The sequence below is a fragment of the Salvia splendens genome, chromosome 4, assembly GCF_004379255.2.
Source record: "Salvia splendens isolate huo1 chromosome 4, SspV2, whole genome shotgun sequence".
NCBI lineage: Eukaryota > Viridiplantae > Streptophyta > Magnoliopsida > Lamiales > Lamiaceae > Salvia > Salvia splendens.
This window is the reverse complement of record NC_056035.1, coordinates 31038674-31110762: the sequence shown is the minus strand read 5'-3', so window position 1 is coordinate 31110762 and position 72089 is coordinate 31038674. Positions and strand designations below refer to the sequence as shown.

Genomic DNA, 72089 nt, shown 5'->3' with positions numbered 1-72089 from the left:
ATTCACCTGTAGTAAATTCATAATTTCCATGCCTGATCTAGATTCTTTCTTTTTCTCCATTACTACTTGATTGAGGCGCTCCTGCAAGAAATGATATGTTGATTACCTATATGGTTATCTTTATGTGATTTACGCCACCTTCAAACTACGTTTTTTGTAGTATTTCATTTAACAAATAATGAGACATACAAAAAAGTCGTACCTGCAACTTTACATACTCTTTTTCTTTCTTCTTCATCTCATGAATCTGTTGAGTTTTCACTTGCTGACATCAAGTACCAAGTTATAATTTGTAATATAGCAATGAGTGCATTAGTACAACAAGAAGAAGGTTAAATGCAAACCTGGTTACCCAAAACCATCTTCTGAAATTCATCTCGCTCCTGCTGTAACTTATCGATCTGGGTTTTGAAAGCTGCTGTAGCTTTCGCTTCCTATTGGTTGAATTAGTTACAGAACCAGAGAAAGATATCAATTAAAGACAACCCCCTTGATGTTTCAAAATGATTAAACTGGACGCACCGTTCTCGTCATACTAGCTATCTCTCTATCTTTCGTAGACAATTGGGATTCCAGCCTCTCCACTTTAGCTTCCAATCTTGAAATGTCTGATAACAGCCTGTCAAATAATAAAATGCAAGTGACTTTCTAAGCAAAATTGTGATCAAGTTGCCAATAACTGAATTCATTATGCTCTTAGGCAAAATAGTACTCCCTCTGTCCCAACTAAGTTGACTCACTTCTTTTTTGCACTCGTTTTGAAAAAATCGTAAATAATAGTTGAAGTAGATATATAATAATAAAGTAAAAGCAAGAATAATGTAATAAAACTCTTCTCTATATTATTGTCGCTTTTACTTTACTATATATCCACTTTAACTATTTATTACGATTTTTCCACCACGAGTGCAAAAAAGAAGTGACTCAACTTAGTTGGGACGGAGGGAGTAGTTAGTAGTCACCGTAAATGCACAAAATAATTTGAGGTATCGTTTGATGCTTCAGTTCTTATTCTTAAACCGTTCCTGTCCACATCTGTGACCGACTTAAAACCACCAAAGTACTAACACATTATCTGGCTGTCAGAACATTGAATTATTTTCCTAAACTACTATAGAAATTGAAAAAATATAAAACCTAGTAGATCCCTGCCTAAGTTCCTTGCCATCATTACAACTCCATAGATCAGAATGTTCCTTATCCACATGATTGGAAACAGAAACATGTGTGCTGAGTGCGGAAAAAGATCCAACAGGAGGACAACAGCCTTACTATACTCAACGTTCAAGAAATGAAAAACAAAAGTCTTTCCTCAATCTTCTACTTCAAATTTCTTTTTTCCTTTTTGGTTTGTTTGGACGAATTTACAAGCTAAACCTAATGACTGAACCAGCTCAAAATTCCGCAAAAGCAAATCATGCACTAACCCTTATCCACATAGTAACTAGTAAGTATATGCAACAATCTACACTAATACTTGGTAAGAAGAATACCGTTGCCTCTGCTCATTGGCAGACTCGCGAAACTCAACATCACGCTGTCTCTGCTGCAACAAAGCATGTATGCAATTGCAAGTTCTCGACACCGACACCTATTTCAAAAAAGTTCCATCCACATTAAACGCATAGCAAAACAAGTGTTATAACCCCCATTCCTACCTCCCCCTTATTTCTACAACAAGTACTAGAAATAAAAGCTCAGCAAAATCCTTAAAATCGCAATCAACAACTTACGGGGTCATTAGAAAAGAGATCGAGTGAAGCAGGGAAGCCAAAGGTGACTAAGGTGTTGTTCAAATACTTGGCACAGTGCTCCAAGTTGTTGAGATCCGCAAACGCGTACTCACTGACCAAACAATGATTCTAAATTAGCGAGTAAAAAATTGGGGAAAACCGCGAATTTCTCTTATATTTATTTTTGCACATTTCGTCACACTGTCCAACAAAACATAAAATGAAAAAAAAAATTACATTCTGTCGAGTTTTCAACTTACCTCATACTTAAAGTAGCTGGATTAGTCGATGATCTCTGCAGACACAAAACACAAAACACGGATTTAAATGTGTTAAAAGGAAAATGCAGTAGCTGACTTGGTTCCTCTACTATACATAAAGGGAGAGAGATGGAAAGATGGAGAATCTACTCTGAGATCGGGGCTCGTATCAGTCGGAGGCATTTTCAGAGTGAGAAGTGTAGATCTGGAAAAATGGTGGTGAAAATTTGAAATTGGAATTCAGGATAATGAAAAAGGGTTGAATCGATTGGTATATAGCGAGATAAATTGCCTTTTTTGGTGTGTTTTAAACTTTAAGGGCGTCTTCTCCTTATTTTATTGGTTATGCCCAGATTCCACTCCAAATCCCTTCATATCATAGTGTTTGCCTTCTATGTTTTAAAATCGAGATGGCCCGATAAAAAAGGACAGGCCCGCACTGTTCACGTGTTTTGGGCCAGATTTTAAATCTTCCACAAGAGATGAGATTTTTAATCTGCATCGAGCTGTGTACCCAGACTTGGAGGTTAAATCCCTAATGTGCCCTCGCTTTTGACATGTCCATTGGCGGAATACACTCCATCTTCTTCGACTAGGGGAGTGAAAAATTGGATTCAAAATCTCATTCAATTTGGGGAGCGGCTGGGTCGCGGAGAGGGGTTACCACATCCAAAAATTGCAGGGAAAGAGACCGCAATTCCCTTTTCAGCTTTTCCTTCTCCATGTAAGGCTCTTCGGTTTCGTGTGATTTAATTTGAAGTTTTTTGCTTATCCGAAATGAACATCTATCTATTCTTCGACGATCGAAGATAGCTTGGGGATTCTTCGACATCCGACAAACGGAGCATATAATATTGTGTGTAAACTTTGAATCTGTTGGGCGAATCAATATACGTGACCTAAAATTCAATTTTTTTTGGGTATGTCCACAGATCTGGAAGCGTAAAGCACAATACTGCGCGGTAGGTCAATTTCTCTTCTCGATTTGTCACTTCTGTAGTTGTTTCTATGTCAATTGAGCTCTAACTAAAGCTTTAACTACTACGTAAATGTCGAAGCATGTTGAGAACATTTCCATTGACAAGCTGTTTGTTTGAATGTCTGGCCACAGCTGTGCAGATCGGAAATTGTCGTCGACTTCACATCTGCAGGGTAAGTAAAGGTTGGAATCTTATTTTTCACTTATGTCGATTACGTCTTCTACAAATACGAAACTGTATTAACAAATGTGGCTTGTCTATGATTTTCCATCTATGTTGGCCCAGATGATGTCTGTTTAGGTGGTTTTGGACCCGCTTATGTCTTATCAATCTTGATTCATTTTGTATGTAATTCGTAGGTCGTGTCGGCTTGTGTTCACCTTTTTAACTGAATCTAAACTTCAGTGGGAAGCTCTTAACTGTATAAATTATGCAAATGTCGGTTTGTTGTTGTATAAATTATGCGAATTTCGTTGCAGCAAATTATCTTGTGTGAACTGACTTGATTGGAAGATGAGGCAACCAAATGTCAATTATGCTTGGCTATGTCAGATGGTTGAGGATATTCTGTACATATTTCGGAGGGGAGACATTTTTGCTTGTGCATAGGTATCTGAGGGCTCACACAGGCTGTTCGAGGCGTCGAATCCTCGAGACGGCTAAACGGTACAATGTGATTTGTAGGGTACCTAAACAACTGCATAGAATTGGCAGTCTACTTCATTTGAGTGATGCATACTGTGTTGCCAATATACGAATGGATCGTAACACATTCGCACGTCTATGTTATCTTCTCACTGAGCGTTGTGGGATGCATACTGGCAAGGTCGTTGGGGTGGAGGAACAAGTTGCCATCTTTCTTGGAGTTCTTGCGCACCACAAAAAGAATAGGGAAGTCGGGTTTGAGTTTTGGAGGTCGGGGGGCCACTGTTTCATACTATGTAAACAAGGTCTTAGGAGCTGTTTTGTCCTTGCATTCAATTTGGCTTTCAAAACCTACACCAGTCACTGACAATTGTGCTGAAAATTGCTGGAAATGGTTCAAGGTATCCTTTGTGTCCATGTTCCACATCATTTTCTGATATTCGATTATTTTACACAGATATCACATGCTTGTAGGGTTGTCTAGGTGCTTTGGATGGCACACATATACCCGTGTTAGTCAGTAGCTCAGACAAACCTCGGTACCGGTCTCGGAAGGGGCAAATAGCTACAAACACACTAGCTGCCTGTGACCGTAACATGCAATTTGTTTATGTCCTGCCAGGATAGGAGGGATCAGCTGGGGACTCTCGTGTGTTGAGGGATGCGCTGTCAAGGGAAAATGGACTCAAGGTCCCACAAGGTGGTTTAACAACCTGAGTGCTTATTAGGAATATAGTTAAATTGTTTTGAACATTATAATCTGAGTTGTTGGTGTTTTGAACATTTTTCAGGATACTATTATTTGTGCGATAACGGTTACGCCAACAGCAATGGGTTCCTAACGCCTTTTAGAGGTGTTTGGTACCATCTCAAGGAATGGGGTGCAGGTACCGAGGCCCCACAGAATGCAATTGAACTGTTTAATATGCGTTATACAAAGGCGCGTAATGTTATCGAGCGTGCTTTTGCCGTGCTAAAGATGCGTTGGGGGATCCTTCGTAGTACGTCGTTTTATCCAATAAAAACACAGATCCGTCTAATTATGGCTTGCTTCTTGTTGCATAACTTCATCCGCCGTGAGATGCCCGTGGATCCGATAGAAGCCGAATTAGATGGTGCCCAGTACAACCCAATACTTGAAGATGAGGGCATTGGTACACAGTTTGTTGAGTCCGTTGAGCCAACCACCGACTGGACCCAATTACGAGAGAACATTGCAACAGAAATGTGGATGAATAGATGATTTGGAATATGTTATTGTTTGACATGTGTGTTCTAACATTATCACTTCAACCTTTATCCATCTCTGTTATTGTTTGTATTTATGTGTTGTCTACTATACTTTGTGCACCTTTTTTACAGTGTATGTGTGGTGTATTATACATTTTTTTTGGATAATTACTTTATCAGATACCACCGACTATGGAAGCTTGGCCTGATTGCTCTTGTGGGAAGGGAAAAATAGAGTTGTGAATCGCAGGGAAGGCGGCTATGAATCCGGGCAGGTCCTACTGGAAGTGTCCATCTGGAAGAAAACATTCGGGATCATTCATGTGGTGCGATGAGAAAGCCAAGTATAGCGCAGCCCCTGAAGCCCCCGTTGAGGGCAACATTGTTCAGAAATTCAATGCAATTGGGCAGGCCGTAAAGGCAGATGTCCCACGTCCAGGTTGTGATGCGATAAACCCTTTTATTTGCACCATATGTGGGTTGCACAATGCCCACTCCTCCTTCACCTTGCATCTTGTGTTTGGATTCATGGCATTTGTGTTTGTTCTCCTGGGTATTTTGATTGGAAAGGTATTTTAATAAACGATTGTAATGGCCGTTTTTTTGTCTGCATAGTCTGGTAACTGATGTGAAGCTAAATCCTCTGCTTGTAATGGATTCTGATTTGTCGCTTTTGTCGCAGAAGGATTATTTAACTACTTGTAATGGAGACTTATTTTACTACCTACAATTTATAGTTGCTATGAATCTTAATTTGGGATATTGCAAATATGGTGCGTTGTATGCCGACGTCTCATTGCTTGGAGGCAGCTCAAATATTGGGGGGTGTATTTTTATGCTTATGATTTTTGTTTATTACACTACAAAAAGATTTTGTTTATCGTCACATTAAAATTTATTTATCTCACTATATTCATTGTCAGTGCCAGCCTAAAATCGGGTAAGGCTTACAAAATCGTCAGTTCGACTGACCCGACCGGGTGGAATTATTCAACATGAAATCCACCCGGTCGGGTGGAAGGCTCTGGACTGTCCATGAATAAATCTGGCGACCCGGCCGGGTGGTATTATTCAACATAAAATCCACCCGGTCGGGTAGCACTCCCGGCAGTAGCGCGTGGCTTTCGTAGATCGGTCATATCTCTTTCATCCGAACTCCGATTAGGGCGTGTGAGGTACCCACGCGAAGCTCTTTCAATGATGAAGACAATAGTAGTCTCAAAAGAGGATTTGGACCTCATATGGATAGGCAGATTAACGTTTGAAGCAGACCCCAGTCTTGTGTTGGCTCATTTTGTCCATTTTTTACCTATTTAAACTTCAAACACTAGATAAACTCATCAAAGCACCTTTATAGTGAAATATGGACATAAAATCTAAGCTAATGCAAAGAAAGCACACAAAAGCTCATGTTTAATGTCCAATAAAACAATTAAAATCTGAGTTTTTTAATATTTCAAGAGGCAGAGTCCAATAGGTTCAAGATAAACTCTAATTCAATGCAATATTCTATTCACATATAATATTTCAAGAGGCAGAGTCCAATAGGTTCAGATACATGCATTATTCTAATTAAATTTATTTTTGATTAGTGAATTCAAATTGAAAATTAATAAAATTCTTTTTTTTTTATAATTATCAAGGGTATCCACCGGTGGACCTAATGACTATTTTCCGCATTGATTTGTAAAAACCTCAATGGGTGAAAAATTAATAAAATTCTAATTTAGATGCAAAGCCACATTAGAACATAGGGTCAATTATGGTTCCAAGCTATATTTGAGCTGCCTCCAATAAATGAGACGTCGAACTACCACTTCTCAAATGAATTATGACAGCACATCATACATTTTCAGGAGTATCGGCATTAGAATTGACTGTTTAGGCAGCACCTCTTCATTAATGAAGAGGTGGTTGAGTCAGTGAGTATAAAATCATGAATATAAAGGAAGACTCTTGCAATTTAAGAGGCACCCTTAATCATTTCATTGTTAGGTATATGTTATTCATAAAATTTTATTAGCTATGAAATCCATTTATAAATTGAAAGACAAATACCTACAGACAATAAACCCTTCATAAAATTATCATTTCCAAAAAAATAGTTGTTCGGTTTTCACTATGAACATCCCTCGTCAAGCTCAGTTTTTGTACAAAGGTCTGTGGACTCCCGAAGGCGACGATGTGTTGGTAAACACACTGATACGCCTGAAGAATGAGACTATGTGGACTCTCGATGAGTTCCCTAGCTATTTCTTGCTTACTGCCATGAGAGAAATAGAAAGGAAGCTGGGTATGACTTACACTGAGTGGGACTTGAAAGCTCGCGTTAAGATCATGCTGTTGCGTTACCGGACTTTCAAGGAGGTCAACGCCCACCGTGGTACGCACTGGAACAGGCCGGAGAAGATCGTGACCGCTGATGATGATGTTTGGAAGGAGATCTTTGAGGTATGATCACCAATAATATTTTCCTTCTGTGTTTTTCACTCACATGGTTTATAGATATAACATACATGTAATACACGAATATTTTTTCAGAAAAACTCATATGCAAGAGCGTACTACTACGAGCATGAGCCAATATTCAATGAGCTTGCAATGCTTTTCGGCATGGACGACGTCAAATTGGAGCAGCAGTCTCCGACAGTGATCGTCATCTCGGACACCACCGTGGTCGAACCATATGGAGATGGGGATGAGGAAGTTAATTCACCCGCTATCTTCCCTACCTTTAAGGTCAAGCGCAAGCTCTTCGTCGACGAGGATGGTGCTTCTGACCGTGAATCGACCAACCAGCCACCCAATCCTCTCATCAATGCCGGAGCAGATGTAGTTGTTGTGAACCGCGTGGCTAAGAGCAACAAGTATCCCACAAACTCAGCACTAGTCCAAGCGGGTGGAACTCCTCAGCGTGCAAGTCCTATCACAAGCTCGTGTGCGTCGTCCTCTCCGGCTGCATGGTGGCGCCACCCTGAACTTTGATCATTCGACCTCGACGAGGAGGCACGTGCAAGTCCAACTACTACAAAATATTAACTTGTGTGCTAAAATTAGAGGCATTGCACTCCACCATCTTTTGTCTTGTTCCCAATTTGCCTCTCTGTTTATGCGTATGTAACATTTTGTGATCCTAAAAAAATCGTATGGTGTTTGAAGTTGCAACCGAACTAAGGAATGGAGTAGCTAAATATTATGGTGTGTACTAGTTGTAGGTCACCAAGTAGTTGGTTTTCATGTTGAAATAGAACCATGGAATGAAGTTTAACTATTGGGCTCAGTTTTTTATTGTGTCTATTTTATTCGCATATCACAAAGTAATGGGTACTGTATCGATTTCCAATTTTAAAGGATTTACAATAACATAAGATAGAACCACAAAAGTTTGAACATAATTAACCCCTTGCATAGGTTCATAAGCACCACTACAAAAAGAGTCCGACCCGGTTAGACGACTGGTCTTAATAGGTGCAACAAAGGGGCACATACAAAACACTCATCAAGTGAGAGTCTGAAATTACAAACTAAGTGCAAAGAGTCTTCTAGCCAATATATTATAACAGACCGAATAGTTGTCAAAAGAGTCAGGAGGAATCGACCACCAACATGCTAGCTGGTTGACCTCGAGATCTATTTCTGATTGAGAAACCTAAGCACGTAGCCTAGTTTGGACTCGGCAGGCATGCCCATGAAGATCTCAAGGCGTTGCATCTTCTCACACAGTATGTCGCAAAGATCATACCTCTGTGCCAGGGTCAAGCCCACAACACTTCCAAGTTTATCAAATACTTCCTGCCTCGCTTTTCCGATATCAAACTCATAGCCGATCCTAGTCGATATCATCTCTAGCCGGGTGTTAGTGTCAGCATGTAACTTACCAAGGAACTCCATTAGAGCTGAATCATCAGAATAGCTTATTTTGCGCTTCTTTCCAACTTTGTTGTTGGTACGCAGAGTGCTTCCACTTTGACCAGTGCTTTCCTCGTAGTTCTCAGGTGTCGGGGTTGGTCGTGGCTGAGTGTTGTCCTCCTGAGGTATATCTTCCATGTTCACATAGTAGTCATTTGAGTAGTTCACACTGTCAGCAACATTTTGCTACTGGAGTGATCGGGCAGCATCAACGATATCTTCAGCACTGGTCCCAATTGCACGGTCTTTCCCAAATATGAGCACCCACTGATCCCAATGAGTCCAGGCCTTATCGCGCATTGTTTTGGCATTGCTGTCAAGCTGAGATGCCACCCATAAAGCTCAGTTAACAAGAATGTTCAAGCACAATAGTAAACGAATATTAAGTTCATTCATCTCGGATTTACCTTGACGATTTGCTCCCACTGCTCGTCATCGCAATCAATCTTGAAGTCAGCAGTGAAGCCCACACCACTCCTCGATAGAATTTGAGAAAGACTCTTGTAAAACTTTTTCCATGCACCAATCTTTGAGTTAATGTGGGGGGTTGCCGTAATATCAGTATTGGGGAATGCCTCGCGCAGACGTTGCTCAATACGCCCCAGATAACCAGCTCGGAAACCATTGTCAGATTTCCACCTGTTAGCGACCAGCTCAATCAAAGAAGAAGCCAATATATCTTCTTCACGTGTTGTCCACATACGCCGACTGCGCTCCCCTTTTCGGTACTTCGTTCGCACAAATTGGGTACCCGCTTTGCACACAGAAAATGGGAACCGACGCAAGGCATAATGTTAACATCACGAAAATCGAAAAGGTGCTCTGAAAATTTTGGAGAAATTGATTTTCTAACTACTCACCTTGGCTGGTAAACCCACTGTTGGATCCACAACTGAAGCCCATTGACTGAGACATGATAACTACAACAATGAACCTAACAACATCATTCACAATTTTGTGCTATAAACGAACTCGTCCCTTTATCCATTACTCCATTAGTCAAACTGACAAAAGCAAAAATGCGCACATTTTTAATGGAAAAATACTTCAAAGTAATCTCAACAAACTAGGGCATAAACATCTCCGTCCAGTGATTACGCCTCTACACGTTTTGCGGCAAATATTTTTGCACAAACAAATTTGAAGAACAAGTTGCAGACCAATACAAACACCAAGCAGTAGAATAGGGCACGACTCACCTGGTGAATTTAGTTTCTTGAAGCCAAATCTCAACAATTGCACCCTCTTTTTTCACACGTACTTGAAAATCGCCCTTTTCTTTCCCCCGTATGCTTCCCGCTTTTGTTTCCCGCTTTGAGATGGTGATGGTGAATAAAAACTAGGGTTCCAATGCTGAGGACTTTTTCGACATTTGAGCAAAAAGAATTACATATTATTCTAATCATTGGTCACTATTGGATAAAGGAATGGGTCTGTGGGCCCATGCTGAATACACACCCAGATTTGATTTCTTGGGTTATCTCAACTAGAAAGGAGAACACGCCCTAAAGGGAAGTGCACATATATTATTTGGATAAAATTGGATTTAATATTCCCAATGAATTTTATATTAATACTCGAATTCAAATTTCCAGTGCATGGGTCCAACAATATGTCCCAAACTGAACATCACAAAGGGTATCGCATAGTATTATGGGCCTCATTGTTTACAGAACTTGGGCCTCGACTTTCCTAGCTGGGCTGGGCTGACTTCAACCTTTTTCCTATGGGATGAATAACAATAGCGATTAATTATAATAAAAATAAGTATGAATATTTGGATGTGGATAAGTTTTAATGCTTAATTGGTAAAGTAAGAGAGAGGTAAAGAAATCATAGTTGAAGTAGTGTTAGTAGAGAGTGAAGTTCACATTATTAATAGTGTAGTTGGATTTTTAAAATTAGAAAATTTAGACTTTTCAAAGATAGAGGGAGTAAAATATCAGAAGCAGTTCAGTTCAATTTCCCTAGTTCACGTTAAGGTGGTTCTCTGGATTTCCTGTCACCTTATGTTGTTCAATTTATGGCGAATTGGACCTTATCCAGAGTAAAGTGATACATTTCTTTGAGCATGTGAATTAAGAAATGGTGTTCTATGTTAATAAAAAGATAGCAATGAAAATAAGGAATAAGAGTAATGATTATTTTTGGCCAAATAAGAAAATGCATCATTTACCTTGGAACGTCTCAAAAAAAATAAATATGTATGGATCAATAATGTTTGAGTATTTAGCTTGTCATTAAAGAAAGAGTTAGAATGGCCTACTTTCAAAAGCAGAAGAAAAGAATTTATGGAGGGAGTGTATGATTGCAAGTGGTGAGAAATAGTACTATAGATTGTCGGGAATAGGAAGAGATAGAACATAAAGGAATAAGGACCCAGGTTGTGGGTGGATGCTGAATCACTCGATGAATGTTTGCTTGATTTTCACTTAAAAGTTTGAGCTACTTTTCATTGAAAGCATACAAAATTGTACAAATCCTTGTGTTCATTACATGGGAGGCCATAGTTTATGGAGTCTTGTCTTCTTCTTTTTTTCATACTAAGCTATTGGACCTACTCATCTTCCATGTCCATTTAATAATAGTGATATCTACCACACGCACCTTGTTTTTACATCGATATATGTAATGTGAAGGGAATAAGGTAAGTTGAAATGAGGCCAACATACAAAAATCGAAATGCCATTTTGTTTGTTGCAAGATTTTGGCATTTGCTTTGCTTTGTTGTTTCATATCTTATCAAAGAAATAATTATTTGCCCTATCGACACTCAAGAAAGACACACAACCACTATTCTTCTCGTTTCGTAAGTGTTGATCATATACACTTATACAGACGCATTAATTGGTATAAAATCGGCAAATACATACATAAGTGTGTTATGTTTCTCAAGTTTTTGCTCTTTTTTTTAAAAAATAATGTGCGTCATAAAATCATCGACAATGTGACACGAAAATCAACCCCGTGGATCTACACATTGTACACGAGTGTGTGATTTGATTACCAACCACACGATCCGTGCGATTGGTCTTAGCTTCAGAGATGATCGACTCCCGCACTATCTATGCAGTTAACGCACTGTCTGTGTTGCATGTTGCGAGTGGGACGTCAACTACCATGTGGATTGCAACGATGAACCAAAAGGAAAGATAACGACATATTGATTTGTAAATGAAACATATGATTTTCGGCACGAGATTTTATGAAGTGTTGTTTTGTGAATTAATGAAGAAAGAATAAAGTAAGAAAGATGAAAAAGTAGAGATAATGTTGTTTTCATTTTAGAAAATGTTTCATTTTTAATGGAATAACTTAAAACAGAAAATGTTTCATTTTTAATGGAACTGGAGGAGTATATATTTGAATAATAAAGATACAATGCTTTCTTTAAAATGGAGATAAGAATCAGTATCCCCATTCAGTAGATCTAGAATTATACAGACACACCCAACCTATATATATAGTGTGTGATAGTGTGTGTGTTTATTCCTCTTGGTCGAGCATGTTCCAACATTATCCTCAAATGTACCATGTATGAGGTAGCACTAACTAGTTTTTGCTTTCATTAAAATTTGCATTAAGCTTTTGGGATAGAACTAAGATTCCAAATTAAAGTACAACCTTAAAGGCGAATCATTCTTTAGTGCTCTCTCCACTACAATACTTAATTTCATCCTATGAGGATATTATTTTAGATCAAAGAAAATAGTGAAATCTCGGTTGTTTTAAGTATAATTAGTTAACCATTAAAAAATGTTATTGGACAATATATCTAGTAGAATATTGAAGAGGGAATTAATATGCAACAATGTACCCCATGGTAATCTGATTCTGATTCAAGAATTTATTCTCGATTATATACTCGCAGTTAAATTACAATACAATATCTAAAACATGTAATAGTATCACTCTTGTGCAATACGTCTCAACTGTTTTTAATTAGATAATGAATTGATGTAAATTATTTTTATAATGATAGTGCTCATAATTATTATGGTGATGGACGATATGGAAAGCTGCTAGGGAAAGTGAGAGCAGCCAAAACCATAATTGTTGTGGTAACCCACTTAATTATAATTTGTATGAGCAACTAAAGATAATCATAGTGGAGAACCCATCCAAATGGTGATTTAAGTAGGATTGCATGATTAATTATATACTATTACCCATCTGAAAAACCATTCACATATAATTGTATTTATTATTTTATTTGTTTTAACTTGACTTGTGGGAATAAACCGTCAATCTTATATTGGTTAAATTTTCTTTAGTCCAAGTTCACCTAACCGACTGACCCCACATTTAATTTGGTTTTCAAAGACTATTATTTAATTTCTATTTTTAGTGTCTATAATTATATTAAAAATACTGCGTCAGATTTCAGAACTTTTTTAGTACTTTCATTTCAATTAATATAACCTCATTATGGATAATTTGTAGAGAATGACGTATTTATGTTTTTCAATATGCACGTAGTGTGAAGCGCTCATAAGGGTTAAATCATATGGAGTAGTAATCAATGTGATTAAGGTTAATTTAATGGTCACGTCAACTTTAATTAAATCAATCCATTAAGTGGGATTCGGTTTTGGAATTATGTGTAAATTCTCCAAAGGTACTCTCTGTTTTTCTGTAATAATAAAATAGACCATTGTCAAATTAGGTGCTTACGACTAATTAATTAGTGTGGTTTTAATGTACTCATATAGTGGTGGGGTTCGTATGTTTAAACAATTTCACGATGTGGCAAAGCTGGCCGTATCGTTTGGGAAAGGAATCGTCCTTAGCGTGTACGTCGGAGCGATAGTGGTGGGCGCCACCGCACCACGGCGAGGATCGAAGATGCTCAAATAAAACGTACATATATTATCGTATGGTATTCAGTTCGTTGTATAAGATAATAATGAAATATAATATAGAATAAACTATTAATTAAAATTTATATAAAATTAAATTAATTATAAGAGCAAAGTAGCATAATTAATCATGAAATAGAATCTAATTTTGTCATTAAGAATGTACACACAGTTTTTAATATCATGACAATCCAATGTTTAATAGACATAAATTTTAATAATTCATTAAATACTCGCTTTATACTCTGCGTAAAACGTTGGATTTTAGATAGACACGTATCTGCATTTGTTACTAATAAAGTTCGTCCAACATTTTCTAATACTACTTTCTTTCCTTTCACTATATTTAAATTCTGCATAAATATTATTGTGCAAAAGCTCTGTCAGTAATCTAAACTATTTAAAAATATACTTTTGAATAAGAGCATCCACAACCGTGCTCTTGCCAGCGGTACGGTTGTGGGCCCGGGCGGTACTATTCATGCCTGCTCTCTGGCAAGAGCACAACACCCACAACTGTGCTCTTCCGCAAGGACGAGCACAATTAATTTAATATTCAATTAAACATAAACATTTCCATAATACTAAAATTCATTAAAAAAATATAAATAATATTACAAATGACAAATAAAATAAAAAACGACATAATTAAAATCCTAAAAATTAAAAATTACATAATTAAAATACTAAAAATTAAAAAAACCACTACTCGTTACCGAATTTCGCCCACATGTGTTTGATTAGGTCTTCTTTTAGCTGAATGTGGGTTCGGGTATCGCGCATTGTGTGCCTTGTCTCGATCCTCTGGCCAACCGTCGTATGCTCACCTCGGCGTGGGGGAGACCTCGCTGTTGAGCTTCCGGCTTCATCCTCGTCGTAGAAGCTAGCCGCCCTTGGCCCTTCGTCGGCTATAATCATGTTGTGTAAGATAATACACGTGAACATGATGTCGGCGATATTATTCAAGTACCAAAGCCGAGCCGGGGCCTTCACAATGGGAGATGAATTGATGTGATAAATGGATGATGAATGTGTGTATTTATAGATGATTTTGGGGGAAAAAATAAAAAAAAAAACTAAAAAAAATTCAGAAAAAACGGGAAAAAAACGGCCATATTTTTGGGATTTGGAAAAAAAAAATTAATCATTTTATATAATTTAAAAATGATTTTTAAAATAAAAAAAAATAATTCAAAGGCAACGGCTATGCCGTTGCCCAATCATAAGCCGCCACGTCGCCTGCTCGCTGGCACGGCGCTGCTCGATGCATCGAGCAGCACCGTGCCAGCGGCGGCGGTCCTCGTCCTCGCCGCTGGTACGGACGGCGGCCTTCACTCCCACCACCGTTGTGGATGCTCTAAAATTTGATAAACATAGACATTAGTACTATTTTATGCGTATATACTCATGCGTATAATTTGTACCAACCTTCACCAACTATGAAGCTTTTTATTCAGTCGTCTTCTCTTTTATACTATAGCTATTTACATCATGAAGTTTAGTTAACGTTTTGATCAATTTCGTAATTGTTGAAATTGCAAAATTAAATCACGAAAATTCAATTTTTCTAAATTGTCTCATTCATGCATTAAATGACATTTTGATGATATTCAAAACAACATGTTTCAAATTTCTGAGATAGTGAAACATACCAGAATTTGACTAAACTGTATAATTTAAATGACTATTAATTTTTATTGTTATGATAAAGTATTATATATGTAAAATTTATTGAGATTACTATATGTGCTTGAGGTTGTTGCAAGAAATTATGCACTACACTAGAACAGAAGCACAATATAAAAATGTATTCGACGAAATGAAGGGAGATCCTATGCAACATTAATTGGTTGAAGAGTTAGGGTAAAAGTAGTCTACATGATGAGGGAATTGCGTCTTAATTTCAGCCTTGTAAAATAATGACTCATCCAACTTTACCCATTAAAAGATTAATTGTGCCTTACAGTATCAAACTTTTTATATAAAAAGATACTAATTCATTTGAATATGCATCTAATTGGAAGACGCTTAATGGAGAAATGTAAATTGATCCAATCGAACTATGATACGCATACAGATTAAAATTTGTTTGTGGTGGAAATTGATATAAATGTCTACCTCTCACAAGATACTAATAAAATATTATAATATAGTTTATCGACATTATTTTGTTGAAATTAGATGTGATAAGCTCGTATAAAAAAAGATACTTCAACTAATTAATTATACTATTTCTATTAATACGATTATAGTACTCTATCCACTAATAAACTTCTTATTTTGTCATTTACGTTTGTTCTTTAAAAAATTTTCTACTGTACTGTATTTGTTTTTCACTACTTTTAATAATAGACATCATATTTCACTAACTTTATTTTACTTACATTTTATTATAAAATTAATAATAGTATATAAAAGTATGACCCGCCTTCCATAAAAGTAAAACTCATCTTCTACCAACTTCCTACTATATTTCATAAAACTCCTATCAAGTCAAAACTTCTCTTGTATTGATGGATGGAGGGAGTAATAATTTTACAAAATTGTTATAATTAGTCAACTCCAAATAAGAGTATACATAACTTGAACCCAAGGAATATCAATGTGGCAATCCTATATAACTTTTTGACAAATAGAAATATATATTGTCATAATTTCAACTAGATATATAAACTATATATATATATATATATATATGCAAACATTAAAGACTAATTGAGAAGTCGTTAAAATAGCCAATTGGTTTGTTCACGTGATATTTTTTATTTGTCAAAAGCATGTATAATTTTTGCCAAATTATAGACTATGTAACAATTGAACAAAATGTCAAAATTATAATATAATTAACCATTTTATAAAATTACAAAATAGATAAAATTTGACCCAATTCTATAATTTCTTTGATGTAATAGCACACAATTATTTTTTGCTTTTGCTGATGACAACATAAAAATTAAACGTAAATTCCACCTGGGTCCTCCAACTTTAGAAAATCCAATCCACCTTCTTCTCTTACCATATTTCCCTCTATAAATTCCCTTCCCTCACATCTCTTCTTCCTCAACACCACATCAACTAATTAAGCACACCCAAACCCTTACAAACATGGCGGGTTTTGACGCATCATCAGCAGCAGCATCACCACCGTCGCCAGTTCCGCGGTCGCCGTGGCACTCGCCGGTGCCGTACCTCTTCGGCGGGCTCGCGGCGATGCTGGGGCTCATCGCTTTCGCTCTCTTGATCCTCGCCTGCTCCTACTGGAAGCTCTCCGAAGACGGCGAGAGGGACCTCGAGGCCGGCGGAGGAGGGGACGGAGCTTCTAGGGCCGAGCCGCCGGTGATGGAGGAGAAGTTTCTAGTGATCATGGCCGGCCAGGAAAAGCCCACTTTCCTCGCCACTCCGATGTCCAGTAGAACGTCGTCGTTTAGTAGCAAGAGGACCAGTAGTACTTTAAGCTCTGAAAGTAGTACCCTCTCTGAAGCTGATTTTGAACACAAAAACATCCAAAATTAGAATTTTGGTTCTGTTAATATGGTAGAATTACAAGTGGTTTTTGTTATGAATTTTGCGGGAATGTAAATAATTTTTAGACGATCTCTCTCTCTCTCTCTCTCTCTCTCTCTCTCTCTCTCTCTCTCTCAGTGTTAAATTATTCTATTTTCTGCGACTCAGAGGAATTAAATGCAGAAATTGGAGGACTGAATATGAGCGAGAAATGAAAGGGCTCAGAAAAAGCTCCAGCAGTTATTGAATTTAGTCGAAGCAGAGGAATATGATTTCCTTAAATTTTAAGGTGTTTATTGAGGTGGGAAATGCAACCACAGTCAGTTATTCCGGTATAGTGAAAGTTGGTTGTCGTGTACATGTGCCACGTGGAAACACGTGGACGTCACACACAAAGTAGCTTATAGTTCACCTGTCGCGGCGAACGGAAGCCTGAATGTTGCAATAGGTATTGATGTAGTTGAAGCATTTATGGTGTATAACTATGTCAATTAACCAAGTATTACTACTACTTCAAATTATTGCATTAGTATTTAGTATTTACTATACTACCTTGTGATCATAATTTGCTCGGTACGTACTCTTGGACATTTCATATGAATTGAATATAAAAATAATTTTTTTTAAATATCTATACAAGTAAAGTACTTCCTCCATCATACCATAAGAGGTTGCTATTATGGATTCATGCTATACATTATACTCCATCCATAATCCGTTCCTAAATAATATGCACTTTGGGGTCGGCACATGTTTTAATGTAAAATTAGCAAAGTAAGAGAAATGTAGAGAGAAAAAGTAATTAAAGTATTATTAGTGAAGAATGAGTCTTACCTCATTAGAGAGAAATGACTTTCCAAAATTAGAAAGTGCATATTTTTATAGGAACGGACTAAAAAGGAAAAAACGCATATTCTTGTGGGACGGAGGGAGTATATATTTGTGATCATAACAATTGTGAAACTATCACCGTGTGACTGATCAAAATCTAACTGGAATCAAATTTATATAGTACAATAAATATATGTGATAATAATATGAATTTTAACCCGAATTTTCACCAATCTAATACCACATTTCACACTTATTAATACTTCATCGTCAAGCATGGAAATTGGGGAGATTAGTGTTAGTGAGGTACAAAAAAGCATGCATATTGTGTTGTTGAGTGGACTACATCAATTTGGCTTTGGGCTCTCCAACTTAAAATCATTAATTGTGGGAAAAATATGTGTACGCATGTATATTTATAGGTATTGATTATTATGTGTGTTTGCGTGTTTGTTGGAAACTAGTCCAATTGGTGGATGGGGTTAATTAATCAAATAATCAATCACTGAAAGGGGTAAAATAGGGTATTTTTATGAGGATTATATATAGTTTTTTTCGTTTTACAACTAGTAATAGAAATAGATTTGCTGGCATCAAAGGAATAATATACTTTCATTTACAATCACCTTGATTGTGTAATTCTCAATTTAGATCCAGTTAAAATTCTGGCATGTTTCCATTCCATTCTACACAGACATTTATTTTGTTGCATTTTTATTGTTTTTACTTTGGCTGCTTTTGTACCACTAGTTCGCTATTTTTTACTTAAACAATATAGACGTATATCACATAAAAAGTTACTATTTTCAACCAATAATGCTATAGTATTTATTTAACCAAAGAAGAAAAAAAAAGATGCGGCAGTATGAAAATGTTTGGTGATGGTGAATGTATAAATTTTATGGAGAAAAGAGAATGACAGGTGTAAAAAAAAAAAATAATAAAAAAAAAAAAATATGACAGGTGTATGAGGAAGCTATCTTGCTTTTGCTCCCTTTTTGTCCAATCCCTTATTTTAAGAAAGCAGATGCAGATTCCGCTCTGCTGTTTTTCCTTGTTTTGTTGGTTTATTTCAGTCTTAGAGAAGTGACTGCATGCCTTCACATTTCAGCAGCTGGCATCACAGTTTTAAGATTTTGTTAATTTACCATATCAAGACAATTTGTGTCTTCATGCCACTTGCTACCAAGGAATCTAACAAAGCCAGCTGTACAATTTGTCCACTCGCACTACCTCAAACTGTCTATTTGCATGCATATGGTAAATGTTACTCCGCGATTTAGAGTTTCATTTTTTCATTTTGGGAGGTTCGTGATTTAAAGTCTTTATTTCTTGTTTTCTATTTTAGCTAAATTGATCTACTATTCAACTCATTACACTTACTTTCTATTATAAACTAAATATATAAAAATGAGGCATACATTCCACTAACTTATTTTTCTATTTTTCTGTATAAACTCAAACAATTTCTTAAAACCATACTGAATCAAAATGAGACTGGAAAGGGCTGACACGGGGAATAGTATTACTGATTTACATATATGTGTGAGAGATTGAACTAAGTTCAAAACACGTATGGAATAAGTAGATGATCTATGATGGTTGAAGAGATAATTCTCTTGGACTAAGCAATGTTGGGCTGAAGTAGAATTGTCAAATGTGCTAGGCCGGGTTGAGTTTCCATAAATTTAGGAGGAGACCCACTTGGTAAGTGGCTAAAAGCCATGTCATCTTTAACTAATGGCCAGAACACGTGCAATGCAAAAGCGACGCATGCACAATATGTTAATGCAGTTGGTGCTACATTTGAAGTTCGTGGGAAATATTAGAAAAGTGAAAGTTCATGACTTAATTTTCCGGCAATTTACTTTATGGGAGTATAAAAATTGGACCCACATTCATAAACTTTTTCCATCCATTTGTCACTATATGTCTTAGAAACCAAGTAAAATCGAACGATGGTATTTAAAAGAGGACACATAGTTAATATTCATCTCGGCCAACCCCAACCTTTGTAAGTAAGATACAAGTTTCAACTACCCGCAGGGGCGTAGCGCAGTTGGCAACAGAAGGGCAGATCTTGTTGCAATGAGCATGGGTTCAAATCCCACTGCTGTCGTGTAGTTGCATCCATCTCTCAGGCACAAGTGTGAGGCCTTGGGAGATGGGCTTTTGGTAGTCAGTGGGTTAAGGCCTCCCCCTAACGGGCTACTGCGTACCTTGATTTAACCCCTCACATGATGTCGGGCCGGAGTGTGGGGGCCGCCAAGGCGACGGAATCGCCTTTTTTTTTGCTGCAAAGATACAAGTTTCAACTAAATAAATTGAGGGCCTTTGTAACACCCCAAAAAAATAAAGGAGAAAAAAAAAATCAAATAAATCTAATTAAATCTTTTCCTAGTTGACTTGGTCAAATATATTTCTCTAAACCATATCACCAAACGATTTCCCCATATCTATACTCCCTAAATCTCTCCAACCACCAAATCCATCAATATCTATTAGTTTTGCCTATATATATACAATCAATGCCACGATTTTTCTACACATAAATTCAATACCAAGAAAAATCGAGAACTAAAATTTAGAGAATGAACCGAGTTGGAGAAGAGAGTTTTCTGCCGCCTAAGAAGGTAATCACCGATCAATTCCCAGCCTTGAATTCTTTGCATTCATTTAGAATAATTCTGAATCATCGTGCTCGGATAGTATATTCCGACGTGTGTTTGACCGACCAAACGATCTTATTTTGGCACGAATTTTTAACTGAATAAATTTTGAGTGTCTTCTAAGTCGTGTAAAAGTTTCAGCCTTATTGGACATCAGATGAATATTTGGTGAATTTTTCAAATGAACTGCGCAGTGCTGCCAGAATTTTTATGTTCCGATCAGAGAGTTGCATAAATGTTTTGACTGACCAAATGATATGATTTAAGTGTGAAATTTTAACTGGATGAACTCGAATGTGTCTACTGTGTTGTGACCAAATTTTAGCTTCATATGAGGTCGGGGCGATTTTTGGTGATTTTTACAACCAACCGCTCAATTCTGCCAGTTTTGTTGTTAGGTGAAAATATCACTTGTTACTATGTTTTAATGAATTATATGATGCATGTATGATTTAGGAAGGTATCCTGGCATGATTATGTGTAACACGTTGAGAAATATTGTGGCATGTTTTTCCTTATGTTGATGAACGTTCGGGAATGGACAATCTAAGAAAACGATGAAAGGAACGATAGGACATGCATGATAATTGTAATAATGGAAAACCTGATTGTGTGGTGATATTGACAAGGGTTGTTGCACATACGAGGGTACCAAGAGTAAAAGGTTGCGTAAAGTCGTGATTGTGTGGTATAAGCAAGCGAGGTGGGGCTTTCTTTTTAAATAAGGGCAATGCCCTAAGTATACTTTTTTTTATGTGAAAATGATATGAATATTTGTCATGCCGTGTTTTGTTTTATTCTATGGAACCTATTTGATGTGGCTTTTGCCATCAATGGATAATCGAATTCGGGTCTGTCTAGGGAGTGAATCCCTACTCAGGCTAGTGTACACCTATGGAGATCGTGAGCCGTCTTTTGGGTCGGCCGGTCTAGTGACTTGGGATGTGGCCACATTCTTTGTCATCAATGGATCAGATATGGTAGACATCTATGGGAAAATGACTGCAGTCACGAATTTTACGATGGAAATGATTTTAGTGTCTTGGGCGATTTATGAAGTTAAAACCCCAAGGTCACTCAATGGTGGCATGATAAATACTTTTTATAAAATGTTTTCGGCATGAGTCCATTGAGTGCATCAAGTACTCAGCCCTGCTTTTCTTTTAAAAATTGCAGGTTGAGCGTGACGGGTGCGGTGGGTATTGAGCAAGACCGTTGAAGAAATTTAAGTGTTTAGAATGTGTCATGTCTTCACACGTGGTATATTCCTTCTCTCAAATGCTTCCGCTAAGTAGTTGTTTTTCTTTTGAGTTCTTGTATCGCTGAAATATTATTCATTTTTGGAGTTGTTGATTGTTGAGATACTCTGATTTTATTCGAGCCATTCCCATTTGTTTCGAGCTTTGGTCGAGTTGTGTTGTTTTTCCCTTTCTTCCCCGCTTCTTTAATCATCCCCTAGTCGCGATCAACCGTGTTTTCTATCCTTAGAAAATGCGGGCGTGACAAAGTGGTATCAGAGCAATTTTTCTTTCCGCTCTGGACCCGAGAGTCTTTTTCAGTCTTAGTCTAGACTTGTTTCGCTAGACTAAAATAATAGTGATAATAATAATAATGATAATAATAATTATGCATTGAAGGCTCAACATCCCGCTTCGCCGCGCTCAATCAAGAAAGAGGTAATTTAATTTTATGAAAAAATTTTATGAGAAAGTTTTCAGGAAAGGAGAAGAGAAGCTATGGTTAGGAAAAACAAAGTATGTTTTACAATGGGATATATGAGATATGGTTATGAAAACAAAGTTTGTTTTAAAATGGGATAGAAGAGCTATGGTTATGAAAACAAAGTATGTTTTACAATGGGATAGCAGAGCTATGGTTATTAAAATAAAGTATGTTTTACATTGAGATAGATGAGCTTTGGTTATATAAAAAAATATATGTGTGTGTTTCGCGATATGTTATGCAATTGGGTGACTTGTCTGTTATGAAAAGATTTGATCAATGGAAAATGCTGTGTTTATGAATTGTTCGAAAATTTTTGAGTTTCGAGAAAAATAGTTTTTAACTTTTTCGTTTGGAAACTTGAGCTATGGAAGTGCGATGATATTTACGTTATGAGGTGCAAGGTATGATGCGTTATTCTATGGAATGTCTTATACGAAGCATGAAAGTTGATGTGAAAGTACGTTTAGTTTTGAGTCAAAACTTTTACTTTAAAAGTGAGATGTGGAAATTTTTGAGGAAAGTGTGAAAGTGTAAAGAAATTTTGTTTCAAAAGTTTTAAATATAAATGTGAAGTTCGAAAGTCTTTTGCTATGGATGTGAAAATGTTGTGTGTTTTATCTTGTGGTATGAATGTCGTTAATTGTGGTAGATGTTGAGATGTGAGATGATGAAGTATGTTGTGAACATAGTGTGCTTACATTGTAGGCTAGGTTAAATACGCGCAAACCGTAGTTTTAAGTTGAGATAATCTATCACTTTCCCGAGTGATGAAAACGAACGAAAATCTGAAAGTTTGGGGTGAATTCCTAATTTGTCAAGGCACGACGAGGCAAGGAGATCGAGACTGGGATGGAGCCCAATGGACAATGAAACTTTTTCTATTCTTGGAATGGCGCGAAACTTTGGAGCAAGCTAGGTGCCAACCATTCGAAGGACGTAAGCAAATTTCGGGACGAAATTTTTGTTAAGATGGGTAGATTGTAACACCCCAAAAAAATAAAGAAGAAAAAAAAATCAAAAAAATCTAATTAAATCTTTTCCTAGTTGACTTGGTCAAATATATTTCTCTAAACCATATCACCAAACGATTTCCCCATATCTATACTCCCTAAATCTCTCCAACCACCAAATCCATCAATGTCTATTAGTTTTGCCTATATATATACAATCAATGCCACGATCTTTCTACACATAAATTCAATACCAAGAAAAATCGAGAACTAAAATTTAGAGAATGAACCGAGTTGGAGAAGAGAGTTTTCTGCCGCCTAAGAAGGTAATCACCGATCAATTCCCAGCCTTGAATTCTTTGCATTCATTTAGAATAATTCTGAATCATCGTGCTCGGATAGTATATTCCGACGTGTGTTCGACCGACCAAACGATCTTATTTTGGCACGAATTTTTAACTGAATAAATTTTGAGTGTCTTCTAAGTCGTGTAAAAGTTTCAGCCTTATTGGACATCAGATGAATATTTGGTGAATTTTTCAAATGAACTGCGCAGTGCTGCCAGAATTTTTATGTTCCGATCAGAGAGTTGCATAAATGTTTTGACTGACCAAATGATATGATTTAAGTGTGAAATTTTAACTGGATGAACTCGAATGTGTCTACTGTGTTGTGACCAAATTTTAGCTTCATATGAGGTCGGGGCGATTTTTGGTGATTTTTACAACCAACCGCTCAATTCTGCCAGTTTTGTTGTTAGGTGAAAATATCACTTGTTGCTAAGTTTTAATGAATTATATGATGCATGTATGATTTAGGAAGGTATCCTGGCATGATTATGTGTAACACGTTGAGAAATATTGTGGCATGTTTTTCCTTATGTTGATGAACGTTTGGGAATGGACAATCTAAGAAAACGATGAAAGGAACGATAGGACATGCATGATAATTGTAATAATGGAAAGCCTGATTGTGTGGTGATATTGACAAGGGTTGTTGCACATACGAGGGTATCAAGAGTAAAAGGTTGCGTAAGGTCGTGATTGTGTGGTATAAGCAAGCGAGGTGGGCTTTCTTTTTAAATAAGGGCAATGCCCTAAGTATACTTTTTTTTATGTGAAAATGATATGAATATTTGTCATGCCGTGTTTTGTTTTATTCTATGGAACCTATTTGATGTGGCTTTTGCCATCAATGGATAATCGAATTCGGGTCTGTCTAGGGAGTGAGTCCCTACTCAGGCTAGTGTACACCTATGGAGATCGTGAGCCGTCTTTTGGGTCGGCCGGTCTAGTGACTTGGGATGTGGCCACATTCTTTGTCATCAATGGATCAGATATGGTAGACATCTATGGGAAAATGACTGCAGTCACGAATTTTACGATGGAAATGATTTTAGTGTCTTGGGCGATTTCTGAAGTTAAAACCCCAAGGTCACTCAATGGTGGCATGATAAATACTTTTTATAAAATGTTTTCGGCATGAGTCCATTGAGTGCATCAAGTACTCAGCCCTGTTTTTCTTTTAAAAATTACAGGTTGAGCTTGACGGGTGCGGTGGGTGTTGAGCAAGACCGTTGAAGAAATTTAAGTGTTTAGAATGTGTCATGTCTTCACACGTGGTATATTCCTTCTCTCAAATGCTTCCGCTAAGTAGTTGTTTTTCTTTTGAGTTCTTGTATCGCTGAAATATTATTCATTTTTGGAGTTGTTGATTGTTGAGATACTCTGATTTTATTCAAGCCATTCCCATTTGTTTCGAGTTTTGGTCGAGTTGTGTTGTTTTCCCCTTTCTTCCCCGCTTCTTTAATCATCCCCTAGTCGCGATCAACCGTGTTTTCTATCCTTAGAAAATGCGGGCGTGACAGTCTTCCTTCACAAGGCCCCACATATCACAACAACACAAAGCCCATCCAAAGAAACTCAAGCCACATGCGTCCACACCACAATATCACACCCCAAACTCATGTGGGTTGACCTAGACGTTTTCAAGGTTATATTCATGCATTTAATTTAGGGATATTGACACCTGATATCATGAAACTTTCAAAAAATTAGGTTTTTCCCATAAATTTTGAAATTGACAAATAATATCACGAACTTTGCCTCGAGTTTGTTATTTCCCACCAATGAAAAAATTCCGGTAAATAATATCATGATACAGATTATTTTTCGTAATTTTTTGACATTAACTTCGAGAGCTTCAAATTTTTCAATCTTAGAGAATAGTTTTTCTTGAATTGCACCCTCCAAATCTGTGCTTCAATCTATTAATATAGCCGGAAATTTTTTATTGGTGGGAAATAACAAACTTAGGATAAAATTCGTAATATTATTTGCTAATTTTAAAGTTCGTGGGAAAAAACTCAACTTTTTGAAAGTTTCATTATATTAGGTGTCAATATCCCTTTAATTTAATACTACTATTGAGTCAAGTATAAACTTGTTTTTAGTTTTCTTTGTTAAATCTTTTGATTTCGTATAAAGAGAGACGCATCTTATAAAACTTTCTTACCTTTTTCTTTCATTATTTATTTCTTATTTATTATTTTTCTCTTTCTTCTTCTGCGATAAATCTTGCGCTTTTCCTTTTTAAGGTACATGAATAATTGGATTCAGATTTCATAATATTTTTCTAATACTTGTCTTCTCCCCAAAAGAAAAATAACAAATTCAAGTCATTCTTTTCATATGTTGAATTATTATTCGAAAATTACTCGTACAATTATATGGTTTCCGGAAATATAGTGGGGAGCGAGAAGAGGTAGTGCTTCTCATCCAGCTTCACCACCGGCTCCTCCTTAGTCAGCGGCCACTGCAGCTCCGCCCCGACCTTCACGGCCGTGGCGATCTCCACGTTGCCATCGGTTATTCGTTGGAGCTCGAAGTCGCCGGCCCCGAGCTCGGCGAAACCTTGCACTCTGGGATTCTCAGAAGAACATCGTGTGTTACGTTCGTAATTAAACTGTTGTGGTTTTCTGGGATTGATGTTTCTTGGTTTGATGGTTGTTGAACTTGAGTTTTTGATTTCATTAGGTTGCAACAGTTAATCTTTTCTTGGCGATTTCAAAGACTAATCAATTGCAATGGGGGATTTGGCGGTATGCTTTTGCTTCGACAGCTGCTCGGATCGATTCTTCGAGATTCGATTTCGGAGAAGATGAATGGGAGAGAGCTCGGATTTGGTGGCGGGAGATTGATGAACTGAATGTCGTAGCTGCTAACGCCATTTCTGGAATGGAATTTGGAAATGAAGCAAGATTTTGATTGGGGAATTTGGTCGAACAGATGGTGGACTGATGAATCTTGTCGTTGATGGTGGATTTAGTATGGAGAATTTGGTCGAACAGATTAAATATCGATTTGTGAAATTATGAATCCTCATGCAAAAAGCATAAGACATTTCCATGTGTAACTTACTGGATAAATTCGATGTTGATTTTACGAAAACAAATGTCGGCCAACTATTTGCTTCTAATGTTACACATCACTCTTAGCATTATTTTACTTCACTGTTGTTTACAAAACACATCACTCTTAGCATGCTTTTACTTCATTGTTGTTTACAAAACACATCACTCTTAGCATGATCTTACTTCACTGTTGTTTACAAAACACATCACTCTTAGCATGATCTTACTTCACTGTTGTTAACAAAACACATCACTATTAGAATGATTTTACTTGGGGCGTCTTTGGGGCGGCACGGCTTCCTCCGCCTCCCGGTGTCGATCTTCTTCCAGTGATTCTTCCATTATTCGACGCATTTACTCATATGGATCCATTAGATCGATTAAATTTGGGGAAGAATAAAAGAGATGATTTTAGATGAAAATTGGAGAGGAAAGAGAGATGATTTGAGAGGATTAGATGTGTGTTGGTGTGTGAAATGGGGGTGAAATAGGAGTATTTATAGAGTAATAAAAAGGAAAACAGTCGAAAACGGTAATATTACCATTTTCAAATTTTTAATTTTTTTATTAAATTTGAATTTAAAAAAATGAATTATTGCGTTAGCGTGACGAAACCCACTCGCGGGCCGGCGAGTGGGCGTCACGCATGGCCCCAGAGCGCGCCACGTCGCGGGAGCACGTGGCGAGACGTCTCGCGCAGCGTCTCGGCATGACGGGGGATCTGGCGGGATGGTGACGGGACGGGACGCTGCAACGCGTCCCGCGCCCGTCTCGTCAAGGAGGGACGGGACTCGTGTCACCCGCATAACGCGTTGCGGGTGGCCTTAGGAGTTTGAGGAGGGCATATACAAAGGAAATCAAGAAATTTCAAAATTTGAAGAATAAATAGATTAACTAAAATATGTTGAGGGGCATTTTCCCCTTATTCTTCCCATATAGATCCGCCCTTGGAAATATTATTTTCATGGGAGGTGATCAATTGCTAACTAGTTAACAATCCAAAATTAAGACCAATTTTTAATCATTAGATTATGAGATATAGTGGTTAATATAATGCCAAGTGGATTATATTTTAAATTTAAATAATTATTAAATAAAATTAAAGGGTATTAATGTCAATTCTCTCTTATTAAAATTATCCTAAAACTTTAAATTTATGTAACTCTCTCAATTTAAATTATTTTTTCACAAAAATATATCAAATTAAAGGCAATTTTATAAGGATTCTAACGAGATCTCAATTGCATATGTTCCGACGACGTTAGGATGATGAAATTTGATGATTTTTATTTCAGTTTTCGTATATGTTGATAAACAATTTTTTATCAACAAATACATCAAAAAATCACAATATAATGCATGTAAAATCTCAGTATAATGCATGTGAAATCTCAATAAAACTGTATTGATATTTTCGTGTACTTGTGTTGAATTATTCATGTCATTGTGTTGATATTTTTAATACAGTATGTTGATATAAAAAAAACACGAAAATTATGATATGATAATAGAATGACGATATTACCCTTTTGTTGATATTTTGTCTACTATTTATTGATATTCGTAAAATTTAATCTCATCCACTCATTTTATAATCTAAGGATGGAGATTTGGTCCTGATTTTGAATTATGATGCTATACGTAATATAAGAGACCCTCATTTTCATATCATTAGCTTTACACTCTATTTGGCCTCTCAATATTTTCCTTTCTATTTCGATTTCTTATCAATTGATGCTTTCATCTCGAACTCTAAGAATGTCTCTCGATTCTTTAGTGATGTATATACCGTTGGATTTTGCATCTTCAAAATGTTAGGATATATAATGAAAATCAATCTTTATGTTGCTGTGAATCTGTAATCCGTATTTCCATAATATACTCAGATAAATGGTTTATCACATGGTTTATCATTTACTAATTGTTTCTTTAATGATAGGCTCACAACTTGGATCATTGTGAAAGATTGCAATGCCAATATGTAGGTGCATCCTATCTCGGAACATTGATGGCACTGGGTGTTGTATATCACTAAATTGGCTCATAGTGAGATAATTAATTTCTTGTTGATACAAAATAGTACTCCTTCCATTCCATAATAGTGAAGACATTTTTTTTCGGCATGGAACTTAAGAAAAAATATATTAAGTGGGTTAGATAAAAGAAGAATAAAGTAGGAAATAAAAAAGGTAGAGAGATGAAGAGATAATAAAGTAAGATAGAGTAATGTGAGTGAGAAGAAATGTGTTGACTTTTATTAAAAAGAGAAATGACTCCATGAAACGTACCAAAATGACAAAATGACTCCACTAGTATGGAACGGAGGGAGTACTCCATAACACATAATATTGCAGTCCAAAAGTTTTGACATAGCATGAAATAAAAGGGAGAGAAAGAGAATGACTATGTCAATAATTAGAAGAGAGGTTGATACAAAACAAAAATATACGTATACTACAATTGACAAAGGACACACTAATTAAACTATATAATCAGTTAATCTAACACAGCCGGCGAGGACGGCAGTGCCACAATTGACAAGGACACACTTTTTCCAACTAAAATTCATTAAAAACATCTTCATCGATTGATTCTCCAATCGAAAAAACAAATTAAGTCTGTCTCTCAAGCCATGGGATCATCCGTCAGTTGCTGCGGTAATGATAAAGTTGAAGAAGGGTAGGCATTCTCAATTACTTACCATAATTTTAGTAACCATAAATAATTCATGTTTTATTTTTATCATGTAGTTTGACGTTAGGAGGAGGAGGCGAGAACATCAATCAATGGAGAATTTTCACCTACAAGGAGCTGCATACGGCCACCAACGGCTTCAGCGACAACTACAAGCTTGGCGAAGGCGGGTTCGGGAGTGTTTATTGGGGCCGAACCTCCGACGGCCTTCAGGTATTTCAATTAAGTTGAATTTAAGTTACTGGGTAGACGGAAAGTGACATTTGTATGCGTAGATAACTCATCTATATTTGAAATTCTACGAGCAAAAAATGAATTAAGTTGAATTTTAGGTAGATAAACTCATCTATATTTGGAATTCAATGAACAAAAATGTCATTTTCGCTCGTAGCATTCCAAACATAGATGAGTTATCTTCGCTACCAAACATGCACAAAATTATTGGGGAGACGGATAGTGACATTTGTAAGTGTAGATTGCGGTGAAGAAGTTGAAGTCGATGAATTCCAAGGCGGAGATGGAGTTCGCGGTGGAGGTGGAGGTGCTCGGAAGAGTGAGGCACAAGAATCTGCTAGGGCTCAGAGGTTATTGCGCGGGAAACGACCAGCGCCTCATCGTCTACGACTACATGCCTAATCTCAGCTTGCTCTCTCATTTGCACGGCCAGTTCGCCGGCGAAGTCCAGCTCGATTGGAAAAAGAGAATGAAAGTCGCAATGGGATCGGCCCAGGGCATACTGTATTACTCTCCATTCATTCGATTCACATTTATTTCAATTCAATAGAAAAGTAATTTAAAAAATCTAATATGTGGTCAAAATTAAGAAAAAATGGTCAAAATTAGTACGAACTAAAATGAAAAAATGCGAGCGGTAACAGGTACCTGCACCATGAAGTTACGCCGCACATAATCCACAGGGACATAAAGGCAAGCAACGTGCTGCTGGATTCGAATTTCGAGCCATTGGTGGCGGATTTTGGATTCGCGAAGCTGATACCCGAGGGGGTGAGCCACATGACGACTCGGGTGAAGGGGACTCTGGGCTACCTGGCGCCAGAGTACGCCATGTGGGGGAAAGTCTCGGAGAGCTGCGATCTGTACAGTTTCGGGATCCTTCTACTGGAGATTATGACCGGGAGGAAGCCGATCCAGAAGCTTCCGGGCGGGGTCAAGCGGACCATCACCGAGTGGGCCGAGCCGCACATAAGTAAAGGCCGGTTTAAGGACCTTGCGGACCTGAAGCTGAAAGGATATGGGCTAGATTAGATTAATATGGATTAAGTAATTATAGTTGGGCTACAATTATAATTAGTCCATAAGCCCAACAATCATGAAACCCTAATGAATCTTTGTCTATATAATGGTTATTTATTCTCCATTGTGGGTGATGCGAAATATCGTAACATTAGAGAGAAAATACGTAAAGCTTTGTAGAGAATTCCTAGCTTTCTCTATAGAGCGATTGTACCGAGGAATTGTTCCTGCATCGGATCAGAATACACGTGGACCTCGATAGTAGTGGATTCAACTTGCAGGACACAATCGTAGAAGAAAACACAACAACAAGTAAGATTTAGTTCCATTGTGTATTACGTGCTCAACTTGCAATATGATTATGAATCTAGATCTGTTATTCTTGTCTGCAATTTCCGCTGCGCTCATTAGATGAATACAAGAATTCCTAACAGTGGTATCAGAGCCCGGGGCTTGATTCATAATTGATTTTGTCCTCTAATTAGTTCGTGGAATAATTTTGGAAATTAAAATCATATGTAATTGGGTATACTTTGGAATCTGATTCCAAAACTTTACGAAAAGGTTAATGCTTTCGAAAATTGATTTTGAACAGCTCTCTCCGCCTCTCTGGAATTTTGTGGAAATTGGATTACGCATATGTTTTGAATATCTAAATTAGATTTCATTTATCTAAAAGTTCAGCAAAAGTTCTATTGCCTTTTGGAAATTCTTTACAACAATTTCGAAACTTCATGCGAAATTTTGACCTGTGGATTTTGAAAACTGGGTATTATTTGTATAATCTTGTGAACGGGCGGTGCGAGCTAATCTTTTAATATTAAATATCTATTTATATTAGTTGGGAATTGATATAGATTAGATGATAAATTTATTAATTGGATTAATGGATTAATGAGCAAGAATTTGTTAATATTATTATTTTGGAATAATAAATAATATATGTGCTTGATGATGATATGGAGTTATTACTTGATTTACAAATTTATTAATTTAGAATTAATATAGATTGAATTAATTTCGTTAATTTGATTAACAAATTGGGACATAGTTATCATCTGGAAATGATAATATATACTCCACATCACAATATTAATTTGGAATTCATATTAAATATGTATAATTATATTAATTTAGAATTAATATAATGAAATCCACATTTAATTAGAGAATAAAATTTGATTTTATTTGTTGAGCATTATTTGATATCTTATGTGATAAGCATGCTATTTGATTTTTGCTTATTTATTTCAACTATAGTAGTTAGAGACCGTTTATTGTCTGGGTAGACGGCGCCCAGTATGTGTAGTCCGTGTTATACTATGTCTGGGTAGGCGGCGCCCAGTATTTGTAGTCCGTGTTATACTATGTCTGGGTAGGCGGCGCCCAGTAATTGTTTGAAATTTAATATTGGATATTATATTCACAAAATTAGTATCACAAAATTATTCCCCACAAAATATAAGTCTTGTTTTGAAACAAACGCGTCGTCCATCACAATTGTTTGATGCTCCTAGCCTTTTCGACCACGAGTTTTACGCCCTCACGTTTACTCTAAATCTACAAGGTTTAGGCTCATTCATAGATGCATGGTCGGCATCGTGTGATGGGGTTGACTTGCTTAAATTATTTTGAGTAGCCCTCGCAACCAGAATAATTTATGGACGTATATTAATTAGATTAATAAACCAAGAATTGTAAAATTGTTGTTACAATTGGCTTGGAGGCCTACCTGGTGATATTATTATAGTCATCAGCCCTCGCAGAGGCTGCAATAATATAGACTTGGATCTTGGACCACTAAAATTTATATTAGATATAAATTCGTATTTTATGTTTGGGGGACATAATATATGTTAAAATTAGTGGGAGCTAATCAATACAATAAACCCTTGTTTGATTAGTGATGCGATTGTGATCTTTGTATGCTTTTCTAATTTGCTTTTCGTTTTATTTTCTGTTCAGATAATATCAAACTTATCTTATGAGTGTATGATGGAAACAAACAAATTGACTAGGTCAAATTTCACGGAGTGGCAGAGAGACTGCCCAAAACTCAAGGCACAAGGTGCAATGAGTGGGAGCTCAGCTATGTTTGTCATTGAGATAAATATGTCTATGAATAACTCACAATCCTGGGTATTGGATACCGCTTGTGGTTCACACACTTGTAATAATGTGCAAGGTTTAATTGACAGCAGGAAAGTGAGACCTGGGGAAGTAGACCTACGTGTTGGAAATGGAGCAAAAGTTGCTGCCGAACGCGTGGGAACTTATAGATTAGATCTTCCCTCAGGACATAGACTAGATTTACATAATTGTTATTTCGTTCCAGTTATTTCAAAGAATATTATTTCCATTCCGATGTTGGACATCGAAGGTTTTTCCTTCCATTTTGCAAACAGCAGGTGCTCGTTTTCTAATAATGGATTGTTTTATGGAAATGCCTCTTTAGAGAATGGATTATATATGCTTGAATGCAAACGGGATATTCTCAATGTGCAAAATAAAAGACTTAAGCTATGTAATACGGATAATGCTACTTATCTTTGGCATTGTAGACTTGGTCATATCAATGAGAAAAGGATAGCGAGATTGAGAAAGTTAGACTATCTAAATTCATTTGATTTTGAATCATATGGTGCTTGTGAATTCTGTCTCAAATGAAAGATGACTAATAAGCCACTTTCTGGGAAAGGGGTGCGTGCTAATGATGTGCTAGAGTTGATCCACACAGATGTGTGCGGACCGTTTCCAACTCAAGCAAAAGGTGGTAATTCGTACTTCATTACTTTCACTGATGATTTGACAAGGTATGGATATGTGTATCTTATGAAACACAAATCTGAGGCCTTTGAGAAATTTATAGAGTTTAAGTGTGAAGTTGAGAAACAACTTGGGAAAAGTATAAAAACTCTTCGATCAGATCGAGGAGGGGAATACTTGAGCCGAGAATTTCTTGATTACTTGAAATCGCATGGAATTCAGTAGGACTGGACACCTCCTGGTACACCACAAATGAATGGAGTATCTGAAAGGAGAAACCGAATATTATTAAATATGGTTCGATCCATGATGAGTTTAGCTAGTCTTCCTTTATTTCTCTGGGGTCATGCTTTATTGACTGCTATTTACATTCTGAATAGAGTTCCATCTAAATCAGTTGAGAAAACACCATATGAGTTATGGTATGGCAAAAAGTCTTGTCTTAACTATATGCGGACCTGGGGTTGTCCAGCTTTTGTTAAGAAACAAATGACTGATAAGTTGGAATCTAAAAGTGAGAAGTGTTACTTTGTGGGATATCCTAAACAAACTAGGGGATACGATTTCTACTGTCCTGAAAATCACAAGGTGATAACATCAAGGAATGTGACGTTCCTTGAAGACAGTTATGTCTGCAAGGAACAAGGTCAAAATACAGTAGATCTTGAAGAAATTCAAGAACCACAAGTTAACAATGAGGATGATGTATTGTCAAATGGTTTGAACAATAACTCAGTGGGAGTTTTTGATGATCTATTGGGAGGGGAAAATACTATTAGAGGAGACCTTAGAGGGACTCTCGAAGAACCTCCTCAAGACAATGAGATGCATCAAATACAAGATGATACAATAGTTGCATCACCTCTACCTCAAGAAGATCATAGTGATATTCCTGGGCCTACTCACAATCAGAATGAACAGCCCGAGCCAGAAGAAAACCAACTCAATAGGCCTAGAAGGATTCGTCGTGCACCTGAGAGACTGAATCTAATGGTTGAGAACCAAGATGATGAAGTTGATTTAGACGACGATGAGCCTAAGACCTGTACCGAGGCGGTGTCGGACACCGATCGAGAGAAGTGGCTTGAAGCCTTGATATCTGAAATGGACTCGATGTACTTCAACTTAGTCTGGGAACTAGTTGACTTGCCAGATGGGGTTTACCCCATAGGTTGCAAATGGATCTTCAAAAAGAAGAGAGATGCAGATGGCAAAGTACAAACCTACAAGGCTAGGTTAGTGGCAAAGGGTTATAGTCAGCGCGAAGGCATTGACTATGATGAAACCTTTTCGCCAGTTGCTAAGATCAAGTCCATTTGGATATTACTTGCAATTGCTGCATACTACAATTTCGACATTTGGCAAATGGATGTCAAAACCGCATTTCTCAATGGAGAATTAGAAGGCGATGTCTATATGACACAGCCAGAAGGTTTTGTATCGAAAGAAAGGCCGAATGCAGTGTGCAAGCTAAAGAAGTCCATCTATGGACTTAAGCAAGCTTCGAGGAGTTGGAATATTTGTTTTGACAGAACAATCAAATCGTTTGGTTTTGTCAGAAGCAAAGAGGACCCATGTGTTTATAGTAAACGCGAGAATGGTAACGTTGTCTTCCTTATCATATATGTTGATGACATCTTGATTATGGGAAGCGATCGTTCCATGATGCAATCCGTGAAAGAATGGTTGTCTAGTTCCTTTATGATGAAGGATCTGGGTGATGCTTCCTACATCCTTGGAATCAAGATCTATCGAGATAGACCGAATAGGATGTTGGGATTATCACAATCCACTTACATAGACAAGTTGCTAAGGCGCTTCTCAATGGAGAATTCTAAGAAAGGTTTTCTTCCTATGGGACATGGCATTGTATTGTCAAAGAAGGATTGTCCTTCTAATGACAAAGAAAGAGACAACATGAAAAGGATCCCGTATGCCTCAGCTATAGGATCTATTATGTATGCCATGATTTCTACTAGGCCAGATGTGGCCTATGCGCTTAGCATGACAGGCAGATTTCAGCAAAATCCCGGTGAGGAACATTGGAAAACTGTTAAGACTATTCTTAAGTACCTTAGAAGGACTAAAGAATATTACTTAGTCTATGGTGGACAACCAGAGTTATCAGTTACTGGGTACACTAATGCTAGTTTCCAAACAGACCATGACGACTATAAGTCTCAGTCTGGATATGTTTTTGTCCTCAATGGTAGAGCAGTGAGTTGGAATAGTTCCAAACAAGGTACAACTGCCGATTCCACCACCAAAGCCGAGTATATTGCTGCATCTGAAGCTGCCAAAGAAGTTGTTGCTTTGTTAGAGTTCGTTAAAGAACTGGGTGTCATTCCGAGTGCCAATAGTGCAATACCTTTGTATTGTGACAACACTGGTGTTGTTGCGCAAGCAAAAGAACCTAGAGCTACGAACAGGAACAAGCATGTTCCCAGAAGATATCATCTGATCAGAGAAATAATTGAAAGAGGCGACATAAAATTAGAAAGAGTACCCACTGATGATAACTTGACTGATCCTTTCACCAAACCGTTATGTATAGCAAAACACAACAAGCACTTTGAGAGCTTAGGTGTTATGCATGTTGGTAGATGGCTTTGAATCAGTGAGAGTTACAGTTTTATATGTCTTAGAAACATTTTGTGTTGAGACAATATTACTTGATCACATTATATGAAAATTTTATTTCCTATGGGTTTTGTGCACTTATTGGAATAATTGTTTTAAATGTTTGATTTTATTCTAAATATTTGTTCCCTTGAATTGTGACTGTCGTTAATGGTGTGAGACATTAATGATATAGTATAATTCTAAAATAGCCCTAACCAATGATCATCAAGAATGGGATATTGGTGATATGTTATAGGTTAGCATGGGGTTTGCATCACATTCTTCGAGAATGTAGTTGTTCTCACAACTATGAGATATTAGATACTCGTGATGGACACATGGTATACTTTGGAGAGTATTGGTATACCCTACTATTAAACTGTTTTGTGAAGTGTCTACAGTTTATTAGTACATGAAGTATGTAACAGTCCTTGGATCTGAGGTCATTACACATTTTGTTTGTTGAGTGATGTGCTTTGACCTTGTACAACGCTTTGCCTCCCCTCGGAGGATTTAGACACGGACTTGTGTTGGGTACATCATAAGATAAATGGAAATGGTAGTTGAGCCAAGAATGAGATTCATTCCTCGATTAGAATTTCGAGAGAACACTCAAATTCTCTATATTACTTGACCATTAAGTCATTGGCCAATGCAAAGATATATTCAATTAAAGTAATTGAATATGATCGAATGGGTCATTTAATAAAGATGAGATAAAGTGATTGAGCTATTTGGATGACACATGACAAATCTTAGGCTCAATCGGGTGGTTCGTGAATGAAAGGATGTTACTATAAACTTTGTGTAAAGGCTTGTTTACCGAATTCACGTAAACGTCCTTCATATATCGAGCTACGCTGCCAACGCAGTCTAGGAGTTTTGTGCAGACTTCGATTAGATCGTCGTCGATAATGAGGGCCTAAAGGGTCACACTATAAGTGTATTTGGATCCGCTCAAGGGTACAAAGTTGGAACTGCGTATTATATCTAATGCTAGTCCAAGTGGAAGATTGAAAGGATATGGGCTAGATTAGATTAATATGGATTAAATAATTATAGTTGGGCTACAATTATAATTAGTCCATAAGCCCAACAATCATGAAACCCTAATGAATCTTTGTCTATATAATGGTTATTTATTCTCCATTGTGGGTGATGAGAAATATCGTAACATTAGAGAGAAAATACGTAAAGCTTTGTAGAGAATTCCTAGCTTTCTCTATAGAGCGATTGTACCGAGGAATTGTTCCTGCATCGGATCAGAATACACGTGGACCTCGATAGTAGTGGATTCAACTTGCAGGACACAATCGTAGAAGAAAACACAACAACAAGTAAGATTTAGTTCCGTTGTGTATTACGTGCTCAACTTGCAATATGATTATGAATCTAGATCTGTTATTCTTGTCTGCAATTTCCGCTGCGCTCATTAGATGAATACAAGAATTCCTAACAGAAGCTGCGTGGGAATTTCGACGAGAGGCAGCTCGTTCAGGCGATTAATGTGGCAGCGCTGTGCGTGCAGAGTGAGCCAGAGAAGCGGCCGACGATGAAGGAGGTGGTGCTTCTGCTGAGTACCGCGGCGCCGGTGGCTGCGTGGATCAAGAGCGTTAAGTATTCTGAGGATTTGATGGCTCGTGATGATGGTGATGGTGGTGGTGGTGATGGGAGGAATGGGTATGAGGATGAGAGCAGCGTCTACGGTGTTTTCGGGGCGTTGGAGGCGCAGAAGATGGAGGCTCCCTTCCGGCGCTACGGGGAGAGGCGATGAGACTCTGTTTATACTCTCTCGTCTCTAAAAAGTATGAAAATTTGGTTCAACGCAGGTTTTAATGCATAATTGATAAATTAAGAGACATATATAAGAAAAAGTAATTAAAGTGTTGTCGCTGAAAAACGAGTCTCACATCATTAGAGAAAAGAATTTTTAAAAGTAGAAAGTTCATACTTTTCGCGAACCGACTTAAAAGGAAATAGTTCATACTTTTAGGGATGGAAGGAGTATGATGTTTCATTTTTTATTTTTTATATCTGATCTGATTTATATGGATGTTGTGAGGGAGATTTGTGTAGAGGCACGGTTTATGTGTTTTTATTTGATTGTTTTTGGTTCGTGTATCATTTCATATGATCACTTCGCAACTCAGCATGTGTATACGTCAAGAGCCTTTGTCCTAGCGACAAGGAGATTAGACATTATTGCATGAGGTGCTGAGTTCGAGCCCTCTTGACATCAGTTATAATTTCCTCTTATATATAGTATAAGAGTTTATTTGTAATTTCCTCCCTTATATGGGAGTTAATTTTAAAAAAAAAACTCAACATGTGTATACTATCTTAAGTTTGAGCACACAACTTTATGTTTGGACTTTGGAGGTTATAAGAGAGCATTGGTATAAACAAGATCATTGGATTATGAATTGCTGAGCTAAGTAGCACACTATATATACTAGTATTTACACATGTGCTATGCACGGGGCATATAATTTTTAAATAATAAATATAAATTTTAATGAAATATAGAAACTAAGAATTAAAAATAATATAAAGATTTACAAAAACATACATGTGATTATAAATAAAACATTTAATAAATGAAGAATTTACTCATCAACTATAAATGAAATATTTCATATTCGGCAATCAATATTATATAATTTTAATTTATGATATAAGTGAAGTAAAATAAATGACAAATAAGAGATGTATGACTAATGATCAAAGAGTATGAGTTAGTTAGAATAAGATACACAAATAAAGAACTTGTTATTTGAGTAGAGATTAAAGAGAAAAATTAGAAAACAACAACAAACCAACCAATAGTTCATAAGTTTTGAAAAACTTCTTTGTAAACAACATTAACAGTAGCATCGCTTCTATTATCATCTTCATCTCCACAAACTAAAATCTTGAGACCTCCACGACTCGTAACTCTAGATATAGCAACATACAACTGTCCATGACTGAAGACTGATTTTCGTAAAAATAATCCAACATGAGACAGATAATTATACCTATATTTTTAAATTAAAAATCTAACAAAAGGCAAAATAATAATATACAAATTTAATTACAAAAGAGAATTTAAATTAAAAGATATTATCATTATATTTAAAACATAAATATAATGATAATATAGCCATAACACCCAATTTGGAACTCTAAATTTTTATAAATTTTTAATCATAAAATTCATCACAAATAAATCCCAAATAATACACTTCATAAACTAAAATACCAACACAAATAAAGCCCAAATAATACACTCATTAAACTAAAATACCAACACAAATAAAGCCCAATTAATATACTCCTTAAACTAAAATACCAACCCAAATAAACCCAAATAATAGTACTCCATAAATTAAACCCTATATGAAAAAGCGGCGCCTCGACTAAACCCAAATAATAGTACTCTTTAAAACTACTCGACTACAACATCCTCCATTTTTTTATTTATTTTTCGATGGAAAACCTACAACTTTATTATCGAATTCATCAAGTTAAAGATTTATTTTACTATATATACCAATTTCCAATAACTATACCTATATTTTTAAATTAAAAGTCTAATAAAAGGCAAAATAATAATATACAAAGTTAATTATAAAAGAGAATTTAAATTAAAAGATATTATCATTATATTTAAACATAAATATAATGATAATATAGCCATAACACCCAATTTGGAACTCTAAATTTTTATAAATTTTTAATCATAAAATTCATCACAAATAAAGCCCAAATAATACACTTCATAAACTAAAATACCAACACAAATAAAGCCCAAATAATACACTCTTTAAACTAAAAAACCAACCAAATAAAGCCCAAATAATACACTCCTTAAACTAAAATACCAACACAAATAAACCCAAATAATAGTACTCCATAAATTAAACCCTATATGAAAAAGCGGCGCCTCTCTCTCCCTCTCTCCCCAAATTGGCGCTGCACTCTCACTCTCATCTCCCTCTTTCTCTCTCAATTGGAGGAATTAACTCGTGCATCGCCACCACGCCGGCAAGCCCATCAACCTGCATCGCCGCCACGCCTTCCGCACTGCCTCGCCGCTCGTCCATCGCCCTTCCTCTGTCGGTCTCCTAGTACGTACTCTTGCAGAAAATGACGTCCGACGATGAGGGAATGGAGGGAGTTATGTCTTAGGGTGTATTGTAGAACTGCACCTGATTCTCCCAACACCCACTCCGCCGGTCTGCTCGCCCGGAGAAGACAGCCGAGGGCGCGACTGTCTCGGAGTTTGATTCCCGCCGCGGCTGCTACTCGCCATCATCAAACGCTGTCGTCTCCTGCAGCAGGTCGCTGGTCCGGATTCGTGGGCAGCATCGCGCAGCCGCAGACTCGCAGCCTTGCCGCCGATCAGATCTTTTCACCTTCTTTTTCTTCTTCTCATCTTTCTCTCTAATTGCATTGAAGTATTGTTATTTGTTTCTGTGTTGGGATATATAGAGATTTTGTTTGTGTTGGTTTATATAGAGATTTTACAAATAGTTTAAAGATTGGCGGGTATGCTTTGTCTATACTTGCAAGATTACAGCTTTTTATTTCTTGAAAATCGTCGCATAACTGTTATTCACTCAATTTTTCTCTCTTGGAAACTGCTGAAAATATATCTTGAAAACTGCTGAAAATATAGGTTGCAGTATAAAAAAATCAGAAAATAAACTCTAAATTTAGGCAACTGAATTTACCAAAAGTGCCCTCTCACATACTATAATTTTTTCCCGCCAAAAAGGGTAAATTTGTCTTTTAATTGAACTGTCACTTTAGATTAGTATAGGTTGGGCGTAAATTAGAAAGTTAAGTTAGAGATGAGGCAGGGGATTTTATTCTAGGCCTCAATCCTCGTCACTGGGCTATTTGACTCCAAAACTGAAGCCCATTGACTCTAGATCCAATTACATCAATCATCGTCATTATTATTATTTTTATTAGTTTGATGTTACAAGATTTTTACATTCTTAGTTTGGTAAAGTTCAGTAAATGATACCACTTCCTTTCCTATGTCGTATGAAAATATGTGCATCCAAAATAACATGCGAATTAGTCAATAAAGTAAAAGAAAATAAGAGAATAATAGTTAAAGTAGTGTTAGTAAATAGTGGAACCCATATTATTATGAGTGTTTAATGAGTTGTAATGGTGGGTTATAGTAGTATAAGTTGTAATGAATTGGGGATAACTTTCCATAAATAGAAATGACTATATTTTTATGGGACGTATGAAAATAAAAAAAAGTGTACATATTTTTATTGGACGGAGGGAGTATAAGAGTGTATTCTAATTTTAAATTTGTAGTTTGATAAGTAAAAAACACTAGCCAAAATTTGAATTTGACATTGACTTTAACTTTTATGTGAATGTAAAAATACAGATATTAGGGACAACATTAGTTTTAATTAATTGATAAAATTAGAGAGCGAAATGCAAAGAAAAAGTTATTGGAGTATATTAGTGGATAATGAGGCACACCTTATTCGACAGAAAAAAGGTTACCAAAAATAGAATTAGACTATTTTTATGGTACCAAACAAATGAAAAAAGAGTCTCTATTTTTATGGGACAAATAGGGTGTATAATTTTATGATCAAAATTCTAGATATTAACTTTGGTATATATTTAAATGATTGAGTATGAGGGAATTTAGATTCACAATTGGTATTCAATTCCAAATCTAATCATTTTGTAGTAATATACATTGAATTTGGAATTAAAGGCTTTAATTTAAAATCTAATTCCCCAATTGAATTATACTGAATGCATTTGTATTGTTTTAGTAACATATTGCTAGTGAATTGTGAAACAGTCACTTATGTACTATGTTTTAGAAATTTCTATGTTTTGACTACAGGTGAACTGTATAACTACCACATATCTAAGGTGAAGTACGAATATCATATCTCCATAAACAAGTGCGAAAAATAAACATTTCATGCCTAATGAGACAGAGGAAGTACCTAGCCCTAGGATTGATCGAAGATTCCCTATGGATCTAAGGAGACTTGGAAAAGCCTTATCCTAATAGACATTTAGAAAATTAAATTGATTAATCTGTGTCACTATCCTGAAATCTTGCCTAGAACATCTCTTGTGAATAATAATCTCTGACGCACTAAACAAAATGCCACATACTTATTTCTTCGTGATCCTATGTAGTACTCTCTCCGTCCCATAAGTGATTGAAGTAAGAGAGAAATAGAAGGAAAAAGTGATTGAAATATAGTTAGTGAAAAATGAGACTCACCTAATTGGAGAGAAAAAAATTTCCTTAAATAGAATTGGTCCACTTTTACGGGACATCACTAAATGGTAAATATAATCTATTTTAAGGGACAAAGAGCACTTTATCCATTCTCTCTCTCTCCCCCCGTGCTTTATCTACTTTTTCTTCTATCTCTCTTAGTACTTCGCTATTTTTTCAATAAAACCCGTGTCGCCCACAAAGTAGACTATTTTTCGTAAACGGAATAGAAATTTGATATTATCAAGTTAAGAACTTATAACTTGACCCTCTAAATTTAGTAACCTATTTAGGACAATCTACAAATTTTAGAATTAATTGACATTTGTAGAGGTCGCAACCTACCCAACTTACAAAATGTGTTGATAAGATAATCTAACCAAACATGAAAGGATTATTTGATATGTTTAGTAGCAAAGAATCTAGAGTGTTTGTTGGACTTGGACTGTATTTAGAGAGAAAGAGATGGAGACAATAAGATGTAAAGTGGGCCCCCGATGAAGATAGCATGTTGGGCCACTCCGCACGTGAACTTCATGTGGCTCGGGACCATTTTTGTAGTGGATGATGGATGGTGAGGCCCCTTCACTTATTAATGCAATTGTTTGTTCCCCTTTTCCTTTTCCCTCTTTCTTTCTCCTACCAAAACTACAAGGTAGTAATTGTTTTTTTGTGAGAAATATTTCTCATGTGTATTATTCTCAATCTGTCTATTAAAAAATAATCTTAGCGGTAAATGATACAGAGTCATAATTTAAGATTGGTAAAATAAAAGAAGAATAAATAAAAAAATTGAATAAAGTAGGATAGAGAAAGATAAATTAAATAAATAAATAAGTAACAAAATGAGAGTCATTTTTTGAATTTTTAGTATATGAGATTTATTTGGTAGATGCATAAAAATGACAATATGAGTATTTTTTACGAATGAAGAGAATATTATTTTGCCATAAATTATGTAAATATAGTTTTTCAAATGGATTCTTATATATGCTCAGAAATATATTGGTCATATTTAATAAAAATAACTCATGAATATGTTAAAATATGAATTTAAATTCTTTGATTTTGAGAAAGTGAATAAAAAATCACAGAGCACATCAAACAATTGACTTTTGGTTTTTGTTTTAAATCGGGGGAGAGATCTATAGACTATTTATTGACTAAGAGCATCTCCAATGGCGGACGTCCGGTCGGACATCCGGTCGGACGTCGCGACGGGCGACCGGGACGTCCGCCATTGTGGCGTTTAGGGTCGGATACGGACGTCCCGTGAGGATGTCGGGTGTCCTCGGACGTCCCGGCGACGGGCGGGCGGACGTCTGCCATTGTGGCGTCCAGTCGGACGTCCGGTCGGACGTCCCGTTTTTTAATTTTTTTTTAAAACTCTATATATACGGCTCGTTGAATTTTATTTCATTCGCACCACTTGTGTTAACAAGTTTCTCTCTCTACATCTCTAATTTCAAGTATATCTAGAATGTCTAGTGAAAGTGATAGCGAGAATGAGTTGGAGGTCGCTGTTGAAGGTGCGATAGAGAGGCTGCTACAACAGAGGTTGCAGCGGCGGCAGCAGGCGGCGGTACCTCGGCCGATCCATCGTCGAACTCAAGTACCCCGTGACCACATTGCTGCACATATTCGGTTGTATGCGGACTACTTCGCTCCGCAACCGCGTTTTGGGGAAGCCTTATTCCGGCGACGCTTTAGGATGCATCGTCCGCTGTTTCTGCACATCGTGGGTGCTTTAGAGAGAAGATACCTGTATTTTAGGATCAGAGAGGATGCAGCTGGCAAACCCGGACTCACGTCCTTGCAGAAGTGCACTGTCGCAATCAGACAACAAGCGTATGGAGGCGCGGCCGACATGTTCGACGAGTACCTCCACATTGGCGAGTCGACAGCCGTCGAGTGTCTGCAGAATTTTTGCGCGGGCGTGAGAGCGATATTCGGGGAGCGGTATCTTCGGAGTCCGAGCCCCGAAGACTGCCAGATGCTGATAGATATGCATGGGTCGGTGCACGGGTTCCCTGGGATGTTGGGCAGCATAGATTGTATGCATTGGGAGTGGAAGAACTGCCCCGCCGCCTGGAAGGGGATGTACACTACCGGCTTCAAAGCCAAGCATCCCACGATGATCCTTGAAGCTGTAGCTGACTACCGGCTGTGGATATGGCATGCTTATTTTGGAGTCGCCGGGTCCAACAACGACATCAACGTTCTCCAGTCGTCGCCCCTGTTCAACGCTCAGTGCAATGGCGTTGGTCCCGCCATCAGTTTCGTCGCCAACGGCAACCAGCATAATATGGGGTACTATTTGGCGGATGGAATATACCCAAACTGGCCCGTCTTTGTGAAGTCAATCAAGCATCCGCTCGGACAAAAGAAGACATACTTTGCGAGCCGTCAGGAAGCAGCGCGCAAGGATGTGGAGCGGGCATTTGGTGTGCTCCAGAGTCGGTGGGCGGTTGTGAAGGGTCCTGCACGGCAGTGGTATATTCCCAACATCGGCGATATCATGTACGCATGTATCATAATGCACAACATGATTGTCGAAAATGAAGCTGCGGAACTGACTCAGTGGACCAATGAAGATGATACGGGTGCAGGTCCAAGTCACGGCGTGGCCACCGCGAATGTGAATATGGGGGTACCTCATGGAGAGGTCGCGCGGCTGCGTGCATTTGCCGACATGCGGCAAACAGATGCCCATGTTCGACTTCAGCAGGATATCATCGAAGAGGTTTGGACTCGGAGGGGTTGACGTGATAATGTATGAAGTTTTTTTTATTAGTATGTAATTTTTTTTTCGAATCATGTATGTTTTTTCCGATGAAGTTGTTAATTTTTCCCGTTCGTATTCTCGGTCAAATTTTATTTCCGTAAATGTAAATTGTTTTATTTGTGAATGTATGATTTTTTTTTATTGCGGGATGTCCTAGTGGGAAGGGCGGACATAGGAGGGGATGTCCTGGTGACATGGCAGGAGGTGTTTTTGGGATGTCCTAGTGGGATGTCCGCCCACTGGAGATGCTCTAAGGGTCACACACTCACACAATTTAGATATAAAGATAACGGTTCATGGTATAAAATTCAAAATAACTTTCCGCCTATAGTCTTTGGGTGGGTCTATCATGTTATGCTAATAGATACTCCATCTGTCCTAAAATAAGAGTCACGCTTTATCTTTATAGTCCGTCTCATAAGAAAAGTCACACTTTATTTTTATCGTAAATGGTAAATAGGTAACACATTCCAGTAACTCAATTCACTCATATTTTATTATAAAACTAATATAAAAAAAAGTTAATCTCATATTCTAGTGACTTTTTCAACCATCTATTTTTTACATTTCTTAAAACTCGTGCCTACAATAAAAATGACTTCTATTAGGAGACGGAACGAGTACTATACACTCTTAACATGAGTTAATATCATATTGAATGAATACCACGCGCTTCAAAAATAATAGTAGTAAAAAAGATTAATGTGAAGTTGGTCTTGCAGTTGAAACCGACATAATATATGCGATACCTACTAACATGAAACTCGTAAACGTTGCCCGCAGGGGCGTAGCGCAGTTGGCAACGGAGGGGCTGATCTTGCTGCAATGAGCCTGGGTTCGAATCCTACTGCTGTCGTGTAGTTGCTTCCATCTCTCAGGCACAAGTGTGAGGCCTTGGGAGATGGGCTTCTGGCAGCCAGTGGGTTAAGGCCTCCCCCTTAACGGGCTACTGCGTACCCTGATTGAACCCCTTCACATGATGTCGGGCCGGAGTGTGGGGGCCGCCAAGGCTACGGAATCGCCTTTTTGCTGCAATGAAACTCGTAAACGATATCCCCAGTGAAAAAAAAAGTTGTGAGCTTTTAACCTCATGTCATGTCACCCTATCCTTTATAAAAACCTATAAAAATACATAACCATTTTCCATCTTACAAGCATAAAATTCTCAGATAATTCGTAGAGTTCAAAGAAAAAATTCTTCGTCCACAATTTTTAGTTTTATTTTGATTCAATACGAGTTTTTAAGAAATGTGAAGAAAAATATTAAATACCTTAACTAATATTTCTTCCTTTACATGTTACTACATTTTTTTACTTTACAAGTTTAAAAAAAGTGTTGTCAAGTGAGTTAAGTAAAAAAAATAGAGTACAAGATAAAATAAATTAGAAAGATAGTACTACCCCCGTTCCAACTAAGTTGAGTCGTATTCTTTTTTGGTATGTCCCAACTAAATTGAGTCATTTCTTTTTTTTGACAAAAAACAAAACATTCAATCACTCTTACTTTATTTCATCACTTACTTTATTCATCTCTCTTACTTTTTAACACAATTTTTTAATCTCCCTGCCCAAAAGTTTTGACTTAACTTAGTTAGGACAGAGAAAGTAGTATAAAGTAAGAGTAATGGAGTACTAAAATAAAAGTAAGTAAAAGTATTGAATTTCAATAAAAGTATAAATGACTCAATTAACTTAAAAGTAATATGACTCACTTACTTTGAATGGATGGAATAACTAAATACCTTAATATATGGATGGAATAACTAAATACCTTAATATTTATTTAATCCTAATATATCTCTCCCAAGTCCTACCAACAACTAGAGGCTAATCCTTCGCCCTAACAATCAGCTCACTAAGTTGTACGGAACTGAAAGTGATTTAACGTTAATGGCTACCATTAACGTTATATTATGAGCACGTAACACCAAAATGCTTTAGAAACCACAAACTCATCTGACATATTTAGTTGGAGTTGGACAACTATCTTATAAAAATCTGAACTCTCGTTTTGTAGCTAAAAAAAGCTAACAGAAGTTCGGCAAAACTGGTTTCATGTACAGCTGCAATGAGATAAATGTTATTGCTTGGTGCACAGCTATTCTAATTATAATACTATCATTTTTAGCATTGAACATGACGCCTCAGCCAACCAGCATCCAGTTTTAGATCCACTTTCCTACATGACAATCAATAATATTTGTACTCATCCAAATTTGTGGTTGGGAGTTGGGACCTCCCTCACCATGACTGTATATTCTTAGCAATTTTTCTTGTATTATAAGTCTATCTTTGGCCATTACTGAAAGATATATTGTGAGATTGACGTCGCTAGGTATGAAAGAGATAAAGTTTTTATTCTGAGTACATGAATGGAGGCAGAATTGCTATTTAACGTATTTTGTGAGATGGGCTATAGAGAAAAACATGGACTTCTAAGGTAGTGTAATTATTGTACCAAATATTTAGAAACGTATAAACACGTATCTATATCTAGGCATTACTTGTTTATCAAACGGGCCATATACATTAAGATATGAAGATATGTAGAGTGTCGTATTTTTAATTATGATAAAATTGAATTTTTTGATATGAATATATGTAGAGTGTCGGATTTTTAATTATGATAATATTGATTTTTTTAAAAAAATTATGACATAATCAGCTATATTAGAAAGTCATGGGATAACAAAAATGAACTAAAAATATTCAATTCTTGAAATTAAATAAAGAAAGGCTACATAATTTATTACTAGTATTTCCGATGGAAGCTTGCTGAATACATAGACTGAAATAGGGTTGTTAGGGACTAGGCAGCACTGATACTTTAAGACAATCAATAATTCATAAAGATTTCGTTATGCAAAATTCAATATTCTTCCTTCCACTATAAATCCAACAAAAATTAAAAGAATATAGTAAAAGAAAGAGAAATTGACATAGCAACTCACCGGAAAGCCCTTCGACAAAAAGTAGTAGAGCTTTTCGGATTTACAATCATACCAATTTGCTTCAAATTTTATAGAAAGATGAAATAAGATTAAAAACATGTAGAGTTTACTAATACTATCCTTCTTTCACAAAGAAATCTAATTATGCTGAAAATTAGAGAGATAAAGCAGTAATTATATATATATAATTCAATCTCTCTCGTCAGAACGAGGGGACTACGCCGAATCTCGCATCGGCGATGAAATTAGCTGCGCCGGCGCCAAATATTCGGTCGATATCGGATTCCGAGTCAGTTCTCTTTGCGAACCGGCCTTTGATCCTCGGCCGCGTCTCTGCGTACGCCTTCCGAGAAGCGTAGCGAATTGTCTTCTCGAATTTCCGGTTCTTTCTCTTCTCCTTGTACCTTAACACCCTCGCTTCCCGGTCCATCTGGTTCCCAGTCAGACCAATGGTGGTTCGACCGAAAGGATACGATATTTCTGACAGGGAGCTACCGTCCGGCACCACCCCCACGTCCATCGACGAGGATGAGACCTGATCATCACAATAATATTTTTTAGATGAAGTAATTAACGAATTTAATTAGTAATCCCTCCGCCTTGTTAATCGAGGCATTTTAAGTGTTACTTTTAAAAATAGTAAATGACTGAATTATTTTAAAATTTTCAAAGTTAACAAGGAACAGATGGGGAGTGTAATTACACTGTGGCTGAGGGATGGAGTTGTGAATATCGTGTTGTTGTTGTAGGAGTTGATATTGGACCTAGTGAAATCGATCTCGAACCGGTTTTCCGGAAGGGGCGGTTTGACCGGGGTCTGGACCGGGACGACGCTGTCGCTGTAAGGCTGCGACGAAATCTGGTAGCTATCGAAGTCGATGAACTGGTCGGAATCCTGGAAGAACAATTCCATGGCTTTCAAATCAGGCGGCGCGTCTTTAGGGGCGGCGATGGGGCTGGTCGGGATCCATGAGTAGCCGCCGTCTGCGAACAAGCCGGCGTCGGACTTGATGGCGGCGTACTCGGCGGTATCGTAGAAGGGCACGACGGGGACGCGGTCGTGGCGGCTGGCGAGGGGGTTGGCGGAGTGGATGTCGCGGTCGCACGTGACGCAGAGGGCGGCCGCGTCGGCCTTGCACGTGACGACCGCGGGCGCGTGCTCGCACACCTCGCACATCCAGACGCGCTCGTGCTTCGCATTCGAGGCATTGTGCGCCTTGGAGTCGCAGGGGATGCACATGAAGGCGGACTCCACGCGGCAGAAGAGGAGCGCCGCGGCGGACTTGCAGTAGCCGCAGGGCTTCGCAGCCGCGGGGAAGAGCTTCGGGCGGGGGCCGCCGTCGTGTGTCATCCCCATATTTGAGTTGAAAAAATGGAATAGTACAACTAATTTGTTTTGGTTTCTCAACCAATAGTTTGAGTGACGAGGCTGAAGTCGTGGTTTGGAGGGCAATCAGAAGAGCTCGCGCATCTTTATCTAAATTTACAAGTAGGGAGAGTGGAAATCTGGATGGAGACGAGTGAGGGATGGACACGTGGAGGGGGTTTGAGCCACAAAATAGGGGCGAGTGATATTTTGTGTTAAGTAGTTGTCATATGTCTGTGCCGACGTAGGGGCCCACAGTTTCCGCGACGGAATGCGACTTCCACTGTTTGTTCATGAAATTAAGGTGAAGAAGGGTCAACTGGTTCGAGTTGTAAAGATTGAGTTCATCACGAGTTTACTGCCTCCAAAAAATGAACCTTTAACTGCTCATTATATCCGTTTCCTAAAAATAAGAATTAGAAACATTATGTTTTTAATGCAAAATTATAAAGTAAAAAAGATTTTATAAAAATTATTAACGTAAGAGAGATGAATAGAAAAAATAATACTTCCTCCGTCCCTCAAGAATATGCACTATTTCATTTTTAGTTCATCCCACAAGAATATGCACTTTCTAATTTTGGAAAGTCTTTTCTCTCTAATGAGGTGGGATCTATTCTCCACTGACAACGTTGTCTCTTATCCGTCTCTTAACCGTCTCATCCCTTAACTATTCATGGGCTCCATTGTACTTTTCACTCCATCTCTTAACTAAGAGACAGAACCTGCAACCCTCCATTTCTTATCCGTCTTTTAACCATCTCTTAACTTAGTATTCATTCAATTTCATTTTTTATTTTTATTTCCAACAAATTCAATTAATAAAAACACATTTCATTAAATAAAATAAAATTACAACTTAAAATTTTTAAAAAATTTAAAAAACATAATTAAAAATCCTAAAAAAATGAAAAATATATAATTTAATTTCTTCCGCCAAATTTTGCCCAAATGTGCTCATTAGATCATCTTGGAGTTGGGCGTGAGCGGTAGGATCACGTGTCCTTGCCCGAATAGACAATCGATCTTGCAAAGATGGATGCACTCCACTGCGAGGCGGACTACTTGCGGTAGAGCTTCCACGGGTTTCAGGGTCGAACCAATTTCCCCCCTCAGGTCCTTCGTCGGCGACAATCATGTTGTGCAAGATTATGCACGTATACATGATGTCGACCATACTCTCCATGATCTACGTATGAGTCGGGGCTTTGATAATGTTGAAGCGAGCTTGGAGAACCCCGAACGCCCTCTTCACATCCTTGCGAGCAGTCTCCTGCTTCTGCGCAAAAAGAGCATGTTTTTCGTTTACCGGCCTGTTAACGTCTTCACGAAGGTTGGCCACTTCAGGTAGATGTCGTCGGCAAGATAGTACCCCATTTTATACCGCCGGTTGTTAGCGATGAAGTTGATGGCCGGCGCTTTACCATCCAAAACTTCGGCGAAGAGGTCGGATTGGTTGAGCACGTTGACGTCGTTGTTCGATCCGGGGACCCTGAAGTACGCATGCCAAATCCATAGCCGGTAGTCGGCAACGGCCTCGAGTATAACGGTGGGGTGAGTGCCTTTGTGGCCTCTCGTGTATGACCCCCTCCACGCCACAGGGCAATTCTTCCATTGCCAATGCATGCAATCGACGCTGGCAAGCATCTCGGGGAATCCGTGCACTTCTTCGTGAAGGTGGAGCAGACACTGACAATCTTCCGTGCTTGGCTTCCGGAGAAATTAGTCAGTGAAGGCTGCACGGACGCCTTTGTCCAGTCGCAAGCTGACGAATTGCTGCAGCACATTTTTGCAACGTCGTGTGGCTGGGTCGGCCAACGGCGTTGAACCCTTCTTGGAAGAACTCTTCCTGGGCTGCCAATGTATTTGCGATGTGGAAAAATAGCGGTCGCCGCATGCGAAAACAGAGACGGAAGTAGGTATCTCCCCATACCGGGTTATCACAAAAGTAGTTGCGTACTAACCTTGCGGCGGCTTCCTCCCGGTTACGATGGATGTAAGTCCGAAATCGTCTTTGGGGCGGCGCGGCTTCCTCCGCCTCTCTACGTCGATCTTCTTCAAGTGATTCTTCCATTATTCGACGCATTTGCTCAAATGGATCCATGAATGTATTAACTTTGGTAGAAGAATAAAAGAGATGATTTGAGATGGAAATTGGAGAGGAAATGGAGGTAATTTGAGAAGAATAGATGTGTGTTTGTGTGTAATGAGGATGAAATAGGAGTATTTATAGAGTAAAAAAATAAAAAATAAATAAAAAAGAAAAATGACCGTATTTAATATTTTTTTATTAAATTCAATTTTTTAAAAAAATGATTTATTACGTTAGCGTGACGAAGCCCACTCGCGGGTCGGCGAGTGGGCGTCACGCATAGGGCTGGGAAAAAATATCAAAATGCCGAAATACCGGCCTTATCGTACCGAAAAATACCAAAAATATCGAATTTTCGGTATACCGTGATTTTCGGTACGGTATGATACCTTACTGAAATATTTTGGTAAGGTAAATGTATGAATTTTTATATACCGCGGTATACCGCGACATACCGAAATTCGGTATATACCGTAATTTAAGGTATATACCGTAAACTATGAATATAATAATATAAAGTATTTTATATATTTTTAAATCATAAAATTTATTGTGAAATATAATATAATATAATATAATATAAATAAAATATACTAGTATTTAATACCCCGTATATTATTTCAATTACTATAAAATATAAATAGTATTCTAAAAACTCAAATATTCAATTTTCATTGATATTAAAAGTAAGGTATACCGCAAAAGTATGGTATACAGAACTTTGGTAAGGCATACCGAAAATGAGGTACGATATCGGTATGAAAATTCTCCATACTGAAAATAAGGTATACCGAAGTTTGGTATACCGAAAATTTTGGTAAGATAAAGGTATGATTTTTTCGCATACCGATTTACGGTAAGGTATACGGTATGGTGGTTTCGGTAAGGTATACCGTACCTACCCACCCCTAGTCACGCATGGCGTCGGAGCGCGCCACGTCGCGCAAGCGCGTGGCGAGACAGCTTGCGCGCCGTCTCGGAGGGACGAGCGTCTCGGCGGGCTGGGGACGAGACGGGACGCTGCAACGCGTCCCGCGCCCGTCTCGTCTCGGAGGGACGAGACAAGGGACACCCACGAGACGCGTTGCGGGTGCCCTAACTGCTCGTTATATCCGTTTCCTAAAAATAAGAATTTTGGAAACAATTTGTTTTTAATGCAAATTTATAAAGTAAAAAAAAAGATTTTAAAAAAATTATTAAAGTAAGAGAGATGAATAGAAAAATAATACTTCCTCCGTCCCTAAAGAATATGCACTATTTCCTTTTTAGTCCGTCCCACAAGAATATGCACTTTCTAATTTTGGAAAGTCTTTTCTCTCTAATGAGGTGAGACCTATTCTCCACTAACAATACTTTATTTACTTTTTCTCTCAACCTCTCTCTTAATTTACCAATTTTAATTAAAACCCGTGTCGATCTCAAAGTGCATATTATTTGTCAACAAAATAATATTAATATTTATAACTTCATTTGTCCTATAAAAATATATGGATTTCTATTTATGTCCGTCTAAAAAATGGGCATTTCCATTTATGGAATGTGGTCACCAATTCATTTTCGTATAAATCAATTTATTTACAATTTATATCATTATGGTCTACCATTACAACCCATTAAACACTAGTAATAATGTGAGTCTCACTATCTAATAGCACTACTTTAGCTATTATTCTCCTCCTTTATCACATTTTATTAATTATGTATTAATTTTTTGTCATTTCAAATGTTTATATTTTTATGAGATGAAGAGAATATTAAGCCACATTTATTTCATTTTATTTTTGTTAATAAACTCCCATCACTACTAAAATAAATAAAATGAAATGCTAAGTATTATTATTATTATTATTATTATTATTATTATTATTATTATTGTTATTATCTTCTGCTGTTTATAAGCTTGTAAGTTTGTTCGTTACTTGGCCAATAATTTTAAACACGTATGATAACATAATCAACTTTCATGTGTTGAGTTATTGGAGGCGTACCCGTTATCAAAAATACCTTTCGACACACGTACGCTTGCTAAGATAAAGAAAATATAAAACCGACATTTAATTAGTTTAAAACTTAATCATGGATTTATTGGTTATAACAAATATTTGTTCAATAACCCTACAAATAGCAACCAAACCGCATAGGATTCGACCACGCGTCGGTCAAATCTATTATTTTTATATATTATCTATTTTCTAAAAATAGAAATAATTTCCTTTTTGTTCTGTTACCTACATTTCATATTTTAAAAATAGAAATAATTTCTTTTTTTCTGTTATTTAGTAATAGAGATTTTCTATTTAGAAAATAGACTCCACAATACTAACATTAATTCAATTACTTAATCTTTAAAAATAGAAATAATTTCTTTTTTTTTCTGTTATTTAGCAATAGAGATTTTCTATTTAGAAAATCGACTCCACAGACCACAGACAATACTAACATTAATTCAATTACTTAATCTTTTTTCTATCATATTTTATCTATTTTTTCTTTCTTTTTCTTACTTTATCAATTTTATATAAAACTTGTACCGTTTTCAAAGTTTTAATTTTTATAAAAAGGAGCTATTAATTGTTTTCTTTTTTTGTTTTGTTTCAGTTCAAAAATAATTAGTTCATTGTTCTATACTTAATTCAGATTTATTATATCCTAAGTGGAAGCTTAATAGGAACAACCACTCAACCTTTTCAAAATAAACAATTATTACCATTATTATTAGTAATATATTACCATTATTATAATATGTGATCATTCCTCAAATCAAGATATCTTATTTTATGTAAGCCTGTAACTTACTTGATTAATAAAAAAGTTATGATATGTTGTTCACTTAACTTTCATGGAAATGGCTTCTACATGTCTTTGCAGTATTTTACTTAAAACTCAACCAAACAAGATGAAAGAACAAAAGAAAAAAATGATAAGAAAAAAGGTATAATAAGGTGAGAATCTCACTTAAGATCTTCGGACCTCTTTTACAGGATTTGAAGATAACCAATAACTATTTAGTTATTTCCAATTGAGTTCATCCTACTAGCAATATTCAAGCTAGAAGGTATACATAAATGTATTGTAAACGCAATAAATGTAACCAGCAAAGAGATTTAAGTCATAGATAATTTCGTAAAGAATATAATACTCAAATGAGTTTTATAATTCATTCATAATTAGTCAAATGAATCCACATTGGGCTATTTATACTAGGGCTGGGGAAAAATATCGAAAAATGATATATCGCTCGTATCGTATTGAAAAATATCGAAAAATTATCGGATTTTCGATATATCGTAATTTTCGATACAAAACGATACAGTATCGTAAGTTTTCGATACGATAACGATATGAATTTCCTTATATCGCGATATATCGTTTTATATCGAATATACGATATATATCGATATTTTCGATATATCGTTTTATATCGAATATTCGAATATATCGTATATATCGAAACATATTTGAAATTATAATTTTCGATATACAGGTATTCGATACGATATCGATATTTTGATATATCGTACCGAAATTCGATATATCGAAATATCGATACGATAACGATATTGATATTATCCATATCGAAAGTTCGATATATCGAAATTCGATATATCGAAACTTTCGATACGATAACGATATGAAATTCTTTCATATCGATATTTTCGATACGATATACGATACAACGTTTTCGATACGATATCTCGTATCGACCCACCCCTAATTTATACTTGTGGATCCAATGAAAATTAAAAAAAAATGTAAAAATGATAGCAAAAACATTTTCCGCACCGTACCACCACTAGTGGGATTAAGACTTAATACACCCGATCGTAGTGGGAGTCCCTAGACTCCTCCCCTCCACCTATCAGTGGGTGGCGGGGAAGACATGTGCTTGCTTAGCACCCGACCGAATTACCCTAGCTAGCTATTCCAATGCTCCTCACCTAACTCGGTGATTGATCTCCTGGTTCCCACCCAGGCTGGTGTGATGCCATGACCCATCTGGACCTTCCACCCGGTCGAGTAGTTGACATGGTGTTGTGTCATCCTACCGGATGACATCCCTTGACGTACCTTTGAAGCCCGATCTCTCTTCTTGGACTATGAGCAATGTCTTCATGCTTTGGATCTCCTCGTCTCTTGCTTCGTCTTTCTTTATAATGAGGACGAGTATAACATCTTGCAATCGGCTGGTCATAGCTCTCTTCTGAGGCCGGTTCAAGGCCTTCAATGTGTCCAACACTGGATGCGTTCCACCTATATTCGAATCACAATATTTATCTACTTACTCCATCCGTCTCTCATTAAGAGCCCACTTTCTTTAGGCATGAATTTTAATAAATGTAAATGAAAGTGAATTGAAAAAATTAGTGAAATAAGAGTCCATTTATATATATTGATTTTATAATAATATGTGAGTGCAATAATGTAATGCCTATTTACCATTTAAGGAAAAAAATGAAATAAACTCTTAATATTGGGACATACTAAAATAGTAAAAATAGACACTTAAAAAGGGATGAATGGTGTATTTCTTATAAATTGAAGTTATATCCCTAGATCAAAATTTCGAAGGTCGATTACAATCGAAAAACGTAATTCCGCAATTAGTAAATTAAGTTAAATTATTACAAACATGGCTATCCAACAATAATATATTAGAGCAATCAGAATAAAAAAAAGCATATCCATTCTAGAGGATGCTGATTGAAGTTTTTAAAAGAAAAAAATTATTTATAATTTACTTTTTAAGTAAATTACATTACTCCATAAATTCAGAAATTTTTAGAATGAGAGTGGTGCAAAATACTTTCTTATGTTCTACTCCTTCCGTCTCACTATAAGTGAGGCGTTTCTATTCGACCGTTGTTTTACGAAAGTGAAAATAAATAGTTAGAGTGAAGAGAAAGTAAAAGTAAGTAGGAGAATAATATAAATACTACTATCTTCTACTTTATTCTCTCTTATTTTACTCTTTTCACATTAACTATTTATTATCATCTTCGTAATGAAAATAAACGCTTAACTTATAGTAGGACAGAGGGAGTACTAAAAATGAAACGTATTCTCTTTAGGTTGTCTTATTAAAAATGAAACATTTTTTTTTGTCCTATTAAAAATGAAACGCTTCCTAAAATGAAAACAATATCATTTTTATTTTTTCATATCTCTTATAATTTATTTTTTTATTAATTTATAAAATAATATTATATAAAATTTTATGCTGAAATTTAAATGTTTCATATTTATTAAAATGGAGGTAATAGAATTTAGGCGGCTCTATCTTCTAGCAATGGAGAAACGTGGTGGCTTCATTTATTTTTGGGCTTCCTCTTTCTATTTTGTCGTTTGCTCTGGCGCTGCGCTGTGAGTATTTCTTTGGCGTTTATCATTATAAAGAATTAGACTATTTATGAAACCGCAGTTGCCCATATCTTAGTGTACCTCTCTTATTTTCAATTCACCACTCCATCTTAAATATTTAAAACACCACCATGAATTGATTGTGCTGGAAACCCAATTTGTTGGTAACTTATTAGATCGGTACCCACTTATTAATTACATCGACTTTTTAGTTTTAAGTTAAGATCTCATCAACACTTCATAACTATGTACTCAATCTTCAATAATTATGTTCAGAATTGAAAGAGTGACAATTAACATTTTATATTCGTGTATGTTGTACTCCTCCATTCATTCTTAATTAAGACATTTTTTTGGTACGAAATATAAGAATAAAATAAGAGAAATAAAGAAAAAATAAAATAAAATAAAAATAATTAGTGGGTCCCGCTCTGCTTGATTATATACGGCACAACAGAAATGTTCACGTGCCTTTCACAACATAGATAATGAAATTTCTGATTTTTTTCTCCGTGGGTCCACTCCACTCTCCCCCACCCCCCAATTATATCTACGGAAATACCCCATATAGTAAAAACTGGATAGGCGAAAGTATATATTACTTTCACTCTATTTATATGTTTGATACAATAAAATAAAAAAATAAAAATATAGAAAAAATGCAAAAAATCATCATTTATTGATAGTTTGATACCTTCATTTTACTAATATTTTCATATTTCATTGCTATCATTATTCTTTTCATCTTTATTCCATTCTATCATACAAAACATGACTTTATAGCTACAATAATATGTTCAGAGGGGATAGCAGCGGAACACTTTAGAGGAGAGGGACGAGCCTCATGGCTGCACACTGAGCTCAACGACATGCCTCTCGATTTCTTTTTGTTTTCTCTTTGTTTTTATATACTTATAATTATGTAGGTTTCATATACAATTTGCTAGTTGTGTTTCTGCCCTCAGAGCATATCCAGTGGTCGGCGGACAAGCAATAGCCCAGCCATAGCCTAGCCATGCCACATCAGCAGCACTAAATTCCTCCTGCCACATCAGTTGGACAAGCAACTGGATAAGCAATAGTCCAGCCATAGTCTTGCCACATCATCAACACTAAAAATAAATAATTAAACAATCATACAAAATACGGAATTAAATTTACGACACTTATACGAGAAAATTCTCTAATAATATTAAATTTTTAAAAATACATTAATTAAAAAAAAGTAAAAAAAAATTACATTACTTAAAAAAAATCCTAATCCACGCACGTGCCCACCCCTTCCGGCGCCGCCTCACTCCTCGCCGTCGTCGCCGCTATCCGGGACCCCCAAATCTGCGGCATCTGAGCCCGCGTCAGAGTCCCCCACCTGTGCCGCGCCGGGATTCAAATCCTGTCGCATACTCACGAGCACGGCGTGAAAAAAACTCTTCTCCTCGGGCTCAGTTGCATTCTTCCATTGATCTATGACCTTGATCATCTGAGCCCGCGCTTGTTGACGCGCCAAGAAGACGAGGTCGGCTATCGAGCTGCCAACAGGGGGGATGCCGACTGGACCTCCTGGGACCTCTGGCGAAGGTGTTGCGCCCGTCTTTGACCAACCGGGCGAGTGCGGCGAGTAAACGAGGAAGGGGACGAGGTCTCCCGAGCATCTTCGGGGAGGTCGTGGGAACCACCGCTGCTACCTCCGGCGTAATCACCTGAATAGTTCAGGCGCTGCTTCTTCGGCCAGCCCACGTCGACACCTGCCCGAAACTTCTCGGAATCCATTAGCACCTCGTAGCAGTTCCAGTAGGTGAAGTCCTTGTAAAGCCCGGGAAGGGGGAACTCTTTCTCCGCCAACCTCCTGGAGTCGTCGTCAGTTTGGCCGCTGGATTTCATTCGGAGGGCGTTGGTGTACAAGCTCGAAAATCGGGACACCCCAGACCGGATTCGGTCCCACCCCTTCCAGCACTCCTCCCCGCTGCGTGGCCTCCCCTCTGGCAAAATGCCTTGTAGGTTGCTGCTATTTTAGCCCACAAGTTAACGATCCTCTGATTATTCGAGGCGAGAGGGTCATCGCAAACACTCACCCACGCCTTGGACAGTGCGACGTTCTCCGCGTCTGGCTACTTCTTCCGTACCTCCGTCTGCGACTACTCGCCGACCACCTTCTTCCCCTTCTTCTTCTTGGGTGCGCCCCGACCCCGCCCCACGGGAGTGTCCGGTGCCCCGAGATCTATACCCAACTTCTCTAAGGAGAAGGACTCAATCCCCTGGAACTGCGTATCTGCTGGGGTCGATGTGTACGAAGCAGCAGTACCAAAATCAAAGCTGGGGCGATAGACGTCAGAGCCCCCCGGCGTCCCCTGCCCCCACGGTGTACCCTGCGTCCCCTGCCCCCACGGTGTACCCTGCGTCCCCTGCATCCCCGCCATCCCCGGCGTCCCCTGCATCCCGGGTGCCCACCCCGGCATCATCGACATCCCGGGATGCATCCCCGGTCCCCCTGACCCCCCGACATCCCCTGCCATCCAGGCATACCACCACCAGATGCCATCCCGGGCATCATCTGCTGCCAAGGGTACATGTTGTTGTAGTACCCGGGCATCTGATTCCATCCACCTCCCACGGGGACCGTGGGAGTTTGAGACCCGCTCGACCCTGAAGTTGGCTCGTTGTTGAGATCTATTTCGCGTTGTTGATCTTGAACAGAAATTAAGATAGAGAGAGTACTCATTAAAACAAGTGGTGCGAATGAAAATGTCGTGCAAATCGCGTATATATAGTGTTTCGCAAATAAAAAAAAAAATTGGCTCGCCGGTTCCTCGCTAATCGGGAGGCTGCAATAGCGGCGAGCCGATCGGCGAGCGCCCTGGAATCGGCGTGCCCTCGCCGATTTGGCGCTCGCCGGCTGCAATAGTTCGGCGAGCCGCTCGCTCGCCGACCACTGGGGATGCTCTCAAGGCAGTATTGGGTTTGAACCCAACAAACCATATCTCCGTTTTTAATTTAGATTTGTTTATTTTCTTCAATTTTTTATAAAAATAAGAAAAGTAAAAAATAATGATGAGATTTATGAATAATATAAGGAAATGAATAAAGGGTTGTTGTCTTGTTGATGCTTATTCCAAGTTAGGAATGAGTTAATAGTGATAGTGAGTCAACTAAAACTTAAAATGCAGTAGAATAATACCTCTAAGGGTATGTTTGATAGGTTAGTGAAGCTTAGAAAATGATCCATTTCCTTATCTTTTCCATTGTTTGATACACTTCCAATTTTTTCGGAATATGAGTTTAAATTCGCTGACCTTTCGAGATAAGAGATTCAATTCGTTTACCTATCGAAATATGGGTCCGAGACATGCGAATTTTTCGGAATAAGGGTTTTACACCTTTTTGTATTTATTCTCTTCATTTTTCTTATTATTTTCCTTCCAATAATTATAGATTTACTAAACTATCCTTTTAACTCATCTCTCAAAATTTTCATTTTACCTCCCTCCAAACGATGTGTGTTCCACTCTTAAAAGTCAATCTTCTCTCTCAAATTCTCACGTTTACGCCACCAAGCACTTTATTCTCACAGCCTCAGCCCTTTTGCAGTGGCTGTGTATATCTTCCAGTGTGTTATGTGTAACACCTCCTCTCCCTATCATCACATTGGGATCCAAAATCAATCAATTCATCAAGGAAAGCAAACATTTTATTCACGACGTTGAAAACACCATGATCGAAACTTGCTTCACGAAAGGCAGACCACTCAGGCTGCTCCTTGTACTTGCTCGCTAATCCTTCTCGGTTCCCAGGATCTCCAATTGTAATGTGTACAAATCCACAAGGATCAGATTTGCCATTGAAGACACGTTTATGTGTAGCAAGATATTTCAATCAATCAATTATGTGCAGCTGAAGCAGAGGCTAGCCGGAGGAGAGAGCGGAAACGTGGATTATTACGCGTTGATGGGATTGAGGAGAGGTTGCTCGAGATCGGAATTGGAAAGAGCGGCGAAGAGTGGAAGCGGAGGTGGTGAAGGTTGGAGGCAGAGACGATGAAGAGGCGCCAGGAAGAGGTGGCGGCAAAGTGGAGGGTGGAGGTGGAGGCAGAGGCGGAGCCGGCGTGAACGTGAGAATTTGAGAGAGAAGATTGACTTTTAAGAGTGGAGCGCAAATCGTTTGGAGGGAGGTAAAATAAAATTTTTTAGAGATGAGTTAAATGATAGTTTAGTAAATCTATAATTATTGGAAGGGAAATAATAAGAAAAATGAAGAGAATAAATATAAAAAGGTGTAAAACCCTTATTCTGAAAAATTCGCATGTCTCGGACCCATATTTCGAAAGGTAAGCGAATTGAATCCCTTATCTCGAAAGGTTAGCGAATTTAAACCCATATTCTGAAATTTCTCTTATTGTAACGAAGCTGCTGGACTACTCTCAAGATTATGATCTTATGAGGTGAACTTCCATATCATCTTTCAAGAAAGCTAATTTGGGATTTTAGGAAAATCCTTTTTTTAACTCCTTGAAAAATTATGTAATTTCTTCACTAATATAAAATTATTTTTCCCTTATTTTATGACAATAAAAATCAGTCGTTATATATATTGTGGATATATACCAAATCTTGGTAAAACAATAAAAACTTGAAGCTATAGGGGAAAGCAAATCAAATAAAATTAATAAAAAATGTATGACATTTCCAATTGACATTTCGGTACAGATTTTTTTAAACTTGTCGATCTACCAAATCTTGGTAAAATAAGTAAAAGATATAGTGGAAGGCAAATATATGGTATTTAGTGGAAGGCAAATCAATAAAAAACGAGAAAATACATTTATAAAATCACATCAATAAAAACTAACAAAATATAGCAATGAGCAATATGCCAGCTTGCTGTGTTGGGGAAGAAATGCAGAGAAATTATATATAGTACTCCATATTTCTAGGACTAGGGCAATAATAGAAAAAATTAAGGGCAATAATGTCTACACAATGCATATCCCTTTCTTCTCATGGTGTATCAAACATGTGGTGAATTTTAAAAACGTAAAAATCGAGAAATACATTACTCCATAATTTGGTTTATTTTCTGATTTTGTTTCTTCTCTTGGATATTCCAACTTGGGCTAATAAACATACCCTAACAGTACTACAAAACCAATTCCTAGGTTTTTGAAGAAAAAATACATATCTTTAGATTTGCACTAAAACAATATCAAAAAACTTTTAAGAATTTTTTTTATTACATTCAAGTCCGAATTATTTTATATTATCAACATTAGAAAAAGGAAAAAAAGAGCGGAAGGGAGAGCAGTAAAAATACATATAAAAGTAAACTACACTAATAGTCCCTCATCTTATCAAAAAATATAACAATGGTCCCTAAATTTTTTTATCATTTTTGGTACAATAACACTAAAGTAACCCTAGGCACCACTAGTGTGAATATTTAAAATTTTGGGGCATTTTGGACCTTTCTACTCTTTAATTTTTTTAATTTTTTCTTTCATCACCTTTTTCTTTTATAAACTCAATTGTACTTTCATTTAAATAATATTTGATGCTTTATGATTTCAAAATTTTAAATAAGAAATCAAATGTTTTAATTATGCTTTATTTATTTTAAAAATTAAAAATTATTTATTATACAACTTAATCTGTATGTTTGAAAAAAAAATATATTTAATAGTAATATTTTTCAATATAAATTTAAAGTGAATTATTGAAAATTCTTTGTTACTTAAAATTTTTACTTCAATTTTTTAAATTTGAGAATGAAAAAATATTAGAGTGAATTATAGTAATTTTTTATCTAAAAAATGTTACTTAAATATTTAAATGTAACTATACTTTAGTGAAAAATAAATATTTTAATTACATATAAAATATAGTATAGTGAAAATTATTTTTAAAATATAATAATTAAAATTTAAGTGAAGTATATCTAACGTAAATTAAAGGTAACTCTTGCAAGTAACATTTTTTTACTAAAAATATTAAAGCGAACTATAGTAATTTTTTCATTATAAAGCTTAACCTATACATTATTCTAGTAATTATTTAAAAATTTAAGTGAATTAATTCAAAAGAAAATATTTTTTTTTGTAAAAGGTGCTTTTATGTATGTCCAAAATAATTGCATGATTGAAGGGCTACCAAAACTATAATTGCCAGATACCGAAAATGCCCTCAATGGCATTTAGGAGTTTTTTTTGAATGCAGAGGGGTATAAAAGACCGACATGTACCAAAAATGTAATTTTTAGCGACCAAATAGGCTATAAAATTTTTTAGGGACCATTGGTGTATTTTTCGACAAGATCAGGGAGTATTAGTGTAGTTCACTCTACATATAAATAAAAACTTACCGGCAGCATTCCAACTAGGGGTGGCAAAATGGGTAGCGGATAATGAGTAATTCCCATCGGGTATCGTGTACCCGCTACCCGATGATAACAGGAAATGGGGCGGGATCAGGTAGTGTATTTTAGAGTTTTGCGGGTAGTGGGTATACCCGTTAGTCCTGATAATACCCACCTTTTAATACTTTATAGAATCTAAGAGTTCTTTTGAAACATTTTCAAGAGAGAGATTAGAAATCACCTTATTTTGAATAGTTCATATATAGTTGGAAATTTTGCATGAAGTGAAGATTAAAGAGCAAATTTAAAAAGAAAAAAAATATGGGATCACATTGCAGCAAGTCAGCAACAATCCCAAAATTCATCCACTTGCATAAAATTGCAATAGTAGATGACTTACATAGTTGCATTGATGCAGGTCCATAGCCTTTGTCCTAGCGGCTTAGACCTTATTGCATGGGGTGCCGAGTTCGAGCCCTCCTGAGATCAATTGTAATTTCCTCCTATCTATAGTATATGAGTTTATTTGTAATTTTCTCCCTTATATAGGAGTTAATTTTTTGAAAAAAAACGTAGTTGCATTGATGCAGTAAGTACTAACGAAAAACGTAAAGCATAAATATAAAATTAGTTTTATGAACTCAACTTTTGGTTCGAAGCACTTTCTGCATGATAAAAGTTAGAAGCACCGGTTTCGAGTCGGGTACGGGAAACCCGACACGTGTAGAGGGTAATCCCGTTATGTTGTTGGGGGGGGGGGTATTGGGACATCAAATTTAGCTGAAATCGGGTACGGGTACCCGACTTGTTGGGTGCGGATACCCGCGGGTAACCCGTTTCGCCACCCCTAATTCCAACGACTGGGAGAAGAAAATATGAAAATAACCTAATTTATTCTATTAATATTTGGTTGTTAATTAATTAGTGGACTGACCCATATTAGTATAATACTCATTTTATTGATTAGTTGAAAAACTACACGCGTTTTTTTTTCTAAATTAACAAATAGAAATTTTAATTAGTTATGCCTATTAATATTGATTAATTATGCTTTAGTAAATTACTACATAATTTGATAGCTTTTAAATTTTAATATTAATAATTGGTTTATTTTAGTTTAAAAATTGACCAAAAAATCTTTAATTTTAAACTAATACTATTATGCCAAATGTCTAATATCAAACTATATAGGCTATTAAGTATAACAAAACAACAGTTAAACATTAATAATTAAAACGATACCTGATTTATATATTTGTGGTATATTTAAATGAATTTTAATTTTGAATTTTAGTTAATTTATTTGTACCTTGTGATAACTTTTGTACTCCCTCGGTCCCATTAAGATAGCACATTCTTGAGTGGCATAGAATTTTAGGTGGAATAGTTGTTTGTTATAAAGTAATTGAATATTTTAATAAGCAGAGAGGAGAGAGAGAGAGATTTAATTCCAAATATAGAATGTAGACATCTTGAGACAAACTAAAAAGGAAAGGTGGACATCTTGAATAAGACGGATGGAGTAATATTTTTATTGTATTTAAAATTTCTAAATTATGTAATTTTTTTATTTAATAAATAATAGATTTCATATATAGGTATATTAATTAATAAATCTTATCATATTATTTAATTTAATTTAAGTTATTGACAAGTGTCATGGGGTTAGTATGTAATATAGATAAAATATATAGATATGATTGAAAAGTATAAAAAGTTAATGAGTAAGGAATATTTTTTGGATTTGAGTTTAGTAAATAGTTGGAATAAAATTAATATTTAATATGATATTTACATTAAAATGGATTTGTGTGTAAGGTAATCACTCTAGATGCTCGATTTGTTAGATGACCTCATTTTAGTTTCGAGTGGCTCTAGTATATATGCATTTAATTAATATAACTTGCTAGACAAATATGTGATGAACTGTGAGGATTCGTGTTTCTCATAGCATAAATAAGTAATAACTATAGATCAATGCCTACGAGGCTACGACGACTACAATGACAATGACAATGACAATAACAATAACAATAGAAAATAAACTGATAAATGAATAAAATATATGACATATTGATATTTCTGATAAAATGACTTGAATGTTTAATTGATTCTGAAGAGTTTTATTGCATACCTCCATATTCTAGTTTAATATTAGAATAGTGTGTTTGAATTAATGTTTATCTTTCATTTAGATAAAAACACAATCATTTTGTAGAAATATTTTTTTTTTGGTTTTCCATTGCTATTTGTGGTATTTGAATTGATGGTATGTTATTTATAATCTTTAATATCACATGTTTAGTTTGTTATTTAAAGTCAAACTATAGTAATAAATTCTAAAATTATCATCTGACTTTTTCTATATTTTCAAGGCTAAGGGCTATATTAGTAAAATTTCAAGTAATTTAAGATTGATATAGTATTGCACATATTATTATTACTCAATTTACCATAACAATAAAACACAATTTTTCAGTCTTAATTCAACGGACCCTTGCCCATAGAGCTGGTCATAGAAAATTTAACCAACATATCAAACATTCAATTGGACTATTAAATGCACTTTAAATGTGTCTATCTACCAATTCAAACGCATCCGACGAGGAGAAGGAAATAAAAGGACAAAGTTGAAAGTTGGAAAGGCATACACAAGGAAGTGATGAACTATTCGTAGGCATCAATATTCGTAAGTCATCATATGCAAACACAAACATATACTACTAGAATTGTTGGCCCAATAGATAATTTCCAATGTATTCCATGAACTTAGTTCGAAGTAATAAAAATCAACCTACGTACTACTCGAAAATAGGGAAACTAACTTTAAGACTTCTTGAATTTTTCTTCACTTTATTTTTGACCCGAAGGTGCAATTGGATTATCTATCATTTGATTAGAGTACTAATTTGGGGAATTGATGAATCATAATTGAAATGAATGCACGACCAAACTCACTCAAATTTGCAGGGACGGTAACAAAGTAAATGATGCTTTCACCACTTCCATTATTGAATATAATTACTGGCCTGTTGTGTATGGATGACTTGGTTTTTGACATTATATTTAGACTATCTTACTCTCATTCAACATAACTTAATTCAATTCATTAAAAACATATTTATTTTTCTCTCATGCATATACACAACATCCAACCTAAAAAAATTATAAGATAATGAAGCGCAACTCAATTGGTAAGACGCTTCCCTCTAATTAATGTTTCGGAGCTTTGAGTCACTACAAGGATAGATCGAAAACCATATCGATACTCTTTTTTGAAAGAAAAAGAAAAACTAAAATTTTTTCTACCATCCATCAGTAACCCAACAAACATGTCAAGGAGGCCCAATAGCAGCAAGATACAAACTAAAGGAGTTTGAGTTGAAACGATTTCAATTGGGCTTTTATAAGCCCAGGTTCGCCTCACGCCCAAACCCTGGACCTGCCGTCCACTACTATTAATCATACTATATTTTAATTGTTTCTATTATAGTCGTAACTTTATTTTAATTATTTATATTATTATTATTTCTACCATTTATATTTTCTCCACATTTCCCACTAATTTAATTTAATTTAATCAAAAGTAATTCCAGTGAACTAAACTTCAACATGCATATTTATTTAATAAATATTAATAATACTATATCATTTATTTCAAAAATCGTCCAACAGATTATGGAGTATATATTATAATAAAAATATCTGTTAAAGAATTTGGAAATTTTAAATATTTTAATTTATAGTTATATATAAAAAATTTAAATTATTTTTTAAAATGCATGAAAAATTTAAAAAATATATTAATTTTATAAACAGCGCATCTCAGCCGCCTCAGTTACGAAAACGGCGTAAGCTAGGCTATGCCCAGATTTATTAGAAAAGCCCAATCAGCTTAGCCCGACTTGAATTGGGTTGGGTCTGCCTACTCAAAAACTCTCATAGCTCAATCTATTAAAATAATTTTAATTGTATGAAAATTTGAAAGTGTTCATATATTAAAAAATGTAATCAATTATACACCCTCTGTTCTTCCACAAGTGAAATGATCCTTTTGGACATCAAATTTAAGAAAATGATGTTTGAAAGAGTTAGGTGAAGATAGAATAAAATAGAGACATGAAAAAAAGATTATAATAGAAGAATAAATAAAGTAAGATTGAGTAAAATATTGTTTTTTTCATAAAGAGTTAAAGCAGAGAGAGTAAAATGTGTATTCCCTTCGTCCCAGATTTAAGAAATTGATATTACTTATTTTGGATGGAACGAAGGGAATACGTATTTTAGATTTAAGAAATTGATATTAAAAGAGTTAAAGTAGAGAGCGTAAAATATGAGATATAGAAAAGTAGAGAAATAAGAAGAGAATAAAGTAAGAGATGATTTTTTGCTAAAAAAAGGAATTACTCTCTTATAGTGGGACATCCCAAAAAAGAATATGACTCGCTTATCTTGGGACGGAGGGAGTACTACTCCCTCCATCATACAACATGAGTTACTCTTGTTACGGACACAAATTTTAAGAAAAATAAAGAATAGTTAGTTGGTTGGAAAATTTAGTGAAATATGAGACTCAGTTTTTTATATTAATTTTATAATAAAATGTGAGTGAAGTCAGTTAGTGGAATGTAGAACCTACTTACTATTTATGGTAAAAAAGTGAAATGTGACTCTTATTGTGGGATGAACCGAAATAGCAAAATGTGACTATTATGGGACGGAGGGAGTATATAAATTTGTTAACAAATTTTGCTGCAGATAGTTAAAACTTAAAAAGTTAAAACCCATCCTTAATTTCTATGATACATAGAATTTTTTTTTCTATATGCAATTCCACTTAAAAACAATTGGTCATAAAATTAAAAGTCTTAAAAAAACGTCATTAGTCACATGTGAAATGTCAGAAGCAATGACTTGCTATAATACAAGCGTAACTACATCTAAACTTAACTACTACTACTACGTGTGTTTCCTAATTATATGATTTATATCTTCTTCACATGCAAATATTGGATGAACCATCGCCTTCAAAATGGAGAACATTACACGACAGTTTATTACAATTGTTTTATTAATAATGTACGATTCAAATTAACTATTAAAAAACATTTTTTTTCAGCAACAACGACGACAGTCTTGTGTTGATTTCAATAATAAAAAATGGCGGCGTTGCAGTTGATGGACCGCATTTAATTAAATTACACATTTTCAAGTCATCTAAGTTGTCTATAATTTATATTTTATCTAACATATTACATATTTTCAAGTCTTCTAAGTTGTCTATAATTTATATTTTATCTAACTTACAAAATAAATAGAAGGGAAAATCGGGTTTGTGGGGGAGTTTACACTAAATATTACGTAAATGTACCCATTTTGTTATCTATTCCACAAATGGGAAAAACGCCAACCACATTGGCGTTTTTATTAGTAAATACGCCAACGTCATTGGCGTGTTTTTAGGTAAATACGCCAACGATGATGGCGTTTTATACTTGTGCCGTATTTTTGGTGTATGCTCTCGGATTGTAATTACGATTAAACACGCCAACTTGGTTGGCGTGTATAAATAAAAAAACGCATTTGTAAATGGCGTGTTTTCTTTGTTGAAACGCCGAACATATTGACGTTTTGTAAAAGACGCCAACCGGAGTGGCGTATTTACTTAATCATGAAAAACGCCATTCTGAGTGGCGTGTTTAATCAGACTGATATACCAGGCGTTCCTCCCCCAAATCGCGAAAACCTCACAACACACAGCCTTCGCGATTTCTCCAGCTGCGCGCCTTCTCTCCGTGATTTCGGCCTACATTCATCAATCGGTGCTATTTTCCCCCAAATTCATCTATTTTATTCGGTTAGTATGCTTACCTTTTACATAATTATAGTAATTGGTGGATAGCTAGGGTTTGTAATGGGTTGTGAATTGAGTAGAAATATTATGCATTTTGGATTGGTTGAATGATATTATTGTTGATTATTATGTTGGATTGTGTTGGGTTTAAGTTAATTTGTGTATAAATTTGATTATAAGCCTAAACCCTAGGGTTTTTATAGCTAAAAAATTGGGCAAATTGTTTTGATTTATGTGGGTTTTGGTTGATTAGTTTAGATTGTTAAATTTGTTTAGGTTAGGCAAAATTGAAATTGGTAGGTTGGGCGAATTGTTAATTGAAATTGTTAATTTTGTGTAGGTGAATTGGTTTATGATTTTGAATGTGCAATGTTGTGTAACTTGCTTATTTGATGTTGGTGTTCAATTTTGTGATATTGGATTAAATTGTATCTAATTATTGAAATGGTTTATGGTTGGTTATTGTTGAATTTGGTTTATGAAATTGGATTAAATGTTATGGTTGGTTATTGTTGAATTTGAATTATGTAGGTAAATTATGGCATCATCTTCAACCTCTCGTCGTCGGCTTGCATGTGGTCCTGCGGATCCATCTGTATTATATTTTCAGAGACAACACGTCTCTAACAACATATGGGCAGGAGTTCCATCCGAAGATGTACGCTGCCGACGATTTGAAGGAAAAATTTGGGATGTTCCCATCCAGCAACATGTCTTGACAATAGTGGACCAGATGGGGTTTGGGGGTATGTTAAGGTGTGGTAAACCAAAAGAAATTGACCACCATCTTATCACAGCTCTGATTGAACGTTGGAGGCCAGAGACTCACACGTTTCACTTTCCAGTCGGTGAAGCGACTGTGACACTGGAAGACGTGGAGGTCTTATGGGGCCTGAAAGTTGATGGAGAGGCTCTGACAACTTACATCCCCCCGACGGACGCGGGATATTGGACGGACAGGTGTATGGATTTTCTAGGATTCATACCGGAAGCATCCGAGTTGAAGGAAATGGCTTTTAAGCAGACGAGCTTATCGCGCCAATTGAGGATTGAGCTGTCTAATGACCACGAACACTACATATATGCTCAGCGGGCTCGTATCTATTGTCTGCTATTACTTGGTGGTCTGATGATCCCCAACGCCACCGGAAATAAAATTCCGTTCTTCTACCTACACTTTTTCATGGATATAGAACGGTGTTCTACATATAGCTGGGGTGGGGCGACGCTTGCTTGCTTGTACCACAATTTGTGTGAAGCGGCCGTTGGTCAGAGGACGGATGTAGGGGGAGCCTTAACTCTATTACAACTTTGGGCTTGGGAGAGAATCCCAAATATTAGACCGAGGATGCTAGATCCCGTGCATACAGACTATCTACCATGTGCAAGCGCGTAAGTTGTTCATTAATTGCGTTTTTAAACTTAATGTTCATCAATTTTCGTGTTCTTCGCTCATAATTTAAATTTTTTAGATGGAATGGCCCGGCGTCATATGTAAAAGCACCCGGACATTGTGTTGAAAATTTCCGAGATCAGTTCTCCATGATGCATCCTAATCAGGTACTTCATATATTTATAAAATGTTTTTGGTTTTTTGTTTTTTGTTTTTATGGAAATTATTTTGAAAAATTTGTATCACATGTAGTTTATTTGGAGGCCTTATCTCCACCGGGAGTTGCCGGAAAGTTGTGATGCCGGTCGTCCTATATGGATGTCGATCACAACGCTTATTTGTTGGAATCTGGCTGAGCCACACCTGCCACACCGAGTGTTGCGCCAATTCGGGATTGTCCAACCGTATATCCCGGATCTCCCCCGGTTCCACGGTTCTAATTTTTTGAAACAGGATCGCCGTGGAAAAGCTGGTCGGAATTGGGTTCAATGGCACGCCAATTATATACAGGAGTGGGACAACAGACACTTTACGATATGGACTGATCTGGAGGACAGTACTGAGCCTGTTGCAACGGAAGAATATATGAATTGGTTTCGCCAGATCACTGTGGTGTATTTAACCAAACCCGGCGTGCATGCTGAAGAGGGATTCCACGAAACCGCATCTTCTCATAACTTTACGGTACATTATTCATACTTAACTAAACCCTGATTACTTATTCAAATTCATATTATGATATGTACTTAACTTTGAAAAATTGTAGGTGGAGACGCTTCACAAAATACGTCACTATCTAAGTGGTCGAGCTGCGACAGGACATTTCTGTCCGGATATGGAAACCATTTCGAGGATGGTTGAAGAAGGACTGCAGATATCCGGGGAGCCTCAGCTGATGGACTACCCTCCTTCGCAGCGCTCTGCAATGGACGTGGACGTACCCATAAGGCAAAAGGCAAAACGACGAACCAAGCAGAAAACCGTCCGCGGAGAGTCGTCATCTCAGTTCGTACACGACTCCGATGACGATTTTGAGGACCCACCTCCACCGAGCTCTGCACTTCGAGGCCGTCATTCTATTAGCCATACCGGTGGTACCGGAGAAGATATTGGCCTCAGTGATGTCCCCGCTTCTCCACCGCGGTCGTCTGTGCAGGAGGATCTTGAGAACGCTGTTGTTCAAGATACTCCTCCCTCAAGGATCCCTAGATCTACATCTACTATTGGGAAGGGGATACGGCGTCTGTTTATGCGGAAACGTCGTGACGATTGAACTAATTTGAACTCTTGATATTACTGTAATTTGATATTGATGTTTTTTCATTTGATTTGAACTCATTGATTTTAAGTCTTTATGATTAAGTATTTGGATGTCTGAATTATTATTTCCTAGTAGAAATGAAAATGAAAACAGGCAAATAAAGAGATATTGGCGTTTTTGTGAATGTAAGTCTTTGTGAAAAACGCCAATGCTATTGGCGTTTTTAAGTTAGTTTATATTTTTGCCCGTTTTGTCTACGACGAATGCGGACATTCTGAACAAACACGCCATTCCCGTTGGCGTTTTTAATAAGACGCCATTCCCGTTGGCGTGTTATTTAAAAACGCCATTCCCGTTGGCGTTTTTAAGTTAGTTTATA

General features: G+C 36.6%; 6 protein-coding genes and 1 long non-coding RNA gene across 10 annotated transcripts in view; 4 read left to right on the top strand and 3 right to left on the bottom strand.

Moving 5' to 3' along the window:
- Positions 1-2316, bottom strand: part of LOC121799429 (afadin- and alpha-actinin-binding protein-like) — a 4849-nt gene extending 2533 nt beyond the window's left edge. For all 3 annotated transcript variants that reach the window (XM_042198790.1, XM_042198789.1, XM_042198788.1), the window contains exons 1-8: positions 2144-2316; positions 1994-2028; positions 1734-1845; positions 1494-1591; positions 523-619; positions 345-434; positions 203-265; positions 7-81 (exon numbers count right to left, since the gene is read on the bottom strand). In XM_042198790.1, coding sequence (XP_042054724.1) covers positions 7-81; positions 203-265; positions 345-434; positions 523-619; positions 1494-1591; positions 1734-1845; positions 1994-2028; positions 2144-2176 — 603 coding nt within the window. In that variant the 5' untranslated portion in view covers positions 2177-2316. The remainder of the gene's footprint in view (positions 1-6; positions 82-202; positions 266-344; positions 435-522; positions 620-1493; positions 1592-1733; positions 1846-1993; positions 2029-2143) is intronic.
- Positions 2317-2500: 184 nt separating this feature from the next.
- On the top strand, positions 2501-4943 carry LOC121799430. 2 transcript variants are annotated; one of them, XR_006050317.1, is made up of 6 exons: positions 2501-2717; positions 2926-2955; positions 3105-3145; positions 3453-4019; positions 4093-4318; positions 4410-4943. It is a non-coding gene; the product is annotated as an uncharacterized LOC121799430 (long non-coding RNA). The 2 variants fall into 2 exon arrangements; XR_006050316.1 differs by having other exon boundaries at positions 3105-4019.
- Positions 4944-6899: 1956 nt separating this feature from the next.
- Positions 6900-8111, top strand: LOC121801362. Its single transcript, XM_042200843.1, has 2 exons — positions 6900-7299; positions 7390-8111. Exons 1-2 carry the CDS (start codon positions 6970-6972, stop codon positions 7831-7833), a joined length of 774 nt encoding a protein of 257 aa, XP_042056777.1. The 5' UTR covers positions 6900-6969; the 3' UTR covers positions 7834-8111.
- A 73-nt stretch (positions 8112-8184) lies between these two features.
- Positions 8185-10085, bottom strand: LOC121801361. The gene is made up of 4 exons (XM_042200841.1): positions 9957-10085; positions 9618-9691; positions 9165-9511; positions 8185-9078 (listed from the first exon to the last, which is right to left on the bottom strand). The coding sequence occupies exons 2-4, from the start codon at positions 9670-9672 to the stop codon at positions 8944-8946; spliced, it is 537 nt and encodes a 178-aa protein (XP_042056775.1). The 5' UTR covers positions 9673-9691; positions 9957-10085; the 3' UTR covers positions 8185-8943.
- Positions 10086-16578: 6493 nt separating this feature from the next.
- Positions 16579-17210, top strand: LOC121799268 (protein GLUTAMINE DUMPER 2-like). The gene has a single exon (XM_042198588.1). It carries the CDS (start codon positions 16722-16724, stop codon positions 17127-17129), a length of 408 nt encoding a protein of 135 aa, XP_042054522.1. The 5' UTR covers positions 16579-16721; the 3' UTR covers positions 17130-17210.
- Positions 17211-29339: 12129 nt separating this feature from the next.
- On the top strand, positions 29340-37817 carry LOC121800404 (PTI1-like tyrosine-protein kinase At3g15890). The gene is made up of 5 exons (XM_042199978.1): positions 29340-29386; positions 29458-29614; positions 29877-30139; positions 30280-30637; positions 37500-37817. The coding sequence occupies exons 1-5, from the start codon at positions 29340-29342 to the stop codon at positions 37815-37817; spliced, it is 1143 nt and encodes a 380-aa protein (XP_042055912.1).
- Positions 37818-48012: 10195 nt separating this feature from the next.
- On the bottom strand, positions 48013-49511 carry LOC121801252 (zinc finger protein CONSTANS-LIKE 5-like). The gene is made up of 2 exons (XM_042200701.1): positions 48748-49511; positions 48013-48579 (listed from the first exon to the last, which is right to left on the bottom strand). Exons 1-2 carry the CDS (start codon positions 49399-49401, stop codon positions 48247-48249), a joined length of 987 nt encoding a protein of 328 aa, XP_042056635.1. The 5' UTR covers positions 49402-49511; the 3' UTR covers positions 48013-48246.
- Positions 49512-72089: the final 22578 nt, after the last annotated feature.

What these genes read in the sequence shown, in the direction of transcription:
- LOC121800404 (XM_042199978.1), top strand. Translation starts at nt 29,340, where the DNA reads ATGGGATCATCCGTCAGTTGCTGCGGTAATGATAAAGTTGAAGAAGG. An exon ending in GAACCTCCGACGGCCTTCAG is followed by an intron (nt 29,615 to 29,876) that starts GTATTTCAATTA and finishes TTGTAAGTGTAG; the next exon opens with ATTGCGGTGAAGAAGTTGAA. An exon ending in GGATCGGCCCAGGGCATACT is followed by an intron (nt 30,140 to 30,279) that starts GTATTACTCTCC and finishes GAGCGGTAACAG; the next exon opens with GTACCTGCACCATGAAGTTA.
- LOC121801362 (XM_042200843.1), top strand. Translation starts at nt 6,970, where the DNA reads ATGAACATCCCTCGTCAAGCTCAGTTTTTGTACAAAGGTCTGTGGACT. An exon ending in TTTGGAAGGAGATCTTTGAG is followed by an intron (nt 7,300 to 7,389) that starts GTATGATCACCA and finishes ATATTTTTTCAG; the next exon opens with AAAAACTCATATGCAAGAGC.
- LOC121799268 (XM_042198588.1), top strand. Translation starts at nt 16,722, where the DNA reads ATGGCGGGTTTTGACGCATCATCAGCAGCAGCATCACCACCGTCGCCA.
- LOC121801252 (XM_042200701.1), bottom strand. Translation starts at nt 49,401, where the DNA reads ATGGGGATGACACACGACGGCGGCCCCCGCCCGAAGCTCTTCCCCGCG. An exon ending in CTCCATCCCTCAGCCACAGT is followed by an intron (nt 48,580 to 48,747) that starts GTAATTACACTC and finishes TGTGATGATCAG; the next exon opens with GTCTCATCCTCGTCGATGGA.
- LOC121801361 (XM_042200841.1), bottom strand. Translation starts at nt 9,672, where the DNA reads ATGTCTCAGTCAATGGGCTTCAGTTGTGGATCCAACAGTGGGTTTACC. An exon ending in CAGTGGGTTTACCAGCCAAG is followed by an intron (nt 9,512 to 9,617) that starts GTGAGTAGTTAG and finishes CTGTGTGCAAAG; the next exon opens with CGGGTACCCAATTTGTGCGA. An exon ending in AGTGGGAGCAAATCGTCAAG is followed by an intron (nt 9,079 to 9,164) that starts GTAAATCCGAGA and finishes GTGGCATCTCAG; the next exon opens with CTTGACAGCAATGCCAAAAC.